Here is a 72089-nt window from a genome sequence, read left to right as displayed (position 1 = left end):
TGAAGGTATGAAAAAATACTTTCCATGCAAATAGAAAAGAAAAAAGAAGCTGGAATAGCAAATTTCATATCCTAAAAAATAGAATTCTAAACACCATAATAAGAGACAACAAAGGTCACTACATAATACTAAAGGGATCGATCCAGTAAGAAGATATAATCCTGCCCTATGTGTTTTGACTTAATATGTAGAGCAATGGCCTGCAGATTGAAGGGTCCCAGGTTCAATTCCAGTCAAGGGCACATGCCCGGGTTGCAGGCTTGATCCCCAGTGGGAGGCGTGCAGGAGGCAGCCGATTAATGAGTCTCATCATTGATGTTTCTATCTCTCTCCTTTCTCTCTTCCTCTCTGAAATCACTAAACATATATTTTTTGTAAAGTTATAATCCTGGTAAACATATATGCACCCAATACAGGAACACCTAAATACATAAAAAAAAAAAAAAAAAAAACTTCTAGAGTACTTTAATGGAGAGATCGACAACAGTGCAGTCATAGTAGGGGACTTTAACACCACACTGACTTCACTGGAAAGCTCTTCGAGACAAAAAGTTGACAAGGAAACAGTGATTCGAAAGGGCACACTGGATCAGATGGATTTAATTGACATTTAAAGAACATATCACCCCAAAGCAGCAGAATATACATTCTTCTCAAGTGCACATGGACTATTCACAAAGATACACCACATGTTAGGGTACAAAACAAGTCTCTAAAAGTTAAAGAATATTGAAATCATATCAAGCATCTTCTCAGAATACAGTGGAATGAAATTAGGAATCAACTATAGTAAAAACACCCCAAAACATTCAAATGCATAGAGGCTAAATAGCATATTATTAAACAATGAATGGGTTACCAATGAGATCAAGAAGGGAATAAAAAACTTTATGGAAAATGAAAATGAACACACAACAAACCCAAATCTCTGGGACACAGCAAAAGCACTCCTGAGAGGGAAGTTCATAGCACTACAAGCTTACTTCAAAAAATAAGAAAAATCATCAATAAACTATTTACCCCTACAACTTAAAGAACTAGAAAGAGAACAACAAGAAAAGCCCAGAATAAATAGAAGGAAGAAAATAATAAAGATTAGAGTAGAAATAAATAACAAAGAGACAAAAAACCCACACACACGCAAAACAATGAAACCAAGAGATGCTTCTTTAAAAGGATAAACCAATTTTTTTAATTTCTTCATTGATTAAGGTATTACATATGTGTCCTTATTGCCCGCTTACTCACCCCCCACCACCCACTCATGCCCTCACCCCCTTGTTGTCTGTGTCCATTGCTTAGGCTTATATGCATGCATACAAATTCTTTGGTTAATCTCTCCCCCTCAACCCAACCCTCCCCTACCTTCTCTCTGAGGTTTGAAGGTCTGATCAATGTTTCTCTGTATCTGGATCTGTTTTTATTCATCGGTTTATGTTGTTCATTATATTCCATAAATGAGTGAGATCATATGGTATTTATCTTTCTCTGACTGGCTTATTTAGCTTAGCATAATGCTCTCCAGTTCCATCCATGATGTTGAAATGGTAAGAATTCCTTCTTTTTTACCACAGCAGAGTATTCCATTGTGTAGATGTAGCAGTTTTTTAATCCACTCATCTGATGATGGACACTTAGGCTGTTTCCAAATCTTAGCTATAGTTAATTGTGTTGCTATGAATATAGGGGTGCATGTATACTTTCTAATTTCTTTGTTTATAGTTTCTTTGGATATATTCCTGGAAGTGGGATCACAGGGTCAAATGGGAGTTCAATTTTTAGTTTTTTCGAGAAAACTGCATACTGTTTTCCACAGTAGCTGCACCAGTCTGCATTGCCACCAGCAGTACACGAGGGTTTCTTTTTCCCTTGCATCCTCTCCAGCACTTGTCATTTGTAGATTTGTTGATGATTGCCATTCTGACAGGTGTAAGATGGTACCACAGTGTCATTTTGATTTGCATCTCTCAGATTATTATTGACTTATAACATGTTTTCATATGACTCTTTGCCTTCATTCTGTCTTCTTTCGAAAAGTATCTATTTATGTCTGTTTCCCTTTTTTTTTAATTGGGTTGTTTGTCTTTTATCAAGTTGTATGAGTTCCCTGTAAATATTGGAGATTAAACCTTTATCAGTGATAACATTGGCAAATATATTCTCCCATGAAGTGGGCTTTCTTGTTTTTTTGTTGATGGTTTCTTTTGCTGTGAAAAAGCTTTTTATTTTGATGTAGTCCCATTTGTTTATTTTAGCTTTAGTTTCCATTGCCCTAGGAGTAGTATCAGTGAATATATTGCTTTGGCATATGTCTGAGATTTTGCTGCCTGTGGATTCCTCTAAGATTTTTAGGGTTTTCCATCTTATCCATTAAGTCCTTTATCCATTTTGGGTTTATTTTTGTGTATGGTATAAGTTGGTGGTCTAGTTTCAATTTTTTTGCATGTATCTGTCCAATTTTGCCAACACAATTTATTGAAGAGACTGTCTTGATTCCATTGTATGCTCTTGCCTCCTTTGTCAAATATTAATTGAGCATAGTGGTTTGGGTCAATTTCTGGCTTCTCTATTCTATTCCATTGATTTACATGTCTGTTCTTGTGCCAGTACCACGCTGTTTTGAGAACAGTAGCTTTGTGATCCACCTACTATGTTCTTCTTTCTCAGAATTGTTGCAGCTCTTCAGGGTCTTTTTTTATTCCTGATAAATTTCTGGAAAGTTTGATCTACTTCTGTGAAATATGCCATTGGTATTTTAATGGGAAGTGCATTGAATCTATAGATTGCTTTGGGTAGTATGGACATTTTGAAGATGTTGATTCTACCAATCCATGAACATGGTATGTTATTCCATCTGTTCATGTCTTCCTCTGTGTCTTTTTTCAGTGCCCTGTAGTTTCTGCTTATAGGTCTTTTACCCCCTTAGTTAAGTTTATTCCTAGGTATCTTAATTTTTTTGGTGCGATGGTAAATGGAATGGCTTTTTTAGTCTCTCTTTCTATAAGTTCACTATCAGTGTATAGAAATTCCATAGATTTCTTTGCATTAATTTTGTATCCTGTTACATGCAAAATTCGTTTATTAAGTCTAATAATTTTTTATGGAGTCTTTAGTGTTTTCTATGTACAGTATCATGTCATCTGCGAATAAGGACAGTTTTACTTCTTTTACAATTTGGATACCTTTTATTTCTTCTTCGTGTCTGATTGCAATTGCTAGTATTTCCAATACTATGTTGAACAGGAGTGGTGAGAGTGGGCATCCCTGTCTTGTTCCTATTCTTAGGGGAAATGGTTTTATGTTCTGTCCATTGAGTATGATGTTGGCTGTGGCTTTGTCATATATGGCTTTTATTATGTTGAGGTATGATCCTTCTATTCCCACCTTGCAGAGACTCTTTATCAAGAAAGAGTGTTGGATTTTGTCTAATGCTTTTTCTGGGTCAATTGATATGACCAAGTGGTTTTTTTTTTTTTCTCTCAATTTGTTTATGTGATGTATCACATTTGTTGATTTGCGGATATTGTACCATCCTTGCATCCCTGGGATAAATCCTACTTGGCCATGGTGTATGATCTTTCTAATGTACTGCTATACCTGATTTGCTATAATTTTGTTGAGGTTTTTGGCATCTATGTTCATGAGGGATATTGGCCTGTAGTTCTCTTTCACTGTACTGTCTTTATCTGGTTTTGTTATTAGGGTGATGCTGGCTTCATAGAATGAGATTCAAAGTGTTCCTTCTTGAATTTTTTTGGAGTAGTTTGAGGAGGATAGGATTTACTTCTTCCTTGAATGTTTGGTAAAACTCTCCTGTGAAGCCGTCTTTCCCTGGGCTTTTGTTTCCCGGAAGCTTTTTGATTACTGCTTCAATTTCTTCCATAGTTATTGGCCTATTGAGATTTTTAGAATCTTCCTGATTAAGTTTTGGAAAGTTGTATTTTTCTGGGAATATTTCCACTTCCTCCAGGTTGTCTTGTTTGTTGGAATAAAGTTGTCCATAGTATATTTAACAATACTTTGTATTTCTATAGGGTCTATTGTTATTTCTTCTCTTTCATTTCTGATTTTATTTATTTGGATCCTCTCTCTTTACTTCTTGGTGATCCTTGCTAGAGGTTCATCAATCTTGTATCCTTTCAAAGAACCAGATCGTGGTTTTGTTGATTTTGTTTTGGGTTTTTTTTTTTTAATCTCTATGTCATTCATTTCTGCTCTGATCTTTATTATCTCCTTCCTTCCAGTTTCAGTGGAATTTTCTTGTTGCTCTCTTTCTAATTCTTTAAGTTGTAGAGTTAGATTATTTATTACCATTTCTTTCTGGTTTTTTGAGGTAGGCCTGTAGAACTATGAACTTCCCTCTCAAGACTGCTTTCACTGTGTCCCATAGATTTTGGATTGTTGTGTTTTCATTGTCGTTTGTTGCTTTTTATTTCTTCTTTGATATCTTTGGTAACCCATTAATTGTTTAATAGCATGCTATTTAGCCTCCAGATGTTTGTTTTTTTTTAATTGTTTTTATTGTAGTTGATTTCTAATTTTATGCCATTGTGATCTGAGAAGATGATTGATATATTTTCTATCTTCTTGAATTTTAAGAGACTTTGCCTGTGTACCAATATGTGGTGTATCTTTGAAAATGTCCCTTGTGCACTTGAGAAGAACATATATTCTGTGGCTTAGGGATGAAATGTTCTGAAGATGTCAATTTCATCTGATCTAGTTAGTCATTTGAGATTGCTGTTTTTGGATGATTTTTGATTAGAAGATTTATCCAGTGGTGTTAGTGGGATATTAAAGCCCCCTACTATAACTGTATTGCTGTCAATATCTCCCTTGATATCTTCCAGAAGTTGTTTTATGAATTTGGGTGCTCCTGTATTGTGTGCATATGTTTATCAGAGTTATATCTTCTTGTTAAATTGCTCCCTTTAGTATTATGAAGTTGCCTTTTTTATCTCTTGTATGGCCTTCACTTTGAGGTCTAATTTGTCAGATGTAAGTATTGCTACCCCAGTTTTTTGTTGTTTTTTTTTTTTTTTCATTTCCATTCACCTGAAAAACCTTTTTCCAACCCTTCACCATCAGTCTGTGTCAACCCTTCACCATCAGTCTGTGTGAGTCCTTTGTTCTGAGGTGGGTCTCCTGCAGACAGCAGATATATGTGTCATGTTTTCTTATCCACTCGGCTACCCTATGTCTTTTGATTGGGGCATTTAATTCATTTACATTTAAAGTTATTATTGGTAGGTACTTGTATGTCACCATTTTTATTCTTTACTAGAGGCCCAGTGCACAAAATGCGTGCATGGGGGGGTTGCCCCTCAACTTAGCCTGCACCCTCTCCAATCTGGGACCCCTAGGGGGATGTCTGACTGTCTGTGGGATCAGTCCTAAACTGGCAGTCAGACATCCCTCTCACAATCCAGGACTGCTGGCTCCCAATCCCTCACCTGCCTGCTTGCCTGATAACCCCCTAACCACTCCCCTGCCAGCCTGATTAATGCCTAACTGTTCCCCTTACAGCCCAATTGCCCCCAACTGCCCTCCCCTGCTGACCCAGTTGCCCCCAACTGCCATCCCCTGCCGGCCCGGTCACCCCTAACTGCCCTTTTCTGCCAGCCTGGTCCCCCCTAACTGCCATCCCCTGCAGGCCTGGTACCCCCAATTGCCCTCCCCTGATGGCCTGGTTGCCCCTAACTGCCCTCTCCTGCTGGCCTGATTACCACCAGCTACCATCTCCTGCCGGCCATCTTGTGGCAGCCATCTTTGACCACATGGGGGCAGCCATCTTGTGCAAGGGCATGAGGGTCAATTTGTATATTACCTCTTTATTATATAGGATTATTATATAGATGGCTGTGTTCTTCTTTCTTTCCTACTTCTTTTTACAGCAGACCCTTTAGAATTTCTTGCATTGTGCATTTGGTGGTGGTAAACTCCTTTAGTCATTTTTTGTCCTTGAAGCTCTTCATTTCACCCTCAACTTTGATTGGTAGCCTTGCTGGGTACAGTATTCTTGGATTTGGACCCTTGCTTTGCATGACTTTGTATATTTCATTCTATTCCCTTCTGGGCTGATGTGTTTTTGTTAAGAAATCAGTCGATAGTCTGATGAGAGATCCCTTGTGGGTAACTTTCTGTCTCTTCAGTCTTTAAAATTCTTTGTCATTAGTGTTTGCCAATCTTATCTAATAATAGACAAATATGCAAATTGACCACACCTCTGACATGCCCACAAGCCACGCCCACCATCCAATCAGAGCGAGTATGCAAATTAACCCAAACCAAGATGGCTACAGCCACAGAAAGCAAGGTTTCCTAGGTAACAGAGGAAGCCAAGCTTTCTGCCAGCCATTGCAGGCCTAAGCCTCCACTCAAGCTACAAAGTTTCAATTATAGAAGCTAAACAAATTCAAACAAATGGCGGCAGAATGGAGCTTGAGAGAGCAGGCCAGGGTTGCTGCCGGCAACAGGGGAAACAAAGCTTTCCACACACCCTGGCCAGGCCCACCCGCTTAAGGCAACAAAGTTTCAATTATAACCCCAACACAAAGGGCTGCTGGCCTCAGAGGGAGCCCCAGGCTTGGCTCTGCTCCAGGCTACAAAGTTTCAATTGTAGAAGGAAAATAAATTCCAGATACCAGGGCCTCCGCTTGCGTTGCCAGGGGGCGTGGCTGGCCTGCAAACCACCACAGGCCCTCACTCAGGCCGCCCCACGCCCCAAGGGAACCCCACCCTGATCAGGGACACCCTTCAGGGCAAACCAGCTGGCCCCCACCCCTTTACCAGGCCTCTATCCTATCTAATAAACGAGTACTATACAGATTGATCATCACTGCAACACACAATATAGCTGCCCCATGTGGTCAAAGATCCTGCCCCCATGTGGACACAGGATGGCCAGCAGGAGAGGGCAGTTGGGAGGCACCCGGCCTGCAAGGGAGGGCAGTTGGAGGTGATCAACCCTGCCAGGAGAGGGCAGTTAGGGGTGACCAGGCCGGCAGAGGAGGGAAGTTGGGGGCAAACAGGCTGGCAGCAGAGTGGTTAGAGAGTGATCAGGCTGGCAGGCAGAAGTGGTTAGGGGCAATCAGGAAGGCAGGCAAGCAAGCAGTTGGGAGCCAGCAGTCCTGGATCGTGAGAGGGATGTCCGACTGCCCGTTTAGGCCCGATCCCAAGGATCGGGCCTAAACGGGCAGTCGGACATCCCTTGAGGGGTCCCAGATTGGAGAGGGTACAGGCTGGGCTGAGGGACAACCCCCCTCCGTGCATGAATTTCGTGCACCGGGCCTCTAGTTCTATATATAAAAAGGCAGTGACCATGATGACCAAAATGATCATTTGACAAGTCACCATGAGGTACATTGAGCACCTCTAGATCTCTTCCGCCCCGGCCCGCAGTCTCTGATTGTTGCATGGTGAACAGGGTACCACAGCAAACAGAGCAGCAGGGTGGGACTGGTGAATGGGTGGAATGGTGACCTCTTGGTTCCTCCCCCTGGCTACAGGCTCTGTGGAACTGGAGCCATGCTGTGATCAGTGAACCACGGGGAACTGAGGTGCTTGGCAGCAGGGTGGGACTGGTGAACTGGGCGGAACAGTGACCTCTTGGTCCCTCCCTCTGGCCACAGGCTCCGGGGAACTGAAGCCATGCGGTGATCAGGGAACCACAGGGAACTGAGATGAGTGTCAGCAGGGTGGGACTGGCAAGCCAGGCAGAATGGTCAACCTCTTGTTTCCTCCCCCAGCACTCAGGCTCCAATTGCAGCTTGGAGAACAGGGAACCACAGCGAACCCAGGTGAGTGGCAGCGCGGTGGGGAGAGGGCAGACCAGCGACCTCTTGGTTCCTCCCTCCAGCCACAAGCTCCAGAGAACCAGACCCATGCTCTGATCAGGGAACCACAGGGAACTGAGGTGAGTGGCATCAGGGTGGGACTGGCGAGCCAGGTGGAACAGTCAACATCTTGGTCCCTCTCCTGGCCCTCAGACTCCAATTGCTGTTTGGCAAATGGGGAACCACGCCAAACCCAGGTGAGTGGCAGCAGGGCAGGTAGAGGGCAGAACAGCAACCACTTGGTCCCTCCCCCTGGCCCACAGGCTCTGGGGAAATGGAGCCATGCTGCGATGGGGAACCACAGAAAACCAAGACGTGGTGACAGGGAGAAGATGGCCTAGGGGCCCTAACTGCACCTGATTTCATGCACGCTGGGACTCTAGTTTAATTATAATGTGTCTTGGTGTCAGTCTTTTGGGTTCATCTTGTTTGGGACTCTGTGAACTTCTTGGACTTGTGTGAGTTTTTTTCTTCCCAATATCAGAGAAGTTTTCTGTCATTATTTCTTCAAACATGTTTTCTATTCCTTGCTCAGTCTCCTCTCCTTCTGGGACCCCTATTATGCAGATGTTTTGTTTTGTGTTGTCCCAAAATTCCCTTAGGCTCTCCTCCTGTTTTTTAACCCTACCAGACCTCTGTACAGATTTTTCGGTAATATCTGAATCTGCCGCTATACCGCTGTACCTAATTTTCGGTATTTGCCTAGTACGTGAAAAAAATGCATCACAGACTAAAAATAACCAACCAATTGTGGTCAAACCTCATGGTTAGCCATTGCAAATGTCTGCCCCCATGTGTTTGAATTGACTTTGTGTGGCTTAACGTGAAAAAATTCTGAAAATTCACAATGAAACAAGTGGCTGATGGACCAAGCACTTCAACAGGAAAGCAAAGTAGGTCTAGGCTTATCACAGTCCAACAGGTGATCGATACTTCGGTTGGTTCAGACTCTGAGGAGTCAGAATTTCATCAAGAATACATTTCCAGTTCAAGTGACACAGACAGAGCTCGAGTGATGAGGAGAATCTTGAACCTTATAGATCTAGAGCTAGATCGATAGTAAGAGAAGGGGGGGTGTCCCTCAAACAGCTGATGGGGGAGATCTAGGTGGTGGTGAAGGTTGGACAAGGAATTTTGTATCACCAAATACAGATCTGAATTTCAATGAGGATGGAAAAGGCCCAGTGAACATTCCTGGATCTATCACAGAGGAGAGTGAACTGATTGACTTTTTATCCTTGTTTTTGGATGATACTTTCTGGCAAAATTTGACAGAGAAAACCAACCTCTGGGCCCACCAATTGCATATAGCAAAGCCCAACTCCTACAATGCCAAAAATTTCAAGGATGCCACAGTGGAAGAAATGAAGGCTTTTCTTGGACTGAGGATCTATATGAAATACTTATGTATAAAGCCCAGCTATCGGGATTATTGGACAAATGAGGGCTCTGACATTGTTGGGTTTACTCCCAGATTTCAAAATGTTATGACTCGAGACAGATTCTTGGCCCTTTGGAGTTTTTTACACATAATTGATGAGGAAGACACAGGTATCGATAATACAGATAGAATATATAAAGTTAGGCCTTTCTTGAAAAGTCTGCTCTAAGTTTCTCTACTTCTATCTTCCAAAGCAACATTTGAGCCTAGATGAGGGGATGATCCTGACAAAAATAATGCTTGGCTATCAAGCAGTATATCAAGGATAAGCCCACAAAGTGGGGCATCAAGTCTTTCCTTCTCTGTGAAGGTGAGACTGGCTACATTTTGAATGCAGAAATCTACACTGGTGTTGCACCAATGCCTATAAAAGACTTGGGTGCAGTAGGAAATACAGTCGTTCATCTCCTGACCTCATGTGCAATGGAAAATAAATCTCACGTGCTTGTCATGGACCGGTTCTACAACTCTGTAACCCTTGCTATATATGCACTGTCAGAATTACACACAGGAATTGTGGGAACCCTGCAGCAAAATAGGAAGCAGTTTCTTAAGTCGCTGAAAAGTGTAAAAAAACTTGCTAGGGGTGACAGTCGCTATTTATGTCAAGAAAGTGTAACATGTTTAGTTTGGCGGGATAGAAAGCCCATCACATTTATTTCGAACTACCATGATCCAGCCCAAAATGTAGTAATAAACAGAAGAAATAAAAATGGCAGTGTGCAAGAAATATAGATGACACAGCTGGTGAAGGACTATAATAAATATATGGGTGGCTGTGACAAAAATGACCAGATGACCCGCCTTCACCAGTCTCGTCGTCATTACTGCTGGCCCCAGTGGCTTTTCATAAAATGTTTTATGTGGGCCAGTTATAATTCTTATATCTTGTATGCTTCAAAGCAGCAAGCTGCTTCAAAAAAGCCAGTTTATTTCACCAGATATATTCAGAAACTGTGCCTGCAACTAATTGGTGGATACAAGACATTAGCCCACAGCCACCCACGAAAGGAACCCTGCCCTCAACGGATGACCCCAGGCAATCATTTTCCAGAGATTCCCCTGGGACATCGTCTAATCATATCTGTGCTGTGTGCATGGAAAAGCACTCCAGGTACAACAAGCAAAATCCTGGAGTGTCTTACAAAGACAATCTATGCAAGAAGGTGAAGAGCAACATCTGGTGCTCACTTTGCAAGAAGTACCTCTGTGTGAAACAAAGCTTAGCCTGCTGGGTGGATTGGCACACAAAGGTGGAATATCGGCACTAGATGAAAGGCAGGCCTATTTTCTACAATGTCTCCAAGTTCCATCTTACTCTAACCACTTGTTTGCATGTAACTAACATTTTTCTATATCATGTTGATTTTTTTCTCTTTAATGCTCAGGAGCCCAGGTATAGGGGACAGTTAGGTTCAGGGCCTCAGGTCTGGTAGGGTTAGCAAAAGGGAGATAAACAATCCAATAAAAAATTGGGTATAGGACCTAAATAGACACTTTTCAAAAGTGGTCATACTTTGAACAGTGGGAGAAGGCCAGAGACAAATGAAAACATGCTCAAAGTCACTAATAATCTGAGAGATGCAAATTAAAATGACAATGAAGTATCATCTCACACCTGTCAGAATAGCTATAATCAACAAATCAACAAATAGCAAGTTCTGGTTAGGATGTGGTGAAAAGGAACCCTCATGCACTGCTGGTGGGAACACAGTCTGGTGCAACCACTATGGAAAACAGTGTGTAGTTTCCTCAAAAAATTAAAAATGTAACTCCCATTAGACCCAGTAATCCCACTTCTAGGAATATATCCCAAGAAATCCAAAACATCAATCAGAAAAAAATATGCACCCCTCTGTTCATAGCAGCACAATTTATAATAGCTAAGATGTGGAAATGGCCTAAATGTCTATCAGCAGATTAGTGGATTAAAAAACTGTTGTACATTTACACAACAGAATGCTATCCTATCTAATAAAGGCAGAAAATGCAAATTGACCATCACTTCGTGACAAAGATGACGGCGCCCATAGCCACAAGATGGCGGTGCCCAGTCCCCTCAGCAACACCAGAGTCCCCCAGTGTATTAAGCCCTTGCCGTGGGGATGAGGGGCAAGCAGTGCCCCAGTCCCCCATGGCAATCAGTCAGCAGGGCACTTCTTGCCCCTCTTTGCGGTGAGGGGCAAGCAGTCCCATGCAGTGAGCATACAGCCATGCCCAGCTTTCCCCTTGCCATGGCACCAAGGGACAAGCCAGCCCCCACAGCAAGCAGACAGCCAGGCCCTGCATGCCCCTCGCCATGATGCTGAAGGGCAAGCAAGCCCCACAGTGAGTAGACAGCAGGGCCCTGCTTGCCCTGGACTGTGGTTGCGAGGGGCAAGCAGGCTCCCACAAAGACCAGACAACAGGGTCTTGCAGTGGCATCGAGCAGGCAGGTCCTCAGAGAGCATAGAACCATGGGGAGTGGGCCTAAGCCATCAGTAGGACATCCTCTGTGTGCTCCCAGAATTATGAGGGTGTAGGTCCAGCTGAGGGACCCCCCCATGCACGAATTCCATGCACCAGGCCTCTAGTACTGCTATATATAAAAAAAAAAGAACTGTTACAATTTGCAACAGTATGGATGGACATGGAGAGCATTATGCTAAGTTAAATAAGCCAGTGGGAGAAAGGTAAATATCACATGACCTCAGTCATTTGTGGAATATAATAAGCAACATAAACTGATCAACAAAAATAGATCCAGAGATAGAGAAGGATTGAACCTCAGAGGGAAGGCAAGGATGGTGGGGCAGGGGGCAGTTTAAGAACTCAACCAAAGGACTTGTATGAATGCATATAAGAATAACCAATGGACACTGACTTAGGGGGTTGAGGGCATGTGCTTGCGGGAAGAAGTGGCAGGGGAGAGTTTAAAGGGGGGAAAAGGAGACATATGTAATACTTTAAACAAAAAGAATAATAATAAAAAATACAACCAAGTTCATGAAGCACAGAGTCCCAAATAAGATGAACCCAAAAAGGCACATAAGACACATCATAATTTAAATGACAAAAGTTAAAGAGAAAATCTTAAAAGCAGCAAAGAAGGAATCTTAAAAGCAGCTAATTACCTACAAGGAGGCTCCCATAAGACTGTCAGCTGACTTCTGAACAGAAATATTTCAGATGGAAGGGATTGGCAAGAAATGTTCAAAGTGATGAAAAGTAAGACCTACAACCAAGACTACTTAACTTAGCAAGGTTTTAGAATTGAAGGACAAATAAATATTTTCCCAGAAAAGAAAAAGCTAAAGGCATTTGTTACCACCAAACCAGTATTACACAAAATGTTAAAGGGTCTGTTGGAAGAAATAGGAGGAGAAGGAGGAAGATTAAAAATAATTAAACATACAGAGGTAAAAACATGAAAAGGCAATAAATATGTACCAATAAATCATCACTTTAAGTGTAAATGGCTTAAATGCTACAATCAAAAGACAGGGTAGCTGATTGGACAAGAAAGCAAGCCTAATTTATATGCAGTCTATAAGGGACACACTCCACAATGAAGGACATACAGAGATAAAAGTAAAGGGATGAAATAAGAAATTCCATGGAAGTGGAAATGAAAAAACAAAAAACAAAAAAAAAAACAAAACTGGAGTAGCAATACTTATATCTGACAAAATAGACTTTGAAACAATGTCTGCAGAAACAGACTGAGAAAGAGACTACATAATAATAAAAGGAGCAATCCAACAAGATGATATACTCTGCTATACATTTATAAACCGAGCATAGGAGCACCTGAATATATAAAGCAAATCGTGAGCCTTGCCAGCATGCCACAGTAGTTTAGCACCAACCTATGAACCAGAAGGTCATAGTTGGATTCCCAGTCAGGACACATGCCTGGGTTACAGGATCAATCCCCAGTAGGGGGTATAGAGGAGGCAGCCGATCAATGATTCTCTCTCATCATTGAAGTTTCTCTCCTCTCTCTCTCTCTCTCTCTCTCTCTCTCTCTCTCTCTCTCTCTCTCTCCTCTCTGAAATCAATAAAATACACTTTTAAAAAGGAAATATTGAAGGATATAAAGGAAGAGATTGACAGTAATATATTCATATTAGGGGATTTTTAACACTCTATTGACATCAATGAATAGATCTTCCAGACAAAAAAAAATCAACAAGAAAACACAGATCCTCAATGACATACTAGAGCAAATGGATTTAATTGATATCTTCAGAGCATTCCACCCCAAATGTACATTCTTTCCAAGTGCACGTGAAACGTTTTATAGGATAGACCACATGTTAGTACACAAAACAAATCTCAATAAGTTAAAAAAGATTTAAATCTTCTCTGACTATAATTGTATGAAATTAGAAATCACCACAAGAAACACACACACACAAAGAGAGAGAGACAAACACACAATTTTCTTGAGGGGAGGGAGCATGCTACTGAACAATGAATTTGCTATCAGTGAGATCAAGGAAGAAATAAAAGTTATGTTAAAACTAATAAAAATGAGAGCACAACAACCAAAAACCTATGGAACACAGCACAAGAAGTTATAAGAGGGAAATCTGAACCATCACAAGCCCACCTCAGAAAACTGGAACAAAGATTAACAATCTAACTCTACACCTGAAGGAACTGGGATAAAAAGCCTGGAGTAGAAGAAAGGAAATAATAAAGAACATAGCAGAAATTAACAAAATATAATCTAACGAAATCAATGAAACCAAGTGCTGGTTCTTTGAAAAGATAAACTAGATTGACAAACAGACTCATCAAGAAATAAAGACAGAGAACACAAATAAAATAAAAAATAAAAGAAGTAGCAACTAACACCATAGATAAAAGGACTGTAATAAACTACTATGAACAACTACATACCAACATAGTGGACAACTTGGGCAAAATGGATAAATTCCAAGAATCATATATGCTTTCAAAACTGAATCAGGAAGAATCAGAAAATCTAAATAGACCAAATGAACCTAATGAAATCATAGCAGGAGTCAAAAACCTCCCAGCAAACAAAATTCCTGCACCTGATGACTTCACAGGTGAATTTCACCAGGCCATTCAAAGGAGAACTAACCCCTTTCCCTCTCAAAATATTCAAAAAAAATTCAAAAGCATGGAAAACTCCCAAGATGCATTCCACTGTCCACATTCTCCCTAGATCTGTCCAGACTCTGAGCTCTATGGCAAGAGCCCTGTGAACTCTCCCCAACTCCTCCCACAGGGTCAAGTCAGAGCAGACCCTGTAAACCCCACCTGCCCCCCATCATACACCAGCACCCCTCCCACATCAATATCTGCCTGTGGCACAGCCAGCTGGCTCAGTGGTGAGCATCAACTGTGAACCAGGAGGTCAAAGTTTAATTCCCAGTCAGGGCACATGCCTAAATTGCAAGCTTGATCTTCAGTGTGGGATGGCCAGGAGACAGCCAATCAATGATTCTCATCATTAGTGCTTCTATCTCTCTCTCCCTCTCCCTTCCTCTCTGAAATATATATATATATTCCCTTTGTAGACACTCCAGGACAGGTCATAGGAGAGCTTCAGCTAAGAGCCAGGACATGGTGATAGCGCTCCAAATGTTGACATCAGACATCAAGGTTTCCAATAACAACATTTTCCTGACATAAACTTAATTATTCCTAAATCATTACACACATCTTTCCCTAAACACACTGGGTCATGATGGAGATTCTTGTACATCCCAATGTATGACACTGGATCTACAACAGAGTCTAGAGAGTGAACACAACAAAGGAGGCCATGCAGTTGCTACATGTCTACAGCATCAAACTCCCCTGAAGGAATAGGTCCCAGGAGCTCTGTCTGTGTCTCTATAGTTCATGTTTCTGGTTCCCAGGGACCCACACCGATGCTCCTCTCTCCCCCAACACTTGATCCACTGGCTCTAGGCTCATACTCTGGTCTTTGTCCCCTGATCACTTTTTAGGAGAAACAGTGTCAGAAGGAACTTCCTGTCTCCTGAACATGAACCTCCTGCAGTTTTACCGCTTTCTTAGGTTGTGAGGGTTGATTTCTATTGGTTGTCATAACTGGTGACTGTCAAAGGCATCTTTCATTTTAAAGTTCTTCTTTTTCTTTTTATGACATCTTTCTCTCCTGGATCTTTGTACAGGTCACCTGGATCATTTGGGTCCACTGGTGAGGACATGTCCCAGAAGGTAGGAGTAATTGCAAACAGACATGCACCCTTGGACATGTCACACTCTGGAACAATGTCCTTTATGTCAGTGACCAACCCCAAAGCTCCCTATATAGTAGCAGGACGTGCAAATATGGCCCCCTCTGCTCATAAAAACCAGCCTACCCCTGACCCGCAGTTCTGGGACAGGAGCCCATCCTGGGGATCCCCAGGTGTGCCATTCCCTGATCAGGACTGAAAACAGACCACTCACCATGGGGTTTGGTCTCAGCTGAGTTTTCCTTGTGACTCTAGTCACAAGCAACACTGAGTATGTGAGCTGTTTTGAGTGAAAGAGTGGATGTGTGAGAGTTTCCTAACCAGGACATCTGTGTTTGAGGTGCAGCTGGTGGAGTCTGGGGGAGGCTTGGTGCAGTCTAAGGTGTCTCTGAGACTCTCCTGTGCAGCCTCTGGATTCTCCTTCAGTAGCTACTGGATGGACTGGGTCTAAAGAAGGGGCTAGAGTGGGTTTCTGCTATTACTCATACTGATGGTAGCACATGCTATCCAGACTCCAGGAAGGTCTGACTCACCATCTCCAGGGATAATGCCAATAACACGCTATAACTGCAAATGAACAGCCTGAGAGCCTAGGTCACAGACATGTGTTACTATGTGAGAGCCCCCCACATAGTGAAGAGAGACCCCCTACAGTGAAGGGAAGTCAGTGTGAGCCAAAACTCTTACCTCCCTGAGGGAGACAGCAGGGCTGGGCTGCAGTGGGTGCTTAGGACATCAGGGGGTGCTCAGGATCCACAGCACAGAGAGCAGCCCCAGGAGCAGGGGCAGAGGGAGTTGGGGGAAGGACAGGCCTTCCTGTTAGGTGCAGGGATTTCCTCTCTAGCTCTCAGCTGTCTCCAGGGATGATTCTTCCTTTTCATATTCTTAATGCAAACAGCATGGAAGAAGGGATATTTTCTGTTTGCAGGTAACATGATAGCAGTGGCAGGGACTCTGCTTCACCAAGTCTTCTTTGAAAATTCTAAGTGTCTTTTATCACTGTCTTTTCAAAGTTTCCGTGATGAGTGTGAAGTCCCCAGGTAGGCTGAGGGACTGGACTGTTTGCACAGCTCTGCATTCATCCCTCAGACTCACAGCTACCCTCAGTGTCTGACTCTCCATATGCCTCCCCCTCCTGGTTCCAGGGAGATCACAGAGCCCTCCCTCTGCTGGAAGGCCTGAGTATACTCAGGACTCAGGGACCTCACCCATCCTCTCTGGGTCCACATTGACCCCAGAAGAGCTGTCAGCTCAGTGCACCTAACACAGGGAGCCTCCACATCCGTCCACAGGAGGGGCCCCTGCTGTCCTGCAGGAAGCAGTGCTAGCCCCACAGTGGGGACAGGTGACCCTGAGGGCTGGGATGTGCATTATAGAACTCCTCCCTCCACCTTTCCTCCTGGATCCAAGGTTTTCTAGCTCCACTGTGGGTGAGATGTGCATCGGGAGCATTTTGGAAGCTGAGAAGCATCCATGGGACTCCCTGCGTCCATCCTGTTCTCTTACTCTTTGCCCAGGAAACACAGACTCACATAGACAAATAGTCATACACACAGAGTCACAGTCAGATACACAGTTACAAACACCATCACATAGATAGTCACGCATATACATCACACACACACAGACACACAGTCATGACTATCTGCACTCATTTTTGCAAAAGAGTTGCATTCACTTCTTAAGGGAAATAGTGTCAGATGGAACTTCCATCTCATGAACTTTCTTCACTTAATTATTTCTCAGATTTTAGAATTAACTTATCTTGGTTGTCATTACTGGTGATAGTTAAAGGAATCCTTCATTTTCAATCCTCTTTTTTGTACAGGTGACCTGTAGCAGTTGGATTCCAAGGGGAGGGCAGAGGCCTGGACAAGGGAATTTAACGAACATGCACCCTTGGACATTTCACACTCTGTGACAATGTCCTTAATCTCAGAGTCTAACCCCAGGGTTTCCTACAGAGAACATGCAAGTAGAGACCCCTCTGCTCATAAAAACCAGCTCAGCCTTTACACTATGGTTATGGAACAGGAGCCCATCCCCAGGATTCCCAGGTGTTCACATTCCCTGATCGGGAATGAACACAGATCATCCACCATGGGGTATGGGCTCAGCTGGATTTTCCTTGTGACTATTTTAAGAGGTAAATTATGGAGACACTTAGTATGAGAGTGGACATGAATGTGAGAAACATTGGATGTATGAGCGTTTCCTGACCAGGTCATTGCTGTATTTTCAGGTGCCCAGTGTGAGCTGCAGCTGGTGGAGTCTGGGGGAGGTTTGGCGCAGTCGTGGGGGTCTCTGAGACTGTACAGCCTCTGGATTCACCTTCAGTAACTCCTGAATGACCTGGGTCTGCCAGGCTCGAGGAAAGGGGCTAAAGTGGGTCTCATTGATCCTGATGGAAGTAGTACATACTATGACAACTCTGTGAAGGGCCGATTAAACATCTCCAGAAGACAATGCCAAGAACACTCTGTATCTGCAAATGAATAACCTGAGAGCTGAGGACAAGGCTGTGTATTACTGTGCAAGAGATACAAAGTGATGGGAGATCAGTGTGAGCTCAGACAAAAACATCCCTGCAGCAGAAGCTGCGACCATCAGGAGGTTTGGGCTGGTTTTCCATGTGGTTTCCTCTTCATGTCACAGTGTCCCTCAGGGAACCTCTGGATTCCTGATTCTGCACTTACCTCTGACGTCTCTGAATTAGACATATTTGTTGTAAATGGAGACAACTTTCTCATGTGGAAAGACATCAGACACTCTTGTGTCCAAATAATCATCATCTGAGTTTATGTCCCAGGTCACTGTAATCTAACCAGAGGTTCCACTGACTCAACAGTGCAGCTCAGCTCCTCACAGGCCATCGTCTCAACCAGCCAGCATTAGGACAGGAGTGTGTGGACAGTGGGCACCAGAGGAATGTGAGTCCAAAACTAGAGAACAAAGATCCTAGTGGTGATGTACATCGTCTTACCATCATGCTTATAGCACCAAGATGAGGTGACATGATGCAGAGGCCGAGGGACCCAAAATACCTAGGTACACATATACAGGCTGGCAACAAACACACACACCAAGTGAACATGGACTGTTTATTCCATACATACCTGACATCTCTCAGAAGCACAGGAAAGGCCCTTCAGGAAGTCAGATCTGTATTGATGGAGTCAGGAAAAGAGACTGGCTTGGGGTTTTATTTGTCTAGGTGGTGGCAGAGGGGGAGAAATTCTCCTTCCAGGGGCTTTTGTGGTTTCAATCTCACAATGACATCTAAAGACAAAATCATGATTTCTTATCAGATTTCTCATGTGTGGCAAATGGAGAAGAGGCAAGAATAAGCCATCAGTTGTCAGCAGTCAAATAAAAATAAGAATATGGCTTCTTATTTTACTTAAAATTATACAAAATGAACAAAGAGTTTAGACAAAGTGTCATTATGGTTGTTCAAAAACTAGATCTACAGAAAATGAGAAGAATAATTACAAGTAAGCAAATGATGATGATGGTGCTGGTGTTGGTGGTGGTGGTGTTGGTGGTGATGGTGATGGTGATGGTGATGACAGAATTGGACAGAGATCATGGTCCAAAGCCTTGGGAATCTTTAATTTATCCAAGGTCATCAGTTTTTAGAAGGCCTAGCGTAAAGTTAGAGTTGGGTTTTTGGGGTTTGAATTTCCCAATGACATCTAAAGAGGAGATGTCTGCTATATTTTCCTATAAAAAGTCATTGTTTGGCCAACAACCATATCTACAGAAAATGTGAAGAATGATTAAAAATAAGCAACTCAGGGGAGGGTGGGTGAGAAGTAATCATCCAAGAACCTTCTAGGCATATATGCATGGAGCATGTCCACTGACAATGGGCTGTGAGGGGCTGGCGGAGGGTAGAGGGAGGAAAAAAAGAAAATGGTGATAATGTTGATGAATAAGATGATGATGATGATGAGATGATGATGATGATGATGATGACAACTATTATGGACTGACACAGAGGTCTTAGTCCAATGAAATTATAGCACAAATATAAAAAACACCATCACCATCACTCCTCCAGTGAGGGGTGTTCACTCTTCCCTCCAAGTGTTGAGAGATTTCATAAATGGGCCCCCAGTGGATAATGCAGCTTGGATGATCCAGGGTGAGACCATGTGAGTAATGACCCCAAAGGTGTCCATGTGCATATCCCTGGACCTAGGAATGTGTTACCTTCTAGAACAGAGACACTGTGAGCATGTGCATGTAGGAAACAGGGATTCCCTTCCCACCAATTTGCAGTGACATGTTCCTTATTTCTCTTGATCCCTGCCTTGCATGATCTTTAATGTTTCTATTTCTCAGAAACTCTTATTCATTATTATTCCTTTATTTCCTTAGATGATACAAGATATCTCTCTCATGCCCTACACTTCCTTGTGGACCTGCACTGGAGGAGGCTTTAAACCCATATATCCAGTAACTATCTATTCATGAAATTCAGTCATATTTCTATCATGTGATTCAAAACAAACCCAGCACCCTCCTCTTACCCAGTTCCAAAGTCATGTCCAGATTTATGGGTAGTTTCCCAGCAGTTCTGCTCTCTGGTACCAGAAGCTGTTCCAGTCCCTGTGACTGCTGTAACCAATCCACGTGGATAGCAGTGGCTTAGCATTTTCTGGCAAGTTCTTTGTAAAATAACTCCAAACAGGTCCCAATAAATAAAATACTGATATGTTGAACTTTAATATTATAAATACATTTGTCCCATCAAATATTCCATCAAGGAAATTAAATGGAAAGCTTAGCAAGAGATTATATTTCCCAATCATGTGCCTGATGTGAGATTATGTGCATTATACATTAAGGATGTTGTATGTTGTCGGGGAGAGCCCAACACATTCTGAAGACAGCAGTCCCAGGGACAGGGCAGAGGGAGTTTGGGAGTGAGGGATTCCTATCAGGGTTGTAGTTCTCTTTCATGTGTGAAATTTTATGCTAGGAATTCTCTTTACTCACCTGCCTCTGAACACCAACATCACTGATAACACTAGGCAGAGAAAAACAGGTCAATCTCCTTCCATCATTATTTCCACACTAAGGTCCTGGTGCATGAAATTCATGCACTGGGGGGGTGTCCCTCAGCCAAGCCTGCCCCCTCTCACATACTGGGAGCCCTCAGGGGAAGTCCTACTGAGGAGACTGGGCGGATCAGAGAAAGGCACCTGCCCCATCACCCCGCTGCTGCAGCCACTGCCAGCCACTGCAGCCACCAAAGTGTTTTCATCAACATGGACTCCAGTCCCTTCACCATGAAAAAATGACAACTTTCTTTAGGCATTTTCAAGATTTGTCTTTCATAGGATATGACATTTCTTTATTTTTTTATCCTCACCTGAGGATATGTTTTCATTGATTTTTAGAGAATGTGGAAGAGAAAGGGAAAGACAGAAACATCAAAGTGAGAGGAACACTTTGACTGGTTGCCTCCTGCATGAGCCCTGACCTGGACCCCAGCCAGAGAGGAGCCTGCCCTTGATCAAAATCGAACCGGACCCTGCGGTCGGCAAGCTTAGGCATTATCCACTGAGCCAAACTGGCTAGGGCAGGATATGACATTTCTTAGCCCTCCAGCAGCAGACCTTTATTTTTTTCTCCAGGAGTGTGATGGAAAAACCCTAGATCACCTTTTTGGATTCTTATACCCAAGTTACTAAGAATATTACCAGTGGCAAACAGGGAGCTTAGCCAATGAGCAGTCAGAAAAGGTATTTCCTCTGTAGTTCACATCAATTGCCTCTGATCTCTGACTCTGCCCCTGCCAAGGCCTAAAGCCTCGGGGCCTGGGCAGGGGCCCCCCAGCTCCCTCCCATCGCCAGCTCCACCCCTGCCAAGGCCGAAAGCCTCGGGGCCTGGGCAGGAGCCCCCCCACCTCCCTGCGATCACAGGCTCCAACCCTGCCAAATCCTAAAGTCTTGGGGCCTGGGCAGGGGCCCCCCAGCTCCCTCTGATTGCCAGGCTCTGCCCCTGCCCAGGCCCCAAGCCTCTGGCCCAGACAGGGGACCTCCAGCTCCCTCCCATCACCCAATCATCCGGTACTGCTCCTGCCCAGGTCCCAAGCCTCTGGCTGGGGATTGGGACCTGGGTAGGGGACCCCAATCACACTCTGATCGCCAGGCTCCGCCCCTGCCCAGGAGCCCCCTGGCTCAGGCCCTTCCCAGGTTGCTCAGGACCCACGGGGGCCTACCTCAGAGTGACTTGGGTGCTGAGAAAGTTCCCGGGACCCAGGCTGCTGGGTGCCTAAGTATGCAAATTAACCTCCATCTTTGTTGGGTTAATTTGAATACTCACTCTGATTGGCTGTGGGTGTAGCATAGGTACGGTCAATTTACATGTTTGTCTATTGTTAGGTATGATGTGAATGATTCTGACTTGCACTTGTGCATGATCACTGCTTTTATTTCATGTGTTTCCTTCACTTAAAGTCATGATTATTTGTAATGTGACTATTTGGCATCTCTGTAATAGGTAATCGGCTTGCATAAGGAAGAGTGTGCACAGGAAGCTACAGACACAGTCACAAACTTCCCAACATCAAGAATCACAAACATCTCACCAGCCTGTGCTTCAGAGTTATTTTCTGAGATCAAAGAAAAATGTTATAAATTAAGATGTAAGATGCTGAGGGTGGCTGTCCTTTATTTTTATATTTTGCACAAGGATAGAATTTATATAAAATTAGGTCCAATACATTTGGAAATTGTGGATACACTAGGGTGGTGAGATTCAGAAACTGACAGAACAAAAGCTATTCCAATTAAATCTGTTTGAAAGATGCCGAGAAGTTGAAAGTGTAACCGGCTCATTTAGTCCACAAAGTTCTTCTTATGCTCAGAAAGGTGAGGCTATGCTTTGACCTGAATCCAATGAGTCTCATGACCCAGGTGGTCCCCTGTCCCTGACTTACCTGGTGAATGAAGTCAAGGGAAGCGATGCCCCCACACAGGCCCCTAAAAGACCAGGCAGGAATGACCTCAGTTCCTCTATTTATAGAAAAGGCTGCCCCACATGCAAATTTAACCTCCAGCTCCAGGGTAAATCCTCTCCTGGGCTGTGCAGGCTCACAGCTCTCTCCTCACTCAGGGCTGAGGTCTCTGGGAAGGTATAGCTGTGGTCTACAAGATGAGGCTGCTGGTTATTCTCCTGTTCCTTCTGAGAACCCCCTAAGGTGAGGGCCTTAGGGATCAGACAGGGGTCATGGATGGTTTTGACTGCAGGTGACTTACAGGGACTGATGCTCCTTTTCCCAGGTGTCCTGACCCAGGTGCAGCTACAGGAGTTGGGCCCAGAACTGGTGAAGCCCTCCCAGACCCTGTTCCTTGCCTTCATTTTCTCCGTATTCTCTTTACTGAGCTATGGTGTACACTGACCCACCAGCCCCGGAGAAAGGGACTGGAGTAGGTTGGGGTTATATGGTCTGATGGACGTACAAACTATAACCCAACACTAAAATCTGAACTCAGCATCGCCAGTGATACCTCCAAGAGCCAAGACTATTTACACTGAAGAGCCTGAGCATGGAGGACAAAGCCATGCATTACTGTGCTAGAGACACAGTGAGGGGAAGTCAGTGTGAGCTCAGACACAAACCTACCTGAGGAAGATGCTACAAGACACCAAGGTCGCTCTGGACACCAAAGGGTGCTCCAGGCTCAAGGAGCCCAGAGAACATCCTCAGGAACATGGGCAGAGGGAGGTGGGGAAGGAAGTGGCTTCCTGTTGGGAACAGGGATTTCCTCTCAAGCTCTCAGCTGAATACAGGAATGACTTTTCTTTTTTTCTCTTTGGCTCCAATTTCCCATTTTCTCAATGCAGACACCACAGTAAGAGGTCATATGGCTGTTGGCAGATGGCATATGGGCAGTGACTAGGGACTCTCCTTCACTAACATGATACTGTACATAGAAAACCCTAAAGAATCCACCAAAAAACTAATAGATTTAATAAACAAATTCAGTAATGTAACAGGATACAAAATTAACATCTAGAAATCAATGGTATATTTATACACTAATAATGAATTATCAGAAAGAGAAACTAATCACACAACCCCATTTACTATTGCAACAAAAACATTAAGATACATAGGAATAAATTTAACCCAGGATATAAAAGTGTTATACTCAGAAACCTACAGGGTGTTTAAAATAGGGATAGAGGATGATATAAACAAGTTGAAGAATATACCATACTCATGGATTGGTCAAAACACCTTCATTAAAATGTCTATACTACCCAAAGCAATATATACATTCAATGAAATCCCTATTAAAATACCAACAAAATACTTCACAGATCTAGAATAAATACTCCAAAAATTTGTATGGGGAACAAAAAAAACCAAACCACTTGAGAAAGAAGAAGAAACTGTGAGGAATCACAATACCAGATATCAAGTTATACTACAAAGCCACCGAATTCAAAACAGCCTGGCCCTGGCACAAGAACAGGCATATAGATCAATAGAACAGAGCAGGCTCTAAAATAGACCCAATCCATTATGCTCAATTAATATTTGACAAATGAGGCAAGAGCATACAACGGAGTCAAGACAGTCTCTTCAATAAATGGTGTAGGGGAAATTGGACATATATGGGGCGGGGGTGGGGGGAAGAAAAGAAACTAGACCATGGATTTACACCATAAACAAGAAAAAAAACTCAAAATAGATAAAATACTTAAATGTAAGTCATGAAACTATAAAAATCCTAGTAAAAAACCCTAGGCAGCAAAAATCTCTGAGATCTCTTATAGCAATATGTTTGCAGATACATCTCTTAGGTCAAAGGAAACTAAGGAGAATATAAACAAATGGGACTGCATCAAAATAGAAAGTTTAACAGCAAAAAAACCATCAACAGAATTCAAAGGGAGCTCACAGTATTGGAGAACGGATTTGGCAAGGGTACATGTGATAAAGGGTTAAGATCCAAAATATATAAGGAACACACACAACTTAACCAAAAGAAGACAAACAATCCAGTTAAAAAATGGGCAAATCTCCTAAATAAACACTTCTCCAAATGGAAGCTAGAGATATACAAGGGACATATAAACACATGTTCAAATCCACTGATCATCAGAGAGTAAACAGTGGCAGCAGTGGTGGTGAGGCCAGCTGCTTGCATCCCGGGGGCAGGAAAGCCCCAATAGGCCCTGATCACCAGCTAGGCCTAGGGAACCTACCCAAGGGGTCCCGTATTGTGAGAGGGTGCAGGCCAGGCTGACGGAACACCACCCCTGTGCATGAATTTGGTGCCTCGTGCCTCTATGTGCGGAATAAGTAACAAAATAAACTGATGAACAAAATGGATCCGTAGACCTAGAAGGATAGTACAGACTTCAGAATCAGAGGGATATCAGGGGGGAGTGGGTGGGTGGGAAGAGATCAACCAAAGTACGTGTATACATATATGCATAAACCATGGACACAGACAATAGGATGGTGAAGGCCTGGGGCATGGGGTTGGGGCATGCAAGAAGGGGTCAATAAAGGATAAAGGAGACATGTGTAATACTTTCAACAATCCACACTAATAAAAGAGAAACATGCAAATTGACCATTATGCCCACCAGCCAATAAGGAGAGAGTATGCAAATTAACCCACAAAAATGGTGGCCATGGAGCTGCAGAAAGAAGGAGGCTTGGGTTGGCCCAGGCGATGGAGAAAGCCAAGCTTCCCACCTGCCCTGGCTGGCCCTGGCCTCTACTCATGGTTACAAAGTTTCAATTATAGAAGATAAATAAATCCCAGATACCTACTTCCAGCCAGCCCTGGCCTCCGCTCAAGGAGGCACTGAAAAAAAAAAGGAGGGCCTGGGAGTCTGTATTACCGGGGGGTGTGACCATCCTGCAAATGGTCCTTAGCCACTTACCCAAGCTGGCCACACCCCCATGGGGTGATGGTCTCCACTGGGGAGCTTGGGCAGCCTGCAAACAGCCATCAGTCCCTCATCCAGGCTAGCCAGGTACCCCAGTAGGGACCCCTACCCCATGGGGGCATGGCTGGCCTGAAAACTACCACAAACCCCACTCCCATGCCACCCCACGCCCCAAGGGAACCCCCACCCTGATCTGGGACAACCTTCAGGGCAAACCAGCTGACCCCAACCCGTGCACCAGGCCTCTATGTATACTAATAAAAAGGTAATATGCTAATTTGACTGGGAGACCTTCCAGAAGTTCTTCTGGACAAAGCCATAGTGGCTGGGTTGAGGTAGAGGCGGTTAGAGGCCAAGAGGGGAGGGCAGTTGTGGGTGATCAGACGAGGATGGGATAGCAGTTGTGAATGATAAGGCTGGAGGGGGGCGGGGCCATTGGGGGTAAGCAGACCAGCAGGGAGGGCAGTTGGGGGTGAGCAGGACATCACTGGGGGTCAGTTGGAGGTGATCAGGACAGCGGAGTGGCAGTTTGGAGTGAGCAGGATAGCAGGGGGGCAGTTGGGGGCGAGCACACTGGCATGGAGGGGCAGTGGGGAGTGATCAAGATGGCGGGGAGTTTGGGGGTGAGCAGACAGGCGGCAGGAGGCAGTTGGGGGCAAGCAGGTGGGAAAGCAGAATGGTTAGGGGCAATCAGGCAGGCAGGCAGGTGAGCGGTTAGGAGCCAGCAGTCCCAGATTGCGAGAGGGATGTCCAACTGCTGGTTTAGGCCCGATCCCTGTAAACCGGCAGTAGGACATCCTTCGAGGGTTCCCTCATTGGAGAGGGTGCAGGCCGGGATGAGGGACACCGCCCCCCCCGTGCATGAATTTCGTGCACTGGGCCACTAGTCCTACCTAATAAAGAGGGGATATGCTAAGTGACCCTCAAATCATCACAAAGATGGCAGCACCCACAGCCAATAAGGAGAGACTATGCTAATTGACTATCACACCCTCAAAGATGGTGGTGCCCACAGCCATAAGATGGTGGTTCCCAGTCCTCTCAGCCCCACTAGGGCAGCAGGTGAATGTTAAGGGTGGGCCTGCCCCCAGGCTTTTCACACCTGCCTCCAGAGTCCCCCAGTCCCCTCAGCCTCCCAGCCACCCAGGGCTGGCCTGAGGCACAGGCAAGCCTCAGATGGCGGCTGCCCAGCCAATGCCTGAGGTGCAGACAAGCCTCAGATGGAGGCTGCCCGGCTGCCCAGGGCTGGCTCGAGGTGCAGGAAAGCCTTGGATGGTGGCTGCCCAGCTGCCCAGGGCCACAAATGGCTCAGGTAACCAGGGCTGCCAAGGCTTGTGATGCCCGTGGTGGCAGCAGCAGAGGTGTGATGAGGGCGTAACCTTGCCCTGATCACTGAGTTGCCTCCCACCCCTGAGGGCTCTCAGACTGTGAGAGGGGGCAGGCGGGGCTGAGGGACCCCCATCCAGTGCATGAATTTTCATGCACCAGGCCTCTAGTCCTATATAATAAAAGCTTAATATGCAAATTGAACAATCAGTGGAACGTCCAATCACTATGACTTACACTGACCACAACGGGGCAGACGCTCAATGCAGGACCTGCCCCAGCTCACAAACCACAAGGCAGCCAAGGTGGGTGCCAGGGACAGACCCTGATCACCCCACTGGTAACCCCATAGAGGGAGGCGACTAGTGTTGGCAGCAGGGGTGGGGCTGGTGAGCAGGTGGCAACAGGCTGGCCAAAGCAGGTGCCAGCGGGGTGCCTAATCACCCCGCCAGTCACCCCATAGATTGACCCTGATCACTGGCCAGGCCTAGGGACCCTACACATGCATGAATTTCATGCATTGGGCCTCTAATAAAGACACAATTACAAAAAAAAAAAATGAGGAATTGGAGACTCAGACTTCTTCTGAGAATGGTCCCTATGTTCATCTTCTCTTTGGTATCAAGCCCTCTGCTATAAAATACTCTGCCTCATGAATATGCAAAAGGGAGGAGGCAGACTAGGTTAAATATGGATGTCTGTGCCCTGAGGACATCACCCATAGCCACACCCTCCCCTACAGCAGTGCTCACAGCACAGCCCTCAACATGGACTGGAGCTGGACAACCCTTCTCCTGGTAGCCTTGGCTACAGGTAAGGGGATCTCCAGTGCCTGGGCTGAGGAGGTTACCAGGGAATGTCAAATGGGATTCCCATCCACTCCTGTCTCCTCTCCACAGGTGTCCACTCCCAGGTGCAGCTGGTGCAGTCTGGGGCTGAGGTGAGGAAGCCTGGGGCCTCCATGAAGGTCTCCTGCAAGGCTTCTGGATACACTTTCACCAGCTACTGGATGCACTGGGTGCGACAAGCCCCAGGACAGGGGCTTGAGTATATGGGGTGGTTTTACCCTAACAATGGAAACACAAATTATGCACAGAAGTTCCAAGGCAGAATCTCCATGACCAGAGACTTATCCATAAGCACAGCCTACATGGGGCTGAACAGCCTGATAACTGAGGACACAGCCTTCTATTACTGTGCTAGAGACACTCAGTGAGGGGAAGTCAGTGTGAGCCCAGACACAAACCTCCCTGCAGCAGAGGCTGTGACCATCAGGGGGCGCTCAGGGTCGAAGAACATAAGGACCATTCCAGCAGCAGGTGCAGTTGAAGGTTTGTGCTGGTTTCCTGTGTGGTTTCCTCTTCATGTCACAGTGTCCCTAGGGAAACCTCTCTGGATTCCTGATTTCTCCTCTTAGCTCTGAAGTCTCTGAGTTAGAGAAGTCTGTTGTAAAGAGAAACAACTTACTCATGTGGACAAACTGCAGAGTTTCTTTCTAACAGGCTTGTGCCCAAATAATAAGCATGTAATCTCCTAACCCTCCTCACCTAAATCCAAACAGAGGCTCTGCTGATTCAACAGTGCAGCTCAGCCCCACACAGCTCAGGGCCACAGCCAGCCAGCAGGACATGAGCGGATTGGAAAGCAGGCACCAGAGTCATGTGACCCCAAAGCTAGAGAAGAAAGGTGTAGGTGGTGAAGGTCATTTACTTAGAATGCTCACAGCACCAAGAATAGATGACCAGGCAGAGGCAGAGGGACCACAGCAGCTTGGTGCAGATGTCCTGGCTGATAACAAGCACAAACCTGTGGACATGGAATGTTTACTGTGTGCATAGTTGAAATCCCTGGGAATCACAGGGAAGCACTTCAGGAAGTTAGGGCTGCTTTGATGGATCCAGAAAAGGAGACTGACTCTGGTATTTTATTTGTTTAGGAGTGGGGGAGGGGAGGGATTCTGCTTCAAGGGGCTTGTGTGGTTTCAATCTCACAATGACATCTAATGACAGAACCATGATTTCTTATCAGATTTCTTGTGTGTGGCAGATGGAGAAGAGGCAAGAATAAGCCATCAGTTTTCAGCAGTCCAACAAAAAATAAAACAGAGTATGGCAACCTATTTTACCTAACAACAATACAATATAAGCATAAAAATAGATAAAGTGTTATTATGTGTGTTCAAAAACCAGATCAACAGAAAATGAGAGGAACAATTATAAGTAAGCAAATGATGATTGTGACATTGGTGATGGTGATGTAGGTGGCGATGGTGATGAAAGAATTGTGCAGAGGTCATGGCCCAATGTCATAGTTGGAATCTGTAGTTTAGAAGGCTTTGTGCCAACGTAGAGTTGAATCTTTGGGTTTCCCGTTTTTCAATGGCATTGAAAGAGGAGAAGCCTGATATATTTTCTGCTAAAAAGTCACTGTGTGTAGACAACCACCATGTCTACAGGAAATAAGAAAAATATTGTAAGTAAGCAAATGGTGATGATGATGATGATGATGATGATGATGATGATGATGATGATGATGATTAAGACAGTGACAATGACTGGGAAAGGGTCTTGATCCAATGAAATGGTGTCTCCTCATACAGACACACCATCGCCATGGCTCCTGCAGGAGGGCTGTCCACTCTTCTCTGTCAGTGTTATAAGATTTCATAAATGGGGCCCCAATTAATTATGCAGCTTTGGTGATTCAGGGTGAGATGAGATCAGTAATGACCCCAAAGATGTCCAAGTGAGTATCCCATGGATCTGTGAAGCTGTTACTTCTTAGAACAGAGACAACTTGAGAATGTGCATGTAGAAAATAAGAATCACCTTCCCACCAGGTTGCAGTAAAACATTCTTTATTTCTCTTGATCCCTACCTGCATGATCTTTAAGGTTCCTATTTCTAAAAATCTCCTGTTGCTAAATAGTCAGATATTCCCTATGATGATACACACTGTCTCTATCGTGCCCTGCACTTCTGTCTGGGCCTTCACTGGAGGAGGTTTTAAACCCATATGTCCAGTAACTCTCTGTCCATGAACACCAGGCATATTTCTGTCATGTGACTCAAAACAAGTCCAGCTTCCTCCCCTCACCCAGTTCCACAGTCACATCCAGATTTATGGGTAGTTTCCCAGCAGCGCTCCCCTCTGGTACCAGAAGCTTCTCCAGTCCCTATGGCTCCTGTAGGCAACCAGCATGGGCAGTGGAGGCTCAACATTTTCTGGGGAGTTCTTTGTAAATTCACCCAAAATAAAATCTGTTGCAGAAAATATTGTTAAATTATATTTAGTTAAAACTAAAACCTTTTGTCCCGCCAAGATTCAATTGAGCAAATGAAAACACAAACATAAATATAATGAATATATTTATAAATCATATGTCTGATCTGAGGACATATAATTTACATATTAAGGATGTTATATGTTTGTGGGAGAGCCCAGCACTCTGTGACCACAGTGATCTCCCAGGGAAGGACAGAGGGAGGCTGGAGTGAGGGATTCCTCTCAGGGTTGAGGTTTCCTTTCCAGTGAGAAATTCTCTGGTAGGAATTCTCTTCACTCACATCCCTGTGGACCCCAACATCACTGATAACACTAGACTGAGAAAACTGGTCCAACCCCTTCCATTGTCATTTCAACATATGAATGCTTCTCAGTTGTGCACATACATGATCACTGCTTTTATTTATTGTCCTTTCTCCACTTAAAGACAAACCCTAGCTGATTTTGTTGAGTGGATAGATCATTGGCCTGCAGACTGAGGGTCCCAGGTTCAATTCCAGCCAAGGGCACATGCCTGGGTTGTGGACTTGATCCCTAGTAGGGGGCGTGCAGGGGGCAGCCGATCAATGATTCTCTCTCATCATTGATGTTATTATCTCTCCCTCTCCCTTCCTCTCTAAAATCAATAAAGAAATGTATTTTAAAAAAAATAAAAATAAAGACACGACTATTTCTGATGTAACTAGTTCAGTGTTGCTGCAATAGACCACGGGCTTGCATATCAAATAATTTGCATTAAACATTGCACAGGAAGCTGTAGACAAAATCACAAAATTTCCAACATCAAGAATTACAAATGTGCTCTGATAGGTTTGGCTCAGTGGATAGAGCATTGGCCTGTGAACTGAAGGGTCCGAGGTTCAATTCCAGCCAAGGGCATAAACCTGGGTTGTGGGCTCAATCCTTAGTAGGGGTCATGCAGGAGGCAGCTGATCAATTTTTCTTTCATCTATGTTTCCAGTTCTCTATCCCTCTCCCTTCCTCTCTGTAAAAATCAATAAAAATACTAAAAAAAATTACAAATATCTCACCTGCCTGTACTTGGGAGGTTGTTTCTCCGATCAAAGTAACTTCATAAATTAAGATATGAGACATTCAAAAATGGTTATTCTTATTATTTTTCAAAATGGTAGGTATTATTTTTATAAAATTAGATTTAAAATTTTTAGAAAATTGTTGAGATTTAGAAATGTTCAAAACAAATGCTAATCCTTTTTATATCTGTTTGAAATATGCATGAAAAGTTAAAAGTGTACCCTACTCATCAAGTCCACCATATCTTCTTATGCTCAGGATGTTCAGGACTTTCTTTGACCTAATTCCAATGTTCTTCATATGGTCCCCTGTCCCTGACTTACTTACTTAGTGAGGTCAAGGGAATAGATGCCTGAAGAGGGGCTCCAGAAAAACCAGGGCAGCCCAACCTCAGGCCCTACACTTATAGGAAAGGCTGCCCCACATGCAATTTTTTGTTCAGATTTTAGGATAAATTATCTCCTGGTTGAGCAGGATCACAGTTCTCTCCTCACTCAGAGCTGAGGTCTCTGGGAAGGCAGAGCTGTGGTCTAGAAGAAGAGGAGACTTCTGGGTCTTCTCCTGTGCCTGGTGACAGCCTCTCAAGGTGAGAGTCTCAGGGTTCAGATAGGATCATGGGATGGCTGTGACTTCAGATGACTGACAGGGACTAATGTTCCTTGTCTCCAGGTGTCCTGTCCCAGGTGCAGCTGCAGGAGTCGGGCCCAGGACTTGTGAAGCCCCCGCAGACCCTCTCCCTCACCTGCAATGCCTCCGGTTACTCCATCACCAATTGTTACTGCTGAAACTGGATCTGCCAGCCCTTGGGGAAGGGGCTGGAGTGGATGGGGTGCATATGCTATTATGGAAATACTTACTACAGCCCCTCCCTCAAGAGCCGAACCTCCATCTCCAGAGACTCGTCATAGAACCAGTTCTCCCTGCAGCTGAGTTCTGTGACCACAGAGGACACATCCGTGTATTACTATGCAACAGACACAGAGTGAGGGGAAGTTAGTGTGAGCCCAGACACAAACCTCCCTGAGGGAGGGAGCAGGGCTGGGCTGCAGGGGGCACTCAGGACACCAGGGAGCCCTAAGGACCCAGAACACAGAGAGCATCCCCAGGAGCAGGTGCAGTGCAAGGAGGGAGGGAAAGACCTTCCCATTGGACACAGGGATTTCCTCTCAATCTCTCAGCTGTAATGAAGGATGGTAATTGCTCGCTCGCTCTCTGTGGCTCTAATTTCTCATATTCTCACTGCAGACACCAGAGGAGAAAATAATATTGCGGTTTTCAGATGACATATCAGCAGTGAATGAGGACTCTCCTTACCTAGTTCCTGTATGCTCCATTACTATTTTCTTTACAAAGTGAATTGAGTTTTTTAAAAAATTAAATATGTACTTCACATATCTCAGTGGTCTCATTAAGAGTGTTTGCTCCAGAAGAATGAATATTTTTTGTTTGTTTGTTTGTTTTAGAGAGACTGGAAGAGAGGGAAAGACAGAGAGAAACATAGATGTGAAAGAAACACATTGACGGGTTGCCTTCTGCACATGCCCTGCCCAGGGCTAGGGCCGGGGAGGAGCCTGCAACCGAAGTACGTGCCCTTGACCAGAATGGAACCCGGCTGACACTCTATGCACTGAGCCAAACCAGCAAAGGCAGAAGAATGAATCTTTATGTTCATACAAAAATACATGCCTGTTTCCCTGGCCAGGTGGCTCCATTGGATGGAGTTTTGTCCCATAAACGGAAGCTTGTGGGTTCAATCTGCCAGCAGGGCTCATATCTAGGTATGTATATTCTCCCATCCTGTGCCCTGTCTCTAATCCCCTCATCAGGGTCTGTATGTTATCAGCTGTGAGTTTAGGTCCCGTGGGCCCTGATGTCAGGTCAAGCTGGTTCATGCATGAGTCCGGTGGGATGCTGACCCCACGGCCCCTCTTACAGTCACACATCTGGGGTCACCATCATCTTGGCGGTCCCGCCAGCTAGAGCACCATGATGAACAGTCACCTGGGTGCTGGAGCAGGTGACAGTCCCAGAATAGGCTGGCCGGCTGGTCACTCCCAATGCCACCACTGTCCCCAGTGACCACAGCCCACATATTCAATCAATATCTGCGAGGCCAACATTACAGAATAGACCTAAATGAGGATGGATAGATGACTCCATGATGGAAACACATTTATGAAAACCAAGACAAATAGCCAGTGTCACAGGAAGATGAGGACTGTGTTTCAAATGAGAAAAACTCTTGGTTCTCCCATTTGAAAGGATGATTCTGTGTCTTGGCAAATCTACTGAGACTAGAATTGTCAGTCCTAGTCTGGTCCCATTACAGACCTTCCGTAAACAAGCATATCTCAATTCAATGGGAGACAGTCCCACTATGGCTTAGTGTCTCGTTCTGCACAGCTTCCTCAAGCTTTTGTCCCCACTGATAACTTTCAACTTCTGCAATTAAGTTCTCATGTTCTCTTTCTGAGGAATCTCCACTTTCTATCTTTATCATGTCCTTCTCCTGGTTCCTTTATATTTGACTATATTCAATGCTGACTTTCCTAGGAGCTTAATCAAATTAAACATGGTGGCAATATTCTTAAGTAATCCTATATAATAAAGAGTTAATATGCAAATTTACCACCAAGTCTTCCTACATGATAACCGCCCTCATGTGGTTAAAGATGGCCACCCCCATGTGGTCACAAGATGGCTGCCACAGACAGCCAGCAGGGAAGGGCAGTTGTGGGCAACTGGGTCTTAGGGGAGGACAGTTAGGGGTGACCAGGCCAGCAGGGGAGAGAAGTTGGGGGCGATCAAGCAGTCAGGGGAGCAGTTAGGCTTCAATCAGGCTGGAAGGGGAGTTGTTATGGGGTGATGAGGCTGGCAGGCAGAAGCAGTTAGGGGCAATCAGGCTGGCAGGCCGGCAAGTGGTTGGGAGCCAGCATCTCAGATTGGAGAGGGTGCAGGTTGGACTGAAGGACACCTCCCCCAGTGCACGATTTCATGCACCGGGACTCTAGTTCTATTATAAACTCCAATTTAATGCATTAGTATTTAGAGTGAGTCCCAGCCCCAGCAAGGGAGGGCTTATCTGTGGGGACAGAGGTCAGGAAAGTCAGAGTTCAGTAGTCTGACTTGCTCTTCCAATACTGCTCCAGTGTTCCCAGTGCCTTCTCCACTCATATCAGGGCTTCCCCAGGTTGGGCCATGGAGGCTGCCTCAGCCCCTCCCTCTGAGGAGCTGAGCTTGTAGGGAACTGACACCACACCCACCTGCCACCATGGCCCCATCCAATGGGCTCCCCTCCAGCCATTGAAAGGGAATTAGCTGATTCAGGTGCAGGCTCCCAGGGAGAGGAGAAATCTCTCCTGACCAGAACTCACCCTGCACCATGGGTGTGCTATGGCTATTGGATGGGTTGTTATGAGAATTTCCAAGATGCTGATGTTAGATCCTGAAAAGAGATCCCACATGAGGTCTTCCAGGGACAGTGACCTGGTGGTTTGGAGGGGCAGGAAGTACACCAAAGGGACAAGGTCATGTGACAGTCCCCCAAGGTGAGGGTCTCAGGAGTCAGACAGGGGTCACGGAATGGCTGTGTCTGACGGTGACAGACAGGGACTGATGCTCCTTGTCCCCAGGTGTCCTGTCCCAGATGCAGCTGCAGGAGTCAGGTCCAGGACTGGTGAAGCCCTCACAAACCCTCTCCTTCACCTGCATTGTTTCTGGTTCCTCCATCATCAGTTGTTGCTGGAGCCGGATCTGCCAGGCCCCAGTAAGTTGCTGGAGTGGATGGGGTGCACATGTTATGATGGGAACACTTACTACAGGCCCTCCCTCAAGAACCAAACCTCCATCTCCAGAGACACTTCCAGGAACCAGTTCTCCCTGCAGCTGAGCTCCAGAACCACCGAGGACACTGCCATGTATAACTGTGCAAGACACAGTGAGGGGAAGTCAGTGTGAGCCCAGACACAAAACTACCTGAGGGAGACAGCAGAGCTGGGCTACAGGACGTGCTGGGGACACCAGAGGGCGCTAAGAACCCACAGCAAAGAGAGCAGCCCCAGGAGCAGGTGCAGAGGGAGGCTCAGCCCAGACTCTGTTGGAAGCTGGGTTTCCTCTTCATGTGACATTGGCTCCTGGACCTTCTCCAGAGTCATGACCGGGGCACAGACAGCTCAGCAGCAAAGAGCTGTCAGTCCTGATGGAGAAGAGAGGCCATCGGGTGGCCATTGCCCAGCCCCCTTCATGCAGAGATGATGGCTTTGGACTCTTGCAAGGACAGCAGGGCTCCACCCAGAGCAGCTTCAGAGGCTGAGTCTGAGGATGCCCACACACTAGAGATGAAATAACGTGCAGCTCTGACATAACCTCGATCTAGGGAGGCAGGGAGCCCTCTCCAGCAGGTGCATTGGCCTCAGGGAGCTGGGAGGACTGGATCAGGGTGAGCTGTGTCAGGGAGTGAGGACAATGGGTGTTCCTGTGCTGGGCAGGGTCTGGAGTGGATGAACTCCCTCCAGTGAAGAGGAGAGACCACCTGGCTGGCTCACCCACGTGTCCAGATGTGGGCATAAGTGGAGGAGGGAGGGTGAGACTTCAAACTGCCAGATATCAGCACCAAACCTTGGGTCAGACTCCTGTGTCCACCTAACAATTGCAATAATAAGGGAAAGGGAGGGAGTCATGTATTTGGATTGGACAGCAACCAGTGATGATGGGCAAGTCAATAGGCATAAAGCAGGAGTGAGAGTGGGGTCTGGTTCTCACACTGAGTGAAGATTCCACTGCCTGATCCTCCCCTTTTACAGAAGGTCAGGGGTCAACTTCTGCTTTCAGAATTGCATCTTCTAAAGGGTTCTGAGCATCCTGAGTTTGACGTCCTGCACTGGAGCAGTTCTGAAAGGTGGGGACTCTGAATTGCTCCGTGAGCTGCGAGGTGTGAACTCAGGGAATAATTGCAGTTTCACCTTGGCCTTTATTTTATTTTTTAATAAATCTTTATTGTTCAGATTATTATAGGGGTTCCTCTTTCCCCCCCCCATAGTTCCCCTCCACCTGATTCCCCACCCCACCCGATACCCTTACCCCCCCGCCACTGTCTTCATCCATAGGTGTAAGATTTTTGTCCAATCTCTTCCTGCACCCCTCAGACTCCTTTCCCCCTGAGAATTGTCAGTCCAATCCCTTTCTATGTCCCTGATTCTGTTATATTTATCAGTCCATTCTGTTAATCAGATTTTTTTATTCACTTGATTTTTAGATTCACTTGTTGGTAGGTATGTATTTGTTGTCATTTTGTTGTTGATAATTTTTAACTTTACCTTGTTTTTTTTCTTCTTCCTCTTCTTAAAGAATACCCTTCAGCATTTCATGTAATTCTGGTTTGGTGGTGATGAACTCCTTTAGCTTTTTCTTGTCTGTGAAGCTCTTTGTCTGACCTTCAATTCTGAATGATAGCTTTGCTGGGTAGAGTAATCTCGGTTCTAGGTTCTTGCTGTTCATCACTTTGAATATTTTTTGCCACTCCTTCTGGCCTTCATAGTTTCTGTTGAGAAATCAGCTGACAGTCATATGGGTACTCCCTTGTAGGTAACTAACTGTTTTCTCTCGCTGCTTTCAAGATTCTCTCTATGTCTTTTGATCTTGGCAATTTAATTATGATGCGTCTTGGTGTGGTCCTCTTTGGATTCCTCTTGTTTGGGGTTTTCTGTGCTTCCTGGACTTGTAAGTCTATTTCTTTCACCAGCTAGGGAAAGTTTTCTGTCATTATTTATTCTAATAGGTTTTCAATATTTTGCTCTCTCTCTTCTTCTGGCACTTTGTTGTCCCAGAGGGTCCTTACACTATATTCATATTTTTGGATTCTTTTTTCTTATGGTTTTTCTGGTTGGGTGTTTTTTGTTTCCTCATATTTCAGATCTTTGGTTTGATTCTTAGTGACCTTTGATCTACAGTTAAATTTCTGTATATTCTTTATTTCAGACAGTGTATACTTAATTTCTGACTCATCCTTTTCCATTTTTTTGGCATTCTCATTAAGGTCCTTGAAGGTCTCACTAAGCTCCTCATAAGTCTCATCAAGTTTCTTGGTGGTTTTAGAAGATTCTTGAGTAACTTTATAAATGTGGTTTTGAACTCTATGTCCAGTCGTTTTCTTTCCTCAATTTCTTTCATTCGTGACATGTTTCTTTGTCTCCACATTTTGGCTGCTTCCCTGTGTTTATGGAGTGGCTTTGTGTGGTAGGTGACCTATAGGGGTCAGTGGCTCAGCCTCCCAAATCACCTGAGGTGGATGTTCTTGGTGCACTCCTTTGTGGGCTGAGTGCAAAGTCTTGGTGTAGTTTAGCCTTGATTGCTGTTGGTACACTGGGAGGAATTGACCTCCAGGCCAATTGGCTGTGAGGACCTGCTATGTCTATAATCGAAGAACTGCTGCACTGGAGACACGCTTATGGGGCAGGCCTTGCTTCAGTGGGGCTTTGGTACTCACTGAGTCTGCCTCTTGAATGTGTCACTTATGGATGTGAGGAGTTGAAATCTGGTGTCATTTCACACTGACCACTAGGTACACTGGCTTCTGGATCTCCAATGGGTTTCAGGTCAGCTACTGTCTGAGGCCACCCAGCAGGAGCTACAGTGAGAACTACAGTTTTCTCCTCTTTGCTTGGGGTTTGGAGGTTTTGGAGCTGTCTGACCGGAGCTGCAGTTTGTTAGGTTAAGCTGTGATAGGGGAGGCCGTTAATATGCAAAAGTCACTGCAAGGGGGGCTTGGGTGGGTTTGTAAATTGTGCAGGGTTGGGTCTCAGGGATTCACTAGGCTAGGGCGTGGCAAACAGTGATGGCTGCCAGTCAGCCCTCTCTGTGTCTCCGAGTTTCTGCATCCCTGCTTCTCGCGCCCCAGTGAAGTAAACAATGATTCCTGTGTGCAGCTCTGCAAGCAAGCCACCCGCACTTTCTGACCTGATGGCAGACAGTCCAGCTACTCCCTGTAGGAGTTTGGGTCCCCAGCATCTCCCCAGAAACTGGATTTCAGAGTAATCGGGAGCTTGTCTCCCTTCTTGTTGAAAAAAGCAACTCCCGCCGCCAGCCCAGTTCGTGTGCCTCCATACCTCAGCTTTTCAGCGCTTGTGCACATCTCAATGCTCCTTTATTTTTCCTTCTAGTTGTAGAACTTCCACTCAGACAGCTTTCCCATGGTTCTGGGTGATAGACGTTTTGTCTTTTAGTTGTAGTTTTGAAACTGTTGTGCAAGGCAGCAGTTTAGGTGTTTACCTTTGCCGCCATCTTGGTTTCTCCTTGGCCTTTCATAAAAAAACACAAGGTCAGGTCTCTCCAGGGGGGTTCACAAGTCCTTTCTTCTGATATCTCATTATTAGGTAAATATCAGGTAAGTGATTTAGTACAAGATACAACTGCTCTGCACCTTATCTTCCATCCATCATGAGCTCACAGGCCCCTTACCAGAAAACCAGCCTCCAGATTCCTTTTCTCCCAGGGTCTCAGGTGGATGCTAGGAGGGGAGGTCCCAGAATGACTGTGACCAGGAGCAGGTACTCACCTGAACATTGTGGCCCCGCCCACCAAGTGACCTGACAGCTGACAATGCTGCTGCCTCCTCCCCTCCCAGTGCTGAGGTATGTTCCCTGCTTCCTGAGGGGGGTTTACAGGAGACTCCCAGCAATGCACCTGCATTCAAAGAGTGACCCAACCCCACCTCTGACTCTCCCTGGAGCAAGCCTGACCTGTTCCACCTGCATCTGGGTATACAGAACCTGCAAGAACATGGGCACACGGGTGCCTGCTCTTCAAAGTCTGTGTTTGTATGGTGAGTGCATTTGATTGGCTTCCAGAGATGATCACACCCAGGCCTAGAATCCACGTTTGGTCCCTGCCCGTGTGCTATGTACAGGGAAGAGGGGCAAATGTAGATTTCATAGAAGAGCCAATCATCAGTGTGTGTGTGTGTGCGTGTGTGTGTGTGTGTGTGTGCTTTATTAAATAGAAGTTCAGTGGGATTTGGTCACACAATGGGATGTGCAGATAGGACCTTCAATAAGAGGAACCTGAGGACATAAGAGGCCACAGAGCCCACAGGAGCTTTTGGATGAGGGGAGGGTTGGCTGTGTTTGTGCATCTGGCAACTTCAGGGAAGGGCTCCTGCTGGCTTTCTAAAGCCCTAATTTGGCATCTCCATGAAAACCCATTGGGGCTCAGTAAGGCCATTACACTCTGTCCAGAAATGTCAAAATCATGAGGGAGCAATCTTACGTCAGGGCACAGCCTTCACTACTGGACTAGAGCTGCTGAGAGTCCAATGCCCTGTGAGCCCAGACAGAACTCTCCCCTGCAGAGCCAAGGCTGGGCAGCAGGGGGCGCTCATGGACCAGGAGCACAGGCTGCTGCCCCAGGAGGAGGTGAGAGGGAGCTGTGCAGGGATTTCCTCTGAGGCCTGGTGCTTTCTCTCTTCATACAAACAATCCAAACTGAAAGTTGGACACGACTGCTGAGGTGACTGTGAACATCCTGCTCTATCAGAACATTTACCAAACTCAATGATACATGAGAACCACACACAGGGGTTATTCTATGGCTTCAGTGTATCTGAATTATAAGGGGCTGGCACAGGGATGGGCTTATTACCCCACTAGGGGCAGCATTTTGGAGACATGCTGATCCAGGAAGAAGACATTCAGGTATCAAAGCCCAGAGCTGGTCCAGGTGGCCCCATGTCACCCAAAGTTAGGCTCCCAATGAGGAGCTTTTCCTGTGGAAGCTGGTTCCTCAGTAGTAGGAGCTCTATCTTCACAGAAATCAGGGACCTGGCAGGGGACACACATCCTCCAACAAAGATTAGGACTTGGTGAAACCTAGCTCTTGTTCTTTGCAAAGATAAACAAAATTGATGAACTTTTAGCCAGATTCATCAAGAAATAAAGAGATAGACCCCACATAAATGAAATCAGACATGAATGTGGAGAAGTAGCAACTGACACTACAGAAATGCAAAGGATTATAAGAGAAAAAAAAATACCAGGAACTATGAAATGGAGAAGTTCTTAGAAAAACACAATCTTCAAAAACTGAATCAAGATGAGTCAGAAAATCTGAATAGGTCAGTAAGAACTGATGGAATAGAAGGATTAATCCAAAATCTTCCAGCAAACAAATCCCGGACCTGTACATAGAAAACCCTAAAGACATTAACAAGCATTCAAAGAAGAGCTTACACCTATACTTCTCAAACTGTTAAAAAAATTGCAAGAGGAAGGAATACATCCAAGGTCTTTTTATGAGGCCAGCATTATCCAAATTTCAAAACCAGAGAAAGACACTAGAAAGAAAGAGAATTACAGGCCAATATTCCTGATGAACATACATGATAAGATCCCCAACAAAATATTAGCAAATCATCTCCAGCAATATATTAAAGTGATCATACACCATGAGCAAATGGAATTTATTCCTGGGATGAAAGGCTCGTATAATATTCACGCATCAATAAGTATGATATATCATGTAAACAAACTGAAAGACAAAAATAACACAATGTATTAATAGATACAGAAAAGCATTCGACAAAATCCAACACCCATTTTTCCAAATTTCTCTCAGCAAAGTGGGAAATGAGGGAGCATATCTCAACATGATAAAGACTATATATGACAAACCTACAGTGAACATCATACTCAATGAACAAAAGCTAAAACCATTTCCCCTAAGAACAGGAGCAAGACAGGGTTGTCTGCATTCACCACACTTATTCAATATGAAACAGGTTGTCCAAGCCACAGCGATCAGACCAGAAGAAATAAAAGCCATCCAAATTGTAAAGGAGGAAGTAAAATTCTCATTATTTGCAGATGATTTGATATTATACATAGAAAATCCTAAAGACTCCACCAAAAACTACTATATTTAATAAAAAATTCGACAATGCAGTAGGATACAAAATTAACACCCAAAATTTGATGGTATATCTATACAACAATAATGAATCCTCTGAAAAAGACACTAAAGAAACAATACATTTACCATTGCAACAAAGAAATTAAAATACTTATGAATAAACTTAACCTAGGAGTTAAAAGACTTGTACTCAGAAAACTACAGGATGTTGAAGAAAGAGACAGAGGAAGAGCAGGACTGACTCCTGCACAGCAGCTCTCCCACTGTAGTCACTGCTGATCCCCACAACCAGTTGGCATGGAGGTCAATTCCTCCAAGTAACACCAGCAGCAATCAAAGCTCAAATACAAGACTATGCACACAGCCCACAGAACTCAGGTGACTGGGGAGGCTGAACCACTGGTCTCTAAAGGACACCTAACAAGGCCACTCTACCAACTCCAGGAGACATAGAAGCTCTACTCAATGCATAGAAACAAATTCAGGGAAACAGCCAAGTGCTGAGACAAAGACACATGTCACAAGTGAAAAAAATGGAAGCAGGCAAACTACTGGATACAGAGTTCAAAACCATTGTTTTAAGGTTACTCAGGAATCTTCATGAGACTTTTAAGGATCTTTGTAAGCATGTCAAAGACATGGAAAAGGAAGAGTCAGAAATTAAGCATACAATAACTGAAATACAGAATAATTTACATGGATTCAACAGTAGAGTAGAGGATTCCAGGAATCAAATCAGAGGTAAAGACAAATAGAGACTCCTAAAAGCACAAGACAAAAGCAGACTGTCAGCTGATTTCTCAACAGGAACTTTGCAGGAGAAAAGTGAGTGGCAAGAAATATTCAAACTGATGAATGATAAGGACCTACAACCTAGATTATTCTACTCATCACAGCTCTCATTTAGATGTGAGGGCCAGATAAAGAGCTTCACAAAAAAATAAAAATAAAAAAACTAAAGGAGTTCATCACCAGCAAACCAGTATTATATGAAATGTTGACTAGTATTCTTTGACAAGAGAAGTAGGAGGAGGAGGGAGAGAATGAGGAGGAGGAGGAGGAGGAGGAGGAGGAGGAGGAGGAGGAGAAGGAGGAGAAGGAGAAAGAAACAAGTAAAAGAAGATGGAGAGATAGAAATATGATCAATAAATGGCAACAAATGCATATCTATCAACAATTAAATCATAAAATCAAAATAAATAAATAAGAATCTAATGAATAAAGTAAACTGCTGAATAGAATAGAATCAGAGGCATGAAAGCATGGAGCAGACTGAAGAATCTCAGAGGGACGTGGGGAGAGAGAGTGTAAAGAGTTTAACCAAAGATCTTACCTATGAACATAAATAGTAGGGAAGAGAAGGCCTGGGGTGGGGCATGAACTGGGTAGAAAGGGGGAATGGAGCGAAAAAGAGGGACATCTGTAATATTCTGAACAATAAAGATTTTTTAATATTAAACACTGACTGCTTATTCCACTAACACATATAAAATCTGAGTGAACACAAGGAGCTATGGACCATTGTGGGTAGAAAACAGTTCCAGATCTTCAAACAGCAGAATAATGAGCACCTGTGAGCATTGATAAGACACAATAACAGGATTACCCAGAGGCCTCAGGTCAAGGTCAAGGGTGGACACTGCCGACTGTGAAAGGTCATCAGCTTGTTCTGAAGGACTTGGGTCAGCTTTCTGCTCCACAGACCAGGAGCTCCCTCAGGATGACGAGCATCCTCAGGTGGGGGAGCTCTATTGGAGCATCCTCCCACTGGGTAGGGTCATGATTGGATTCTTTAGTTGCTGCTACAGACAATGCATGTGTCCCGAAAATACTCACACATTAAAACCTAATGCTCGGGGGGAACCAAGATGGCGGCATAGTTAAACAACTAATCTGCTGCCTCACACAACAATTTCAAAAATACAACTAAAAGACAAAAACGTCTACCACCCAGAACCACAGGAAAGCTGGCTGAGTAGAAGATTTACAACTAAGAAGAGAAAGGAACACAATCGCTGAAAAGCTGAGGTACGGAGGCACGCGAATCGGGCCAGCGGCGGGCGGCTGGGTGCGCGGCTTTTCTTCAACCTGCAGGGAGACAAGCTCTCGATCACTCTGAAATCCAGTTTCTGGGGACACTCGGGGAACCCAGACACCTACGGGGAGAAGCTGGACTCTTGGCCATCGGGTCGGAAAGTGAGAGTGACTTTTTTGCAGAGGTGCGCTCAGCAATCATTGTTTACTGCGCTGGAGCGCAGGGCGCAGGGACTTGGAAAAGTGGAAAGGCAGAGACAGCTGACGGCAGCCATTGCTGTTGGCCACGCCCCAGCCTAGTGACGCCCTGAGACCCCGCCCCACCCAGGCTCCACTCAGTGGCTTTTGCATATAAATGGCCTGTTCTGGGGCAGCTCAACCAAATTAACTGCAGCTCCAGTCAGACTGCTCCAAAACCGCCCAAGCAAAGGAGGAGAAAACTAGCCCTTGCTGTAGCTCCTGCTGGGGGACACACAGTACACAAGGGTACACCAAGAGTGTCCACCTCAAGTAACTGGGAGGCTGACCCGTTGAACCAATAGGACACCTTGTACACAAAACTATCCTACCAACTTAGGGAAGCAGAGAATATGAGAAGGCGAGGAAACAGATCACAAACCAAAGAAATGGAGGAGAACAAGCGACTGGACATAGAGTTCAAAACCACGGTTATAAGGTTTTTCAAGAATTTCATAGAAAAGGCCGATAAATTCAATGAGGACCAACTAGAAATTAAACATACACTGACTGAGATAAAAAATATTATACAGAGACCCAAAAGCAGACTAGAAGATTGCAAGAATCAACTCAAAGATTTGGAATACAAAGAGGCCAAGGACACTCCTCCAGAGAAGCATGAAGAGAAGAGAATTCAGAAAGTTGAAGATAGTGTAAGAAGCCTCTGGGACAACTTCAAGCGAACCAACATCAGAATTATGGGGGTACCAGAAGAAGAGAGAGAGCAAGATGCTGAAAACCTATTTGAAGAAATAATGAATGAAAACTTCCCCCACCTGATGAAAGAAATAGACTTACAAGTCCAGGAAGCACACAGAACCCCAAACAAAAGGAATCCAAAGAGGACCACACCAAGACACATCATAATTAAAATGCCAAGAGCAAAAGACAAAGAGAGAATCTTACAAGCAGCAAGAGAAAAACAGTTAGTTACCTACAAGGGAGCTCCCATACGATTATCAGCTAATTTCTCAACAGAAACCATGCAGGCCAGACGGGAGTGGCAAGAAATATTCAAAGTGATGAATAGCAGGAACCTACAACCAAGACTACTCTACCCAGCAAAGTTATCATTCAGAATTGAAGGGCAGGTAAAGAGCTTCACAGATAAGAAAAAGCTAAAGGAGTTCATCACCACCAAACCAGCATTATATGCAATGCTGAAAGGTATTCTTTAAAAAGAGGAAAAAGAAGAAGAAAGATAAAAATTATGAACAACAAATACATATCTATCAACAAGTGAATCTAAAAGTCAAGTGAATTAAAAATCTGAGGAACAGAATAAACTGGTGAACTTAATAGAATCAGGCATAGAATGGGAGTGGATTGATAATTCTCAGGGGGAAAGGGGTGTCTGTGTGGGGAGTATGGGAAGAGACTGGAAAAAAGTCATACACCTATGGATAAGGACAGCGGGGGGGGGAGGTAAGGGTAGAGGGGGGTAGGAACTGGGTGGTGGGGAGATATGTGGGGAAAAAGGAGAAACAATTGTAATCTGAACAATAAAAATTCATTTAAAAAAAAAAACAAAAAACCTAATGCTCAAGGAGATGATGTTAGGAGGTGGGGCCTGGGACCTACTCAGGACTTGAGGGTGGAGTTCTCATGAGTGGGATTAGTTCCCTTAAAATAGAGGGCTGGGGAAGCTCCCTTGGTCCTTCCACCTCTGAGATTACAGAGAAAAATCAGCCACCAGGATGCGGGCCCTTACCAGAAACCCAACCTGCCAGGATCCAGGCTTGGATTTCCCAGCCTCCTCACCAGTGAATCCCCCACTCTTTGGACTGTGTCACAGCCCCTGGAAAGATGGAGAGTGTGGTGTCACATGACCACCAGGAAGGAACCTGGAGTTTCACTGCTGCATTGGTTGTTCAAAGTATATCCTGTGTTTCCCCCCAGAGATGGGCAAGGACAGTGTTTCTCTGATATTTCCTTCAACAGACAGAGTCTCTTGGTGGAAGGTAAAGGGAGGCTCTGAAACAGCTGAGATGGAAAGGCAGTGTTAGAGCTGGGGAAAGGCATGAGCCCTTTCAGTACCTCCCATATCAGCATGAAGCAAGGCAGAGGGTCACTGGAGGTGAAATCTGTAAGTGCCTGGTCCTCCCAGTCACCAAGTCACAGGGAGAAGGTTGATGTCCTCCTGATGCCATGGACACCAAGGCTATGTGAGAGGACCTTTGGTAAAAGGGCTTTAAGGGTGCACTTAGGTTTGATCATTTAACTTAAGGATGTCATTCTCTCAAACTTTCCAGAGATTGTTTGTAATAATGACAGTGGGGTACTTGAATCCTAGTGGCTCCCTACAGAAGGTTCCTTGAATGATTCCTGTGATGTAGGCCCCCAGCTGAGTCACTTGCTGTAAAAGTTGGTCAGCCATTGGGGGGAGGAGGGGTGAAGAGGCTGATCCCAGGGAGTGTCTGGGGCAGACAAAAGGCTTTACGTGTGCATGCTCCTTCCTTTCTCTCTCTCTCTCTCTCTCTCTCTCTCTCTCTCTCTCTCTCTGCTCTGATGGACCTGCAGCCACAGAAGGGCATGGGCAGTGGTTATGTCTGGAAAGCACAGAAGAGCAGCCTTGCAGGACCCCAGCCCTGGGAGTTGGATGTGGGGAGGAAGCTCTCTCTGGGTATCGACAAGTGGACAAGGACACAGGAAAAATTTACTCTGAGCTGGAAAATGCTGGTCCTGTGGGTGGGATATGATTGTAAATTATCTAGGGTGTAATGATGATGGTGGTATTAACAACAGCCACACTGCAGCACACAGACCAGCTACCCCTCATGAACATCTCAGAGCTCACAGGAGATGCTTGTCCTTCTGAGGACAATGGGGGCTGTCCCCCAGGGACTCCACTCCTCTGTCCCTAAGAGGAGGAGCCATGCAAATGGGGGAGTTATTTCTGCTAATAAGCCTGGCCCAGCCCCTGTCCCTGCACCTCTGGGAGAGCAGCCTCACCCCTGGGGCCTACAGTCTCCATTCGTTCCAGGCTTCAACCCAGAGGAAGCACCATGATGTGTGGGCTGAGCTGGGCTCTTGCTTTGATGCTCCTACATGGTAACTTTATGGAGAAGCTGGGCCTTGTGAGTGTGTGTGTGTGTGTGTGTGTGTGTGTGCGCCTGCTCCTAACGACAACTCTCTTGTCTGCAGGTGTCCAGTGTGAGGTGCAGCTGGTAGAGTCTGGGGGAGGCTTGGTGAAGCCTGGGGGGTCTCTGAGACTCTCCTGCAAAGGCTCAGGATTCACATTCAGTGACTATTATATCTACTGGATCCGGCAGACCCCAGGAAAGAGATTGGAGTGGGTAGGTTTCATAAGAAACAAAGCCAACGGTCACACCACAGAATATGCTGCATCTGTGAAAGGCAGATTCACTATCTCAAGAGACGATTCCAAAAGCACTGCCTACCTGCAAATGAGCAGCCTGAGAACTGAGGAAACGGCCATGTATTACTGTGCAAGAGACACAGTGAGGGGAAGTCAGTGTGTGCCCAGACACAAACCCCCCTGCAGAAAATGCTGTGTCCCCCAGGGGGCGCTCAGGGTCCTTGAACACAAGGACCATTCCAGCAGCAGGTGCAGTTAGTGGTTTGGGCTGGTATCCTGTGTGGTTTCCTCTTCATGTCAGTTCCCTTCAGGTAACCTGTCTGGATTTCTGACTCTGCACTTACTTCTGAAATCTCTGAGTTAGAAAGTCTGTTGTAAAGAGAGACAACCTTCTCATGTGGACAAAAGGCAGAGAGCCTCTTTCAGACACTCTTGTGCCAAGTACCAGTTAATGATCAAATGTCCTGACCCAAGTCGCCTAAATACAACCAGAGAACCTGGTGATTCAACAGTCCAGCTCAACTCCACACATCTCAGGGTCCCGATCAGCCAGGAGCTGGACAGGATTGTGTTGGACAGTGAGCACCAGAGGAATGTGACTCCAAAGTTAGAGAAGAAAGGTGGTGAAGGTCATTGACTTGTCATCATGCTCATAGGTAGGTGACACCATGCAGAGACAGAAGGATCCCCACCAGTTTGGTATTGATGTCCAGGCTGATGACAAACACACACACCAAGGGGCATGGAATGCTTGCTAAGTACATAGTTGAAATCTCTGGGAGGCCAGGAAAGTCAGACATGCTTTCATGGAGACAGGAAAGGAGACTGGCTTAGGGCTTTTATGTTGTCGAGGTGGTAGGACATGGGGAGGAATTCTGTTTACAGGGGCTTGTGTGGTTTCAATCTCCCAATGACATCTGAATTCAAAACCATATTTCTTATCTGATTTCTGCTGTTAGGCAAATGGAGAAGAAGGAAGAATAAGCCATTAGTTGTCAGCAGTCAAACAAATAATAAGATAGAGTATGGCTACCTATTTTACTGAAAATGTGCAAAAATTGAGATTGTGTCATTATGTGTGTTCAAAAAACAGGTCTACAGATAATGGGAAGAAGAATTATAAGTAAGCAAATGAGGATGAGGATGAGGATGGTGACAATGATGATGATGGTGGTGGTGAGGAAGGTGGTGATGGTGATAGAGGTAGTGATGCTGATAGTAGAATTGGACAGAAGTTGTGGTCCAATGTCTTTGTGGGAATCTGTACTTTATCCAAAGTCCCCAGTTTATAGAGGACTTGTGTCACCTTAGGGTTGGGCTTTTGGGGTTTCATTTATTAATGACATCTAAAGAGAAGACACCTGCTTTCTTTTCCTATAAATGTCATTCTATGTGGACAACCACCTTGTCTATAGACAATGGAAGAAGGATTATAAGTACACAAATGGTGGTGATGGTGATGATGATAATGATGATAAGACAATGCACGATGTGGGAAGGGGAGACTTATGTAACACTTCAAATACAGAGTGAGTGTGTATTTTTTTAAATCACACACACATAAAAAAGGACGATGACTACACACTGAAACAAGGATTTCATCTAATGACATTTTGGCTCCTAATAGAGACACACCATCTCCATGGTTCCTCCAGTGAGGGGTGTCCACCCTTCCAGGTACGAGTTGACAGATTTCACAATTGGAACCCCAATGAATTATGTAGCTTGGATGACTAACGGTGAGAATATTATCAGTAATGATCCCAAAGGTGTCTATGTACTGATATCCTGGACCTCGGAAGGTGTTACCTTCTAGAACAGAGACACTGTGAGATGTGCATGTGGGAAACAAGGATCCCCTTCCCAGCAGTCTGCAGTGACACGTTCCTTATTTCTCTTGATTCCTGCCTGCATGATCTTTAATGTTTCTACTTCTCACAAACATCTGTTTCTAATTTTCAGGTATTTCCTACGATGATACAAGCTGATTCTTTCAGGACCTGCATTTTCCTGTGGGCCTTCACTGGAGGAGACTTTAAACTCTTATTTCCAGTATCTCTCTGTCCATGAAAATCAGACATATCTCTGTCATATGACTCAAATCAGTCCAGCTTCCTTCCCTCACCCAGTTCCACAGAGCAGTTGCAGGTGGTGTTTATGGCTGTTTCCTCTGAGAGTCCTGGGCTTCCTCTCCATATAACAGCTTCTTCCAGCTTTTCCCTAGACCTATGGTCCTGTAACTACCCCTGATGGCTTTGTATTATAACAGTTTTATTAAATTAGTAGGGACTTTCTCACATGCAACACAGGAGGCATTTTTCATTTGGAGGAAGAACAATGCAAAGGGGTTGGTGAGCCTGGGGAAATGGTTAGCACACATCAAACTCTGCCAGGCAATGTGGAACTTGTGTGAACCTCCCTGCATTCCAGGAAGGCCCAGCAAGTCTGTGGGAGATGTCTTCTGCCAGAACTTTCCTTCTGATGATGCCTGAGTCTCCCAGCAACGACCCTGCTTTAGTAGCACCGCTGAGCTCAGCTGTGGTCTGGGAGTCATTCACAGCTGTGTCTTCAGCCAAATCCATGATGGATTTCAGGGAGCATCAGCTGGGACCTGTTCCCTGTGCTCCTGGTATTGGAGGGAAGGAGGGTGCATTCTCAGGACAACACACTCTATGAATTCTATACAAGATAACATGGTTTTATTTCATTTCTTGGATGGCACATGAAATAAATATGTGGTCTGCAAACAACTATAATGTCCACACTGACCCAAATTCACTGCCCCTTAGTTCTGTGAGGTGTCCTGCTGGCTGAGTGTAGTACAACATTCACAGGAGGAATTGTTAAATGTAGTGAGAAGACTTGTTTCCATTTCCATTGGTTTCTCTCCACGCACAGAAACCTTCAGTTCAATAACTTTGTATGATTCTTAAAAAAAAAAAAAAATCCTTCCTTCTTCAAGGTTGAAAGCAGACACGTGTTTGACTGGTGATTCTCAGGAAGGAGCTGGTCCTGCCCACCACAGAGCCACAGAGAGAAGCCTGGGACTGCAGTTTATAAAGGCAATTCTTTCCCTGGGTGGGGACTTTGACGTGCTCCCCTGTCAGTTCATGTTGCTCAGATCTACCTGTGGGATGCAGAATTAGGATGCCAGTTAGGCTGTCACTGCTCAGCTCCACATATGTGCAAGTGCTGCCTACTCCCTGTGAAGTTCAACAGTTGTGTTTATCAGTCCACTTATTTGTTGCTTCATTTAGAAATTTGCCCCTGACTTTGCAGATGGGTATAAATTTAAAAAATAATTGAAGTAATAACCAAAGCCTCTCAGCAAAGGAAAAGTCCATGACACATGGATTCAAGGGTGAATTCTATCAAATTTCAAAGAAAAAACAGTATCTTCTCAATCAGTTCTTCTCAAACACTTCCAAGAGTTGAAAAAGAGGGTAAACCTCCAAACTCATTTATTGAGGTTTGATGAATGGCTGATGAGCATTAGCCCTAGTAACTGGGTCACTGCTCACCCCAACTGGACACAACTGTTTCCAAAGAAAAATAAGTACACAAACAAAAATGACAGGTCATATCCCTGATGAACATAAATGCTAAAATCCTCAACAATCTACAGTAATACAAGAGAAAGATGCTAATTGATTGTACCTCCACTATGCCCACCAGCCAATCAGAAGTGATATGCAAATGAACCCAACAAAGATTCGTGTGCAGGGTACTAGTTCTATATAATAATATCCTAATATGTAAATTGACCAGACAGTGGACAATCGGTCACTATGACACACAATGACCACCAGGGGGCAGACACTTAATGCAGGAGCTGAGTCCTCATAGTCAGTGTGCTCCCACAGGGCAGAGAAGCCTGGCTCACGCTGGAGGTGGCAGGAGCCTAACCCGGCAGTGGGCCTAAGCTAGCAGTTGGACATTCCCCAAGGGGCCCCAGACTGCAAGAGGGTGCAGGCGGGGCTGAGGGAACCCCCTCCCAGTGAAGGAATGTTGTGGACTGGACCTGTAGTATAAGATAAAACTTAACAACTTCTTGAAAGCATCATTTACCATCATCAACTGGGATATTGTCATAGAATGCAAGGATGGTTCAACCTTTATATATAAGTAAACTGGATACACACATCCATAGAATAAAGGAGAAAACTATATTGTCATATAAAAAGATATAAAAAGGCCATTGAAAATGTTAAAATACCTTTATGACAAAATTTCTCAATAAATTTGGTATAGAAGTAGTATACCTCAACATAATACATGCTGCATTTCAGTAGAAAACTGGTAACATTATGCTACATAGAAAAAATTTCAACACAATTCTTCTAACATCAGGACCAAGACCAAGGCACCCCAGTGACTACTTCTATTTAACAAAACTGAAAGTTCATGTCAGAGTAATGTGGCAATAAAAAAGTTAAAAAATCTGTAAATCAGAAAGGAGCCAATAAATTGTCTCTCTTTATCTCTATGAGTATGACCATAGTCTTAGATATATAAAACCTGTTAGGGGCCATCTGGAAGGCAGACAGTCAAGAGGTTAAGGGCAATCAGGCAGGCAGGCAGGCAGGAGAGTGATTCTGGGCAATCAGGTGGGCAGGCAGGCCAGTGGTTAGGAACCAGAGGTCCCAGATTGTGAGAGATGTCTGACTGCTGGTTTAGGCCTGATCCCTAAACTGACAGTCAGACATCTCCAAAGGGGTCCCAAATTGCTAGAGGGCACAGGTCTGGCTGAGACACCCCCCACCCATGCTTGAATTTCATGCACCCAGCCTCTAGTGAAACCATAAAAATCTTACAGGGATAATAAAGACCTTGGGGGATGTAGGAGATCTCTGTAATACTGTCAACAAAAAATAATATTTTTAAAGTGAGAACTTTACTTTAAACATTCCCAACTGCCCCCAACTGCCCTCTCCTGCCAGCCTGGTCACCCCAACTTCCATCCCCTGATAGCCTAGTTGCCCCTAACTGCCCTCCCCTGCTGGCCTGGTCCCCCCCCCCCCCCCGCAACTTAGCATAATGCTTTCCAGTTCCATCCATGCTATTACAAATGGTAAGAGCTCCTTCTTTTTTACCATGGTATAGTATTCCATTGTGTAGATGTGCCATTGGTTTTTAAACCACTCATCTGCTGATGGATGGGTACTTATGCTGTTTCCAAAACTTAGCTATTGTAAAATCTGCTGCTATGAACCTAGAGATGCATATATCCTTTCTGATTGGTGTTTCTGGTTTCTTGGGATATTGTCCTAGAAGTGGGATTAAGAGGTCAAATGGGAGTTCCATTTTTAACTTTTAGAGGAAACTCTATACTGTTCTCCACAGTGGCTGCACCAGTCTGCATTCCCACCAGCAGAGCACAAGGGTTCCTGTTTCTCCACATCCTCTCCAGCACTTGTTTGTTGATTTGTTGATGATATCATTCTGACAGGTGTGAGATGGTATCTCATTGTTGTTTTGATTTGCATCTCTCGATTATTAGTGACTTTAAGCATGTTTTCATATGTCCCTCGGCCTTCTGCATGTCCTCTTTTGAAAAGTGGCTATGTAGGTCCTTTGCCCATATTTTGATTGGATTATTTATCTTACTTTTGTTAAGTTTTATAAGATCTCTATCAATGTTGCAGATTAAACACTTATCTGAAATAGCATTGGCAAAATGTTCTCCCATGCAGTGGGCTTTCTTGTTTTGTTGATGGTTTCTTTTGCTGTGCAGAAGCTTTATATTTTGATGTAGTCCCATTTGTTTATTTTCTCCTTAATCTCCATTGCCCTAGGAGCTGTATCTGTAAAGAAATTGCTGTTACATATGTCTGATATTTTGCTGCCTATAGAGTCTTCTAAGATTTTTATGGTTTCTCATCTTACATTTAAGTCCTTTATCCATTTTGAGGTTTTTTTTGGCGTGTGTATGTTGTAAGTTGGTGATATAATTTCCTTTTATTGCATGTATCTGTCTAACTTTCCCAACACCATTTATTAAAGAGAGTGTCTTACCTCCATTGTATGCTCTTGCCTCCTTTGTCAAATATTAATTGAACATAATGGCTCTGGGTTCTCTGTTCTGTTCCATTGGTCTATATGTCTGTCCTTGTGACAGTACCAGGCAGTTTTGAGAACTGTGGCTTTGTAATATAGCTTGAGATCTGGTATTTATATCCCCCCAACTTTGGTCTTCTGTCTCAGGAATGCTGTGGCTATTCTGGGTCTTTTTTATTCCAGATGAATTTTTTGAGAGTTTGTTCTGTGAAATATGACATTGCTATTTTAATGGGGATTGCATTAAATCTATAAATTGCTTTGGGTAGTATGGACATTTTAATTATATTAATTCCTCCAATACATGAACAAGTTATGTTATTCCATTTGTTTATATAATCCTCTATTGATTTTTTCAATGTCCTGTAGTTTTCTGAGTACAGGTCTTTTACCTCATTAGTTGTTTATTCTTAGGTATCTTAATTTTTTTTTTTGGGGGGGGGGCAGTAAATGGTGTTTTGTTGTTGTTGTTGTTGTTTCATTTATCTTTCTGTAGGTTCATTGTTGGTGTATATAAAAGCCATATAATTCTGGGTGTTAATTTTTTATCCTGATACATTCCAAATTCATTTATTAAGTCTGGTAGGATTTGATGGAATCTTTGAGGCCTTCTATGTACAGTCTCATGTCATATGCAAATAATGAGATTTTTACTATTTTTTTCAATTTGGATGCCTTTTATTTCTTCTCTTCTGATCGCTATGGCTAGCACTTCCAGTAATATATCAAGCAGGAGTGGTGAAAGTGCGCATCTTAGTGGCAAGTACCTGTTCTTAGAGGAAATGAATTTAGTTTTTGCCCATTGAGTATGATGATGGCTATAGGTTTGTCATATAAGGCTTTTATTATGTTGAGCTATGATCCATCTATTCCCACTTTTCTGAGAGTTGTTTTGGTTTATTATCAAGAAAGGGCATTGGATTTTTTCCAAAGATTTTTTCTGCATCAATTGATATGATTATGTGATTTTTGTCTCTCAATTTGTTTATGTTATGTATCACATTTATTGATTTGTGCATATTGTACCATCCTTGCATCTCAGGAATAAATCCCACTTGGTCATGGTGTATGATCTTTGTAATGTACTGCTGGATCTGATTTGCTAGAATTTTGTTGAGGATTGTAGCATCTATGTTCATCAAGGATATTGGCCTGTAGTTCTCTTTCTTTGTGGTGTCTTTATCTGGTTTTGAAATTAGGGTAATATGACTTCATAGAAAGAGCTTAGAAGTGTGCATTTCTTTTTAATTTTTTTGAACAGCCTGAGGAGGATAGGTTTTAGTTCTTCTTTGAATGCTTGGTAGAATTCCCCTGTAAAGCTGTCCAGACCCAGGGTTTAGTTTGCTTGAATATTTTTTTATTACTGCTTCAATTTCTTCAATAGTTATCAGTCTATTAATTTTTTATTCTTCCTGATTGAGTTTTTGGAGTTTGTATTTTTCTAAGAATATGCCCATTTCCTTTAGGTTGTCCAACTTGTTGGAATAGAGTTCTTCATAGTATTTTTCATAACCCTTTGTATTTCTATGGGGTCGGTTGTTCTTTCACCTCTTTCATTTCTGATTATTTTATTTGGGTCCTATCTCTTTGCTTCTTGGTGAGGCTGGCAAGAGGTTCATCAATCTTGTTTATTTCAAAGAATCAGCTCTTGGTTTTATTGATCTGTAATTTTTTTGTCTCTATATCATTTATCTCTGCTCTGATCTTTATTACTTCCTTCCTTCCACTTTCTCTGGGCTTTTCTTGTTGCTCTCTGTAAATCTTTGAGTTGTAGGGTTAGATAATTTATTACCATTTTTGCTTGTTTTTTGAGGTAGGCCTGTAGAGCTATGAACTTCCCTCTCAAGACTGCTTTCACTGTGTCCCATAGATTTTGGATTGTTGTGTTTTCATTGTCATTTGTTGCCAGAATGCTTTTTATATTTTTCTTTGATCTCTTTGGTAACCCAATCATTGTTTAATAACATGCTATTTAGCTTCCAAGTGTTTCATTTTTTTCATTGTTTTTATTGTAGTTGATTTATAATTTTATGATATTGTGATCTGAGAAGATGCTTGATATGATTTCTACCTTCATGAATTTGTAATGTATCTTTTAAAATTCCCCGTGTGCACTTGAGAAGAATGTATATTCTGTATTAGTATTATGAAATGGATCATCTTATCTCTTGTTATGAAATGTATTATAAAATGGATCTTCTTATCTCTTGTTATGGCCTTCACTTTGAGGTCTAATTTGCCAGATATAAGTATTGCTACCCCATTTTCTTTTCATTTCCATTCCCCTGAAAAATTTTTTTTTCCATCCCTTCACTATCAGTCTGTGTGCGTCCTTTGTTCTAAGGTGAGTCTCTTGTAGACAGCAGATATATGGATCATGTTTTCTTATCTATTCAGCTACCCTATACCTTTTGATTGGAGTATTTAATCCACTTAAATTTAGGGTTATTATTGATAGGTAATTTTTTGTTGTCATTTTTATTCTTAATGCCTGTGTTCCTTCTCCCCTTCCTATTTCTTTCTTCTTTTTACAGCAATCCCTTTAGCATTTCTTGCATTGCTGGTTTGGTGGTAATAAACTCTCTTAGTTTTTTTTTGTTTTTTGTTGTTTTTTTTTGTCTGTAAAGCTCCTAATTTCACCTTCAATTTTGAATGGTAGCCTTCCTGGATACAGTATTTTTAGATTCAGTCCCTTGCTTAGCATCATTTTGTATATTTCATTTCATTTTCTTCTGGCCTGATGTGTTTCTGTTGAGAAACCAGTTGATAATCTGATGGGAGATCCCTTGTAGGTAACTTTCTGTCTCTCTCTGGCAGCCTTTCATATTCTTATTTTGTCAGTGTTTGTCAATTTAATTATGATATGTCTTGGTGTCGGTCTTTTAGGGTTCATCTTGTTTGGGATTCTGTGAGTTTCTTTGACTTGTGTGAGATTTTTCTTCTCAATATCATTATTTTTTCTATCATTATCTTTTCAAACAGGTTTTCTATACCTTGCTCAGTTTTCTTTTCTTCTGGTACCCTTAATATGTGGATATTGTTTCCTTTCATGTTGTCCCAAAGCTCCTTTAGGCTCCTCCTATTTTTAAGGTGGTTTTTTTTTCAGTTGCTGCACTGCTTGGGTGATTTTCCCCACCTTGTCTTCTAGCTGATGTGGTTCTCAGCTTCTTCTATTCTACTGTTGATGCTTTCTATTTTTTTTTTCTTTATTGCACCTATGTCATTCTCCATTTCTTTGTGGTTTTTCTTCATTTTCTCTTAATTCTTCCACATGTTGTTGAATTTGTCTTCCATCCTTTTCAGCGTCCTTATGACCATTGCTCTGAATTCTTTCTCTGACAAATTGCTTGCCTCCATATTGTTTCCTTTCTTTTCCAGCAATATCTCCCTTTCTTTTTATGGGGGCTGTTTCTTTGTCTCCCCGTTTTCAGCCCTCTCAGGATGTCTGGTCATGTGGCTCACTCTCTACCATGTTGACCAAAGGGCACAAAATACAACTTGGCACATTGGGAGTAAAACATGATTGTATTCACGACACCAATAATCCCAAAGAAAGATGACCAACAGAGAAAAGAGACTTAGAGGAGATAAAAGAACACACAAATTATATTGATAAAAGGAAAATAATGTAAGAGAGGAAAAAAAAGAAGGGGAAGGAAGGAAAGGGAAAATATGTATATATGTATATGGGGAGAAAATGCCACCTCAAAACCTACAACTAAACCAACAATTGCAAAAAAATAAAATAAAAAATGGAGGGGAGCTGAATCTGAAGAGGCAGAGATTTTTCTCAAAAGGTAAGGTAAAGGAATTGAATTAATGGGGAAATGGCCATGATTCAGTATAGAGAAGATAGGAAGAGAATGAGTGTATAAGAAGAAAAGTCAAAAACAAAATACTCAATTAAAAAATAAAATAACAACCCTATATAATGAAAGCCTAGGTGGTGTCATGCCCTCGCAAGATATCATCTCAGGATGGCCACCACAAGATGGCCGGCAGAGGAGGGCAGTTGTGGGCAATCAGGTTGGCAGGGGAGGGCAGTTGGGGTGATCAGGCCAGCAGGGGAGCAGTTAGGGCGTGATCAGGCTGGCAGGAAGGTGAGCAGTTAGGAGCCAGCAGTCCAGGTTTGTGAGACGGAGGATGTCCGACTGCTAATTTAGGCCCAATCCCTGAAGCATCAGGCCTAAACTGGCAGTCAGACATCCCCCAAAGTGTCCCAGATTGGAAAGGGTGCAGGCTGGGCTGAGGGACACTCGCCCTCTGCATGAATTTCATGCACTGGGCCTCTAGTATGATGATAATAGTAATTAAAAATAATAATGATTAAATATATTTTATATTTGTAATTCAAAAAAGTATCCTATCTAATAAAAGACTAATATGGAAATTGACTGTCACTCCAACACACAAGATGGCTGCCCCCATGTGGACACAAGATGGCCACCACAAGATGGCCAGAAGGGGAGGGCAGTTGAGAGGGACCAGGCCTGCAAGGGAGGGCAGTTGGGACGATCAAGCCTGCAGGGGAGGGCAGTTAGTGGTGACCTGGCCAGCAGAGGAGGGAAGTTGCGGGCAACCAGGCCTGCAGGGAAGGGCAGTTGGGGGGGACCCAGGCATGCAGTGGAGGACAGTTAGGGACAAACAGGCTGGCAGGGTGCAGTTAGGCATCAATAAGGCTGGCAGGGGAGTGGTTTGGAGGTGATCAGGCTGTCAGGCAGAATCGGTTAGGGGCAATCAGAAAGGCAGGCAGGTGAGCAGTTGGGAGCCAGCAGTCCTGGATTCTGAGAGGGTTCCATGATTGAAGAGGGTGCAGTCTGGGATAAGGGACACACCCCCATGCACGAATTTTATACACTGGGCCTCTAGTACATATATATATAACATGTTCATAAAATTTCCCCTTTCTTTAATCTATCTATATAATCCTCTTTTTTGGAAAAGCAGAATACAGTAGGCACCAGATAGGACTGAGTTTGGTGAAACTAATTAAGCTATTATTAGAAGAAGAGAACAAGTGAGGAGAGGAAGAACAAAAGCATAATATAAAAAAAAAAACAACAAAACAAACTAACAAACTATCAAACAAGCAACAACAACAAGAGAAATTTGACTAGCAAAGAAAGAGAAAAGAGAAGGGTGTATGGACTTAGAGCAGGGAAGAGAAAATTAGATATATGAGTAAGCCAATAGAGACTACTATAATTGTAATGCACCAATAGAGCAGATAAAGGAAATCAATTTTTAGCAATGAGTGAACAGAAAGGAAAGAAAATCTAAAGAAGGAACTAAAGAGAAACAGGATAAAAAATGGGGGGACTGAAAAAGAAATGGTTGGCATAAAGGAAAAAAATGAGATACAGTAAAGTAATCCTATATAATAAAGAGGTAATATGCAAATTGACCATCACTCAAACACACAAGATGGCCACCACCATGTGGTCAAAGATGGCCTCCCCATGTGGACACAGGATGGCAGCCACAAGATGGCTAGCAAGGGAGGGCAGTTGGGAGGGACCAGGTCTGCAAGGGAGGGCAGTTGGGGGAGATCAGGCCTGCAAGGGAGGGCAGTTGGAAGCAATGAGGCCAGCTGGGGAGGGCAGTTCGAAGTGACCAGGCCTGCAGGGGAAGGCAGTTGGGGACAACCAGGCTGGCAGGGGGGGCAGTTAGGGGTGACCAGGCCTGCAGGATAGGGAAGTTAAGGGCAATCAGGCCAGCAAGGGAGCAGTTAAGCATCGATCAGGCTGGCAGGCAGTGGTTAGGGGGTGATCAGGCTGGCAGGAAGAAGCAGTTAGGGGCAATCAGGCAGGTGGGCAGGCAAGTGGTTGGGAGCCAGCAGTCCTAGATTATGAGAGGGATGTCTGATTGCCCCTGGATCGGGCAGTCGGACATCCCTCAAGGGGTCCCAGATTGGAGAGGGTGCAGGCTGGGCTGAGGGACACCCCCCCATGCACAAATTTCATGCACCAGTCCTCTAGTGATAATAAATAAAATAAAATAAAATAAAATAAAATAAAATAAAATAAAAAAATAGAATTTAGAACACTAATTAAAAAAACTGAAAAACCAACAACAAGAATAAAATAATAATAAATAAAGAAAATAAAGAAAAGGAAAAAATAATTTCTTTTAAAAAATAGTTTTAAAAAAAGTGAAGTAGTGAAGTTTGCTCACTTTAGCTGATATTTAATGTCCCAGGGAATCTGGACCAATGCCCCTCTCCACTGTTCTGTCTTCCATGTCCCAGCTTCCTGCTAGATAGTCAGCACCATGTTTAAGCTCACAGTGATCCAGCACTCCTCTGTCAGACTCCACATCACTGTGTCAACCAGGGACCACTCTGCCTGCTTTGTTTGTCTGCTCTCTCTCAGTCATATTTACACAAGCATATATTGCTACACTGCCTTTAGGTACCTGTGTTTCTGTATTAGTTTCAGGGACCAAATAGCCCCTCAACCCAGTCCCTGAGGGCTCCCTGGGTGGTATTTGTAATCCTTGTTTCCCTGAAGAGCTCAAAGCTGGTCCAGCTGTGCTGCTAGGAGGGGCCTGGTCTCCAGGAGAAAAATGTCTGTTCAGGGTTGGAGGGACCAGACTGTCCCAGCGCTGGCCTCCTGATCACTCTCCCTATTTTGTCCCCCAGCTTCCACAAACCACCTTCCCCTGCACTGCAACCTTGGTGAGTATTTGTAATTGAAAGACCCTGGGTTTAGTGAGTAAAAGCAAGGACATTATTGTAGGAAGCGGTTATAGGGTTAAGCCTTGGACTGACCTGCTGCCAAAGTCACAAACAAGTTCCAGCTTGGAGGGCACAGTCCTCTAAGCATAATTAAGCTTGATCTTGTGACTGCTCCCTAGATCTTTCCTGGGTAGCTAGTGGGCTGTGGGAGGGGCAGCAAGTGCTGCCAAAATAAGTGAAACTTACAAGAACATTGTCAATTGTCTTGTTTGTCCCTGACAATAAATAAAGCCTCAACTTTGCAGTCTGGATCGGTTCTGTGGCTTCAGCAAGGCACAGAAGATCCACCTAGACCCAGTTTTTTCTCTTTGTCTATCATTTCTCCATCCTTCGTTGCCCCCGCTCAGTCTTTCCGAACCCTTGGCTGTGCTGGCATGGCACAAGTGGCGCCCAATGCAGTGCTGAGTTTGGCCCATGTGGCACTCAATGCGGACCTAAGTGTGAGGAAACTTCAATTGTCAGGCGAAAGGAGCCCCTAAGGAGGCGTGCGCACGCAGTAAGTAAGGAAGGGGTACTGTACTAGCTAGGTGTAAAAACATGGGAAATTCAGGATTGCAAGGAAAGAATGTATGGGTATCCATGCTTAAGGCTATGTTCCAAGCAAGTGGCTATTCTGTGAAGTATGAACAGCTTTTCGATTTTTTGGATTTTGTAAGTAAAACCTGCCCATGGTTTTCTGAGGAAGAAAAGGTAAATATAGAGGCATGAGAGAAGGTAGAAAAACAACTTTGCAATTGTTATATATCTGAAGGTCCAGAAGAAATGCCTGCCTCTACTTTCAGTCTGTGGTCCCTGATTCGGGACTGCCTAGAGCCCACTCCAGAAGGGGAGTGGAGGAATGTGGCAGAAAAACACAAATCTTGACCAAATTGAGTGATTAGTTATTACTTCAAAAAGCAAAAAAGAAAGAAAAAATTTAAGATCTGTTGCTGAAACTTCCCCTGAAGTAAGCAGGATGTGGGGGAAGGGAAACATGTGGCTATCCAATATGGAAGCTCACTCAGTATGCTAATTTAAAGTTTTCTTTTTCGCCATGAAAAAGTCTTAAAAATATAGAAATGTGTCTGGAATTTCTGTGCTGGTGGGGAGAGAACCTAGCTGTAAGACAGAATGCGCGCATAATCTGATTTTGGACATTTAGATTGTCTTAGGCTGGGGTCTCTCTGCAAAAGCTATAGAAAAAGAAAAACCCAGAACTGTTTTTGTTTTTTTTTTTTCCTAAGAAAAATGGCGAAAAAGTCTTCTCCAAAGAAATTAAAGCAAATTCCAGCAACAGGATTCGCATTTCCATAATAAAGAGTAGTTTTCAAAATACCAATGAACCTTGTTTAAAAGTTAACTTTAAGAAAACCAGCCGAAACTGGTTTGGCTCAGTGGATAGAGCATCGGCCTATGGACTCAAGGGTCCCAGGTTCGATTCCAGTCAAGGGCATGTACCTTGGTTGCGGGCACATCCCCAGTAGGGGGTGTGCAAGAGGCAGCTGATCGATGTTTCTTTCTCATCGATGTTTCTAACTCTCTATCCCTCTCTCTTCCACTCTGTAAAAAACCAATAAAATATATTTTAAAAATAAAGCAAACCAGTAAATTCTCTGTTATAGAATTTATCCAAAGTAAATGCCTTAAAATAATTGAAATTGGATTTGAATCTCAAGAAATTGTTGAAATATAGATACATAATGTATTAATTATAAAAAATCTAAATAGCCCAGGTAACTGGCTATGCCCTTTGTTAATGGAGGAAGAAGGGTAGTTGCCCTTCCCCCAGCATACAGGTAAATCAGTTTCCTGCAGCAGCTATCCTTGAAGTATATTAATTTGCATTTGAATGGCTACAGTTTTGCTTCTTGACTTCCCCAGCAGAAAAATCTTGGTTATTTTAAAGAGTCAAGAGACTGGGACCAAAAAACCTGTTTCAGTAGTCTAAAAGTTGTGTGTTTTTTTTCCCCTCCTGGGGTGGCAAACTCTTAAAAAACCTTTGAAATCAGTTTCCCACCAGTAGCCATTCTTTAAGGACAATTTTTGCATTTGAATATTTGCAGGCTTGCTACCGCTTATTCTTAAAAATACAGTGTTATTAAACTAGGAAATGCTAAATATATTTGACTTGCCAGCTTTAAAAGTTCAAAGTGCAAATTAAATTGGGAGAAATTATATAGTTGTGGTAATTAAATGCCTAAAGTATAAGAACTTATTTTTGAGAAAGTAAAATGTTGTGTTTTCTCTAATAATTAGTAATTCAAATAAGTTGCTTATTATTGGTCTAATTAAAAAAGAGGATTAATTCTGTGATCCCAATCAAAATTTTTCTATGCAAAAACTAGTTTAAAATCTAATTGATATCTTAAGATAATTATAGAAAATATTATAATATTTAAATCATATATGGATATATATATATATATATATATATATATATATATATATATATATTTGATGGTTTTTCCATGTTAAAATTTCAAGGCTTTAACAGAGATGATTCTTGGAAAGCTCCAAGGGCCCAGAGTAATACAATAATTTTATTCTCTCTTCTTAAAGAAAATCTTTTTAAATTTAACAGATCTAATATACTTGAAATTGCATGGAAAGCCTTATCAAATAAAAATTAATAAATATATTTTAAATGTTATGAAGGTTTTTTCCTCTAAGAAGGGAAAAATGAAGTAACTAAATATCTCTTATAATGCAGGATTCTCTGTATTGTGCTGGATTATGCATAGCACCCGAAAAAGTTCAAAGGACATTTCTTTTTTCTTATCTTGGCAGCATTATTGAGGGAGAAACAATAAAACCTCAGAAAATTCAAATTCAGACTGACACTTTACTCACATTAAACAACTTCCAAAAATTATTAGGAGATATTAACTGGGTTCGGCCTGCTTTAAAATTAACCACTGCTGACTTAAGCCCTTTATTTCATATACTAAGGGGAGATTCATCTCCATCATCCCCACGCTGCTTGACAGAGGAAGCCAATACAGCCTTACATAAAGTTGAGGATGCCTTAAGTTCAGCACAACTTAGTAGAATTGATTACTCCCTTCCCTTACAGGTTTTAATTTTCCCTACGACACATACACCCACTGGGGTCATTTGGCAAGCTCCAGGAGTTGTTGAATGGCTATATTTGGCTCATTCTCCAACTAAGGTATTAACTCCTTTCCATGATTCGGTTTCCCAGCTAATAGCTCGAGCCCGCCTTCGAACAGGCCAATTAATGGGCCAAGACCCTGACCTTATTGTAGTGCCATTTACAGCTATACAGCAAGACTGGCTCTGGCAACGATCAACAAATTGGCAAGTTGCACTTGCCAATTTCTCCGGACAGGTTGGTAACCATCATCCAGCAAATGAGGTTTTACAGTTTCTCTCAGTTACTACCTTTACCTTCCCAAAGATAGTGAAGTCACAACCTATACTTCAGGCACTAACCATTTTTATAGATGGATCCAGTTCTGGAAAAGCTGGATACTACTGCAGCAGAGGTGCAAAGGTCCTTCAAACCCCTTATATTTCAGCGCAATGGGTAGAAATACAAGCTCTTATCTATGCCTTGACAGATCTTGCTACAGAGCCCATTAACCTATATAGTGATAGTGCCTATATTTGGCCATAGTGGTAAGAATGGCCAAAATTATTGAAACAGCTACTATAGGGCACACTAATTCAGAGGAACTCTTTCATTTATTTTTCAACCTTCAAAAAGTCATTAGAGAAAGACAATTTCCCTGTTTTATCGGTCATATCCGATCTCATTCAGGTCTCCCTGGTCCATTAGCTATAGGCAATGATGCTATAGATTGCCTCCTTGGTGTAATGCAAGAGGCTACCCCATTTTCTTTTGCCCAGTCCTCCCATGCTTTGCATCATCAAAATGCTTCTGCCTTACGCAAACAATTCTGTATTTCTTGGGAGCAAGCTCGTCAAATTGTTAAGCAGTGCTCTCAGTGTGTAATTCATTGCCCTGTACAATCATTGGGGGTTAATCCTAGGGATCTCAAACCTAATCAAATTTGGCAAATGGATATCACCCACATACCAGAATTTGGAAATCACAGATTGGTACATATTAATGTAGATACCTGCTCCCGCTTTATTTTTGTGACTCCCCAAATGGGAGAGAGTGACAAACATGTAATTAATCATTGCCTAGCTCAGTGATGGGCAACCTTTTGAGCTTGGTGTGTCAAACTTTGCCAAAAAAACTGAGCATAACTCTGGTAGTGTGTCACTTTGAGAAAAAAACATTATTTCGCAAATGTTTCATCCTCAGGAGCAGTAAATGTTTCATTCTCGGAATGCAGCCGCCTCAGCGGCCACGTGTCATCAGAAATGGCTACACGTGTCAGTGCTGACACGCTTGTCATAGGTTCTCCATCACTGGCCTAGCTGCCTTTGGGGTACTAGGTTCTCCCTTAGAGCTAAAGACAGACAATGGACCCGCATACACTAGTTCTGCTTTTCAACATTTTTGTCAGCAATATCAAATTTGTCATAAAACTGGTATCCCTTAAAACCCTCAAGGTCAAGCAATAGTGGAAAGAGCAAATCGTACACTTAAAATGCAATTACTAAAACAGAAAGGGGGAGATGGATGTTATGTGTCACCTCAAAACAAACTCAGTCATGTTCTTTATACTTTAAATTTTTTGAATTGTGACACAGAGGGTTGTACAGCAGCTGAAAGGCATCAGACCTGCTGTACAATAGCCTCCACGGGGTTAGCCCGATGGAAGGATGCACAAACTGGACAGTGGTTTGGACCAGATCCAATAATGATGTGTGGAAGAAGTTGTGTTTGTATCTTTCCAGAAGGAGCAGAGCAGCCAAGTTGGGTGCCAGAGCATTACGTGCCTCACCACCATGGACCCAGAGAAGCTCCTTGTCCCATTTTCAAAAGACTGAGAGTTGCCCCGATGACAACAAAGCGGAAAAAGAAGATGACAAAGGCTATACAAAAGACCAAGGTGCCAACATGGGGTCAGCTGAAGAAGTTAACAACTGAGGCCCAGCAGATGACAGAAAAGCAGGAAGTGGAAGCTACTACCTCAACAATATTTCTGGCCATGCTAGCAGTGGTTAACTGCTTGTCTTCTGCAAACTCTTTTGCAGCCAAGTCTGAGGACTATTGAGTAAATAAGCAAAATAAACTTTCATTTAGTAGGAAAATGTTACTGTAGTTTGATTTCTTTATTGCTGTGTTGCATTGGCATTGTTTTATAGCCATGACTGTGTTTTTCATTTGCATTGTTTTGTTATTGGGTTTTGCATTGGCATTGTTTTGTTAATGTTTTAATAGTCAGAAATTTGTTCTTGATGTTTAAATTTTACTTCCATTATTAGTAGCTTAAATTTAAAAGAAAGGGTGAGATGTAGGAAGCGGTTATAGGGTTAAGCCTCGGACTGACCTGCTGCCAAAGTCACAAACAAGTCCCAGCTTCCAGGGCACAGTCCTCTAAGCATAATTAAGCTTGATCTTGTAACTGCTCCCTAGATCTTTCCTGGGTAGCTAGTGGGCTGTGGGAGGGACAGCAAGTGCTGCCAAAACAAGTGAAACTTACGAGAACATTGTCAATTGCCTTGTTTGTCCCTGACAATAAATAAAGCCTCAGCTTTTCAGTCTGGATCGGTTCTGTGGCCTCAGCAAGGCACAGAAAATCCACCTAGACCCAGTTTTTTCTCTTTGTCTATCATTTCTCCATCCTTCGTCGCCCCCCGCTCAGGCTCCCCGAACCCATGGCTGTGCTGGAGCAGCACAATTATAAAGGCAGAGCACACACACTGCTGTGCATCTCCCCCTCCCTCCGCCCCCCATCACTGTGCAGCCAGTGAAGAACTTCAGACTGCCTTTCTGGGCACAGCCACCCATGACTGTGGACTTAAATCTAGAGCCCCCTGCTGCCAGCAAGCCCTGTGGACACCCTTCCACAGTCGAGTGGTACACTTGTACCCAGAAGATGTGGAGTTGGATCAGCTCATTCCAGGCTGCGTGCATTTCTCCCTTGAGTTAAGATCCCCAATCTGTCTGATTTCCAGGATAGCTTTGACCTTTCTGTCTATAGATTGTCTTTCCAGCTGTGTTTAATTTTCCAATTCTGGGAGGATGATATTCAATTCAGCTGTTTCTTCTCTCTGCTCCATCAGAAGGTGCTGGATCCGTCCGCCTATTCAGTCAACATTTTCTCTCCCCTAAGACAAACTTTTTTGGAGCCTGTGGCTGGAATCTCAGTGTTTGTGTATTCTCAGTCATTAAACTATTAACATCAAGATTCACAAATGCCCCACCTGCCTGTGCTTGTAAATGACTGATGGTGGTATTAACAACAGCCACACTGCATCACACTGATGAGCCACCCCTCATGAACATCTCCATGCTCACAGGAGGTGTTTTTCCCTCTGAGTCCAGGGGGACTTTCCCCCAGGAACTCCACTCCTCTGTCCCTAAGAGTAGGAGCCCATGCAAATGAGGAACTCCTTGTGCTGATAAGCCCTGCCCAGCCCCTGTCCCTGCATCTCTGGGAGAGCAGCCCCACCCCTGGCATTGCAGTCTCCATTCGCTCTAGGTGTCAACCCAGAGGCAGCACCATGAAGTGTGGGCTGAGCTGGGCTTTAGTTTTGATGCTCTTACATGGTAACTTTGTGGAGAAAGTTGGCTTTGTGAGTATGTGTGAGTGTGTGTGTGCCTGCTCCTAACAACACCTGTCTTGTCTACAGGTGTCCATTGTGAGTTGCAGCTTGTGGAGTTTGGAGGAGGCGTGGTGCAGTGGAGTAGGGGTCTCTGAGACTCTCCTGCTCAGGATTCTCATCCAGTGACTTATATCAGCTGGATCTGGCAGACCCCAGTAAAGAGATGGAGGTGGATAGGTTTCATAAGAAACAAAGCCAGTGGCCACACCATGGAATAAGCCGCATCTGTGAAAGGCAGAGTCACTATCTCAAGAGATGATTCTAAAAGCACTGCCGACCTGCAACTGAGCAGCCTGAGGGACAAGGATACAGCCTTGTATTATTGTGCACAAGAGGAACAGAGAGGGGAAGTCAGGGTGAGCCCAGACACAAACCTCCCTGCAGCAGAGTCTGTGACCAGCAGGGGGCAATCAGGACCCACAGACTTTGTGTTGCAGCCCCAGGAGCAGTTGGAGGTGGTGCTTATGGCTGTTTCCTTTGAGGATTCTGGGTTTCCTCTCCATATAACACTTTATCCAAGAGTCTCTCTAGACCTAAGCCTCTGTGACTACCACTGATGGCTCTGTGTTTTTGCAGTTTCACTGTATTAGTAGGTACGGTCTCACATGCAGCACAGGTGAAGTTTCATGTTTGCAGGAAGAGAAATGCAGAGGGTTAGGGTGCAAGGTGACATGGATGTAGGTGGATCTTACTCTCACTTCCTTCCAGAACCAACTGAAAATTACAACTACATTGGGGGTCATTACTCTGAATTACCAACTGAAGACTATATGAAGAGGAGACATTTAACCAAGGAGCCACGAGAAGGCACCTTGAGACTGTAAGGAAGAGGGACATTTGAAAGGGGCTGGCCCCTCTCCCCTGTTGGCAGGCCATGTGATGGAGGGATAGCTCAGTTGCAGAGGTTCCCCACTTGAGAGGTGTTTAGCCCAGACCAAGGTCAGGCCCAGCCTGGAGTGCCAGAAATATAAATAGATACCCACACAGCACCCAGCTGTGAAGTGTAGGGAGGTTTCTGTCTGCCAAGGAGAGGCAGAACCCTCTGGAGACAAAGTCACCCCTTTAAAGGGACAATGAGGAAAATGTGTGCTAGCAGCCACTCATGCTGTGCTCTATGGGAAGAAGGCTGATCAAAAGGCACCTGCCTGAGGAGAGTCAGGATGGGTGACTTTGGGGACGGACATGGCGAAGAGCCTCCAGGACCCTGTACTATGCCCTCTTCCATACCCAGCAGCCATCTTTCTTGGGAAGAGCAATCCCCACCTAATGGTGTAAGCCTGGGGAAAGCAATCCACCACCTCTGGAACCCGGTCACCCCACCCTGCATCATAAGCCCTGTTGATGAGTCAGGGGCATAGGCCTGGGTGTAGACACCTGAGCATCTCAGGAGGTATTAGAGACTGGCTTTGCTGAGGCCATTGATATACTTTCCCTTGAAACTCACTGGTATCTGCTAGGATCAGCATCCTGGTTTCTAGGAGCCCACCCACCTGAACACCAGGGTTGCATGTACCAAGTTCAGGAAAAAATCAGGGACATTCAGACATGTGGCTCTGGATTATGAGTAAGCAAGTGATAATGATGAGGAGGAGGAAGAAGAGGAGGATGGTGATAAGGAGGAGGAGGAAGAGGAGGAGAATGGTGATGAGGATAAACTGAGACAGGGGTCTTGGACTAAAGAAATATTCTCCATAAGGACACACATCACCATGGTTCTTACAGTGAGGGATATACATGCTTCCCTAAAAGTGTAGAGAAATTTCACAAATGGGACCCCAATGAAGTCCATGAAAATCAGGCATATTTATCTTATGTGTCTCAAAACAAGTCCAGCTTCCTCCCCTCAACCAGTTCCACAGTCACATCCAGATTTATGGGTAGTTTCCCAGCTCCAGTCCCTGTGGCTGCTGTTGTCACTCCACAAAGACAGTGGAGGCTCAGCATTTATTGGGGAGTTTTTTGTAAAATCACCCAAAAGAAGTAACAATAAAGAAAATATTGTGGAGTGAGCATATGTGTGTTTGCATGTTAATTTGTTTATAATTCAGCCATGACACCTGTCTGGAATGCACGACAGAGTAGTTTGGACCTTACCTGGAACCTGGAACTTCAGTTAAATTTTAAGTCATTGCTTTCTTATCTGAATGACTCAGGATAGCATGTGTGGCTATTTCAGGAAAAAGGGAGACAAACTGAACTGGGTGAACAAAGAGGAAACCACACCATGATGAAGGGACAATCCTGGAGCTGTGCCTGCTCAGACGTAGTCACCCTTCCTGTCCATGGTAATTCATATCCTGACTTGGGGGGCTTTTCCCATGTTGCACATTAGTACATCCAGTGAATGGGCTTCAGGTTCCAGGGGTACCCATCATGTAGGACACGGTGATGGCACTGCCAAGGTTCACATGTGAGTAGGGACTTGAGAGGGAGCAGATGGTGCCTCTGAAATGAGCTGTTGATGAAGCAAGAAAGCCCACCATGTCTTCCTGCTACCTGGTTAGAACCATGTCACGTGTCCTCATGGACACAGACCATGATGGTGAAAACAAGGCAGAACCGTCAAGACTTTCCAGATTTCTATGAAATTAGATCCATCAGCTCTAGGAATGTGAGGTTATCTGAATGATTTATTCACTCTGAGATCAATGCACAGAGAAAAATAATATTGTTCATATCCATAATGATTTTATTTATATCTGTTATTTCATATCAGTGATTTTCATCAAGATTTTTCATAAACTTCCAAAATTAAACTTAATTCCTCCCCAATATTTACTTACAACTTCACCTAAACACACTTGGTCATGGCTGAGGTCTTCTATATCCCAATGTATCTACAACAGAGACTAGAGAATAAACACCACAAAAGAGGAAGTGCAGCTGCTACGGTGCAGCACCAAACTCTCCTCAAAGAATAGGACCTGGGAGCTCTGTGTGCGTCTCTATAGTTCATGCTTCTGGCTCCCAGGGACCCACACAGATGCTCCTCTCTCCCCCAATACTTGGTCCTCTGGCTCTAGGTCCATACTTTATTCTTAGTTTATCCTCTGATCACTTTGTAGGGGAAATAGTGTCATATGAAACTTCCTGTCTCCTGAACATGAACCTCCTGCACTTTTACTTCTTTATCAGGTTGTGATAATTGATTTATCTTGGTTGTCATTACTGGAGACTCTCAAATACATCTCTCATGTTAAATCTCCTCTTTTACATTTTCTGACAATTTCCTCTCCTGGGTCTTTCTATAGGTCTCCTGGAGCAGTTGGGTCCAGTGGGGAGGGCACGGGCCTAGATGTGGAGAGTAATTCTTAACAGCAGCACCCTTGGACATGTCACACTCCAGGTTAATGATTTCTATGTTAATATCCAACCCCAGAGCTGACTATATAGCATGAGGGCATGCAAATAGGGCTCCCTCTGCTCATAAAAACCAGCCCAGACCTGACCCTGCAGCTCTGGGACAGGAGCCCAGCCCCGGGATCTCCAGGTGTTTCCATTCCCCGATCAGGACTGAACACAGATCACTCACCATGGGGTTGAGGCTCAGCTGGGTTTTCCTTGTTGCTATTTTGAGAGGTAATTTATGGAGAGTGAGAAACACTGAGTATTGTGAGTGGATATGAGTGAGAGTAGCAGTGGATGTGTCAGAGTCTCCTGACCAGGATTTCTTTGTGTTTGCAGGTGTCCAGTGTGAGGTGAAACTGGTGGAGTCGGGGGGAGGATTGGTGCAACCTGGAGGGTCTCTGAGACTCTCCTGTGCAGCCTCTGGATTCACCTTCAGTAGCTCTGGCATGCACTGGGTCCGCCAGGCTCCAGGGAAGGGACTCGAGTGGGTGGCAGTTATATGGTATGATGGAAGTCAAAAATACTATGCAGAATCTGTGAAGGGCCGATTCACCATCTCCAGAGACAATTCCAAGAACATGTTGTATCTGGAAATGAACAACCTGAGAGCCGAGGACACAGCTGTGTATTACTGTACAAGAGACACAGTGAAGGGAAGTCAGTGTGAGCCCATACAAAAACCTCCCTGCAGTAGAGGCTGTGACCAGCAGGAGGCAATCAGGACCCACAGATTTTGTGTTGCAGCCCCAGGAGCTGTTGGAGGTGGTGTTTATGGCTATTTCCTCTGAGGATTCTGGGTTTCCTCTCCACATAACACTTTATCCAAGAATCTCTCTAGACCTATGCCTCTGTCATTACCACTGATGGCTCTGTGTCTTAGCAGTTTTATTATATTAGTAGGAGCACTCTCACATACAGCACAGGCAAAGTTTCATGTTTGTGGGAAGAGAAATGCAGAGGGTGAGGGTACAAGGTGGCATGGATATAGGTGGATCATACTCTCACCTCCTCCCAGAACCAACTGGAAATTACAACTACATTGGGGATCATTCAAGCTGAATTACCAATTAAAGACTATCTGAAGAGGAGACATTTAACCAAAGAGCCACAAGAAGCCACCTGAAGACTGGAAGGAAGCGGGGACACTGGAAAGGGGCTTCCCCTCTTCTCTGGTTGGCAGGCCACGTGATGGAGGGATAGCTCAGCTGCAGAAGTTCCTTGAGTGATGTGAAGCCGAGACCAAGAACAGGCCCCTACCTGGAGTGCAAGAGATGTGAATAGGCACTCACATAGTACCCAGCTGTGAAATTCCAGGAAGTTTCTGTCTGCCAAGGAGAGGAGGAGCCTGCTGGAGACAAGGCCACCAATTTAAAGGCCAATGAGCAAAATATGTGTTGGAAGCCACTCATGCTGTGCTCTATGGGAAGAAGGATGGTCAGAAGGTACCTGCCTGAGGAGAGTCAGGTTGGGTGACTTTGGGGAGGGACATGGGGAAGAGCCTCTGAGACACTGTACTGAGCCCTCCTCCATTCCTCAGCAGCCATCTTTCTTGGGAGGAGCAATCCCCACCCAATGGCATCAGCCTGGGGAAAGCAATCCACCACCTCTGGAACCCAGTCATCCCACCCTGGATCATAAGCCCTGCTGAGGAGTCAGGGACATAGGCCAGGGCATAGGCATCTGAGCATCTCAGGGGGTGTCAGAGAATAGCTTTGGTGTGGCCATTGATCCACTTTCCCATTAACTTACCTGGCACATGCTCCTCACAGGAGATCTGAGAGAAATGCTCTTTGGGCTCTGGGAAACCCAACCTCTGGTCTGCATAGGCCCCTGATGCCAGACCACCAAGGCATCCAAGGTACCAAGTTCAGAAAAACATCAGGGACAGACTCAGACATGTGGCTCTGGAGCAGGAGAACACACCCACCATCCTCCTGAAGACTTATCAGTACTTCCTAGTGCCCCATCCTCCTGATTCCACCAGAGGCTCTTTAAAAGACTGAGCCTTTCCAGGTACCAAGGTTAACAGCCATCCAGCAGGTGGAACAGGAACAGGAGGATCCAGGGGTGCCTTGGGACATTTGCTGACCTGCCCCTGGGCTTGTGGTGGTAAACACCAGCCTTGGAGCTCAGCTGGTTCTTCTTGGGCACAGTTAAGCCCAGTAGAGGCACCACAAACTGTGGGTCAGTTGTATCTTCAAACTGGTTGCCAAGGGCTAGCATAGACAGCACCTAAGATCAGCCTGCATCAGAGAACCTCCCAGGAGGCCCTAAAACAGCACTCCCACTGGCCATGTTCAGACAACATTGGATCAGCATCCAATAAGCTTCACACACAGTGTATCCAAAGGCAGATCACAGCAGTCACTACGTACTCTGCTGAGGGGAACCCCGATTTTTCCTTTTTATTCTTTTCATTACATTTAGTTTTCTAATTTTTTCTTACCGTATTTTATATTTCTTATTTTTACTCTTTTCTTACTTTATATTTTACCTTTACATTCCTTATTCTTCCTTCTTTCCTTTTATATGTTTTGCTATTCCTTTTCTTCTTTCCTTATACTTTTTATTTTTCTTTGGTGTTTTTAGTTTGTTTTTATTTTTTATTTATGGTAGTCATGGTGTTTTGTTCTAATTTTTTGCATTGTATTATATTATGTTGTCAACATCTGTATATCAATTCCATGATGTGGTCTGGTTT

General features: G+C 44.1%; 1 gene segment (V, D, J or C); it reads left to right on the top strand.

The window, feature by feature from the left end:
- The first annotated feature begins 27517 nt into the window (after positions 1 to 27517).
- On the top strand, positions 27518 to 27966 carry LOC129148259 (immunoglobulin heavy variable 1-2-like). The segment is given in 2 exon segments: positions 27518 to 27563; positions 27650 to 27966. Coding segments are annotated over 2 exon segments (363 nt in total).
- Positions 27967 to 72089: the final 44123 nt, after the last annotated feature.

Source organism: Eptesicus fuscus, chromosome 24 (assembly GCF_027574615.1).
Source record: "Eptesicus fuscus isolate TK198812 chromosome 24, DD_ASM_mEF_20220401, whole genome shotgun sequence".
NCBI lineage: Eukaryota > Metazoa > Chordata > Mammalia > Chiroptera > Vespertilionidae > Eptesicus > Eptesicus fuscus.
Note: the sequence above shows the minus strand (reverse complement) of the source record. Positions and strands in the feature narration are given on the sequence as shown.